At 53.9% G+C, this 70,225-nt stretch overlaps 2 protein-coding genes across 3 annotated transcripts; one reads left to right on the top strand and one right to left on the bottom strand.

The window, feature by feature from the left end:
• The first annotated feature begins 20,830 nt into the window (after positions 1 to 20,830).
• On the top strand, positions 20,831 to 42,993 carry SLC47A2 (solute carrier family 47 member 2). The gene is made up of 19 exons (XM_070394085.1): positions 20,831 to 20,874; positions 23,232 to 23,349; positions 23,616 to 23,827; positions 25,142 to 25,243; positions 25,478 to 25,546; positions 26,160 to 26,308; positions 27,108 to 27,150; positions 30,384 to 30,428; positions 30,648 to 30,745; positions 31,008 to 31,105; positions 31,967 to 32,080; positions 32,841 to 32,908; positions 33,723 to 33,831; positions 34,623 to 34,698; positions 35,024 to 35,093; positions 40,357 to 40,489; positions 40,558 to 40,652; positions 41,501 to 41,594; positions 42,449 to 42,993. Exons 3-19 carry the CDS (start codon positions 23,705 to 23,707, stop codon positions 42,667 to 42,669), a joined length of 1,707 nt encoding a protein of 568 aa, XP_070250186.1. The 5' UTR covers positions 20,831 to 20,874; positions 23,232 to 23,349; positions 23,616 to 23,704; the 3' UTR covers positions 42,670 to 42,993.
• Positions 42,994 to 44,532: 1,539 nt separating this feature from the next.
• On the bottom strand, positions 44,533 to 65,387 carry ALDH3A2 (aldehyde dehydrogenase 3 family member A2). 2 transcript variants are annotated; one of them, XM_070394899.1, is made up of 12 exons: positions 65,321 to 65,387; positions 65,016 to 65,174; positions 62,619 to 62,850; positions 61,883 to 61,968; positions 59,759 to 59,967; positions 58,223 to 58,340; positions 55,409 to 55,550; positions 53,774 to 53,940; positions 52,474 to 52,573; positions 50,456 to 50,691; positions 49,536 to 49,638; positions 44,533 to 46,240 (listed from the first exon to the last, which is right to left on the bottom strand). In XM_070394899.1, exons 2-11 carry the CDS (start codon positions 65,166 to 65,168, stop codon positions 49,573 to 49,575), a joined length of 1,509 nt encoding a protein of 502 aa, XP_070251000.1. In that variant the 5' UTR covers positions 65,169 to 65,174; positions 65,321 to 65,387; the 3' UTR covers positions 44,533 to 46,240; positions 49,536 to 49,572. The 2 variants fall into 2 exon arrangements, with proteins under 2 accessions (XP_070251000.1, XP_070251001.1); XM_070394900.1 differs by lacking the exon at positions 49,536 to 49,638.
• Between the last annotated feature and the right edge of the window lie 4,838 nt (positions 65,388 to 70,225).

Raw genomic sequence — 70,225 nt, 5'->3', positions numbered from 1 at the left:
CACACCACCTCCCCGTCCTTCCATCACTGTCTCACTCACACCGCCTCCTAGTCCTTCCATCACTGTCTCACTCACACTGCCTCCCAGTCCTTCCATCACTGTCTCACTCACACCTCACACCACCTCCTAGTCCTTCCATCACTGTCTCACTCACACCGCCTCCCAGTCCTTCCATCACTGTCTCACTCACACCGCCTCCCAGTCCTTCCATCACTGTCTCACTCACACTGCCTCCCAGTACTTCCATCACTGTCTCACTCACACCACCTCCAGTCCTTCGATCACTGTCTCACTCACACCTCACACCACCTCCCAGTCCTTCCATCAATGTCTCACTCACACCGCCTCCCAGTCCTTCCATCACTGTCTCACTCACACCGCCTCCCAGTCCTTCCATCACTGTCTCACTCACACTGCCTCCCAGTACGTCCATCACTGTCTCACTCACACCACCTCCAGTCCTTCGATCACTGTCTCACTCACACCTCACACCACCTCCCAGTCCTTCCATCACTGTCTCACTCACACCACCTCCCAGTTCTTCCATTGCTGTCTCAGCTCACACCGCCTCCCATTCCTTCCATCACTGTCTCACTAACACCACCTCCCAGTCCTTCCATCACTGTCTCACTCACACCACCTCCCAGTTCTTCCATCACTCTCTCAGCTCACATCGCCACCCAGTCCTTTCACCACTGTCTCACTCACACCGCCTCCCAGTTCTTCCATTGCTGTCTCAGCTCACACCGCCTCCCATTCCTTCCATCACTGTCTCACTAACACCACCTCCCAGTCCTTCCATCACTGTCTCACTCACACCACCTCCCAGTTCTTCCATCACTCTCTCAGCTCACATCGCCACCCAGTCCTTTCATCACTGTCTCACTCACACCGCCTCCCAGTTCTTCCATCACTGTCTCACTCACACCGCCTCCCAGTCCTTCCATCACTGTCTCACTCACACCTCACACCACCTCCCAGTCCTTCCATCACTGCCTCACTCACACCACCTCCCAGTCCTTACATCACTCTTTCAGCTCACACCGCCTCCCAGTCCTCCCATCACTGTCTCACTTACACCACCTCCCAGTCCTTCTATCACTGTCTCACTCACAGCTCACACCGCCTCCCAGTCCTTCCATCACTGTCTCACTCACACCGCCTCCCAGTCCTTCCATCACTGTCTCACTCACACCGCCTCCCAGTCCTTCCATCACTGTCTCACTTACACCACCTCCCAGTCCTTCTATCACTGTCTCACTCACACCTCACACCGCCTCCCAGTCCTTCCATCACTGTCTCACTCAAACCGCCTCCCAGTCCTTCCATACTGTCTCACTCACACCAACTCCCAGTCCTTCCACTGCTGTCTCACTCACACAGCCTCCGAGTCTTTCCATCACTGTCTCTCTCACACTGCCTCCCAGTCCTTCCATCACTGTCTCACTCACACCTCACACCACCTCCTAGTCCTTCCATCACTGTCTCCCTCACACCTCACACCGCCTCCCAGTCCTTCCATCACTGTCTCACTCACACCACCTCCTAGTCCTTCCATCACTGTCTCACTCACACCTCACACCACGTCACAGTCCTTCCATCACTGTCTCAATCACACCGCCTCCCAGTCCTTCCATCACTGTATCACTCACACCGCCTCCCAGTCCTTCCATCACTGTCTCACTCACACCGCCTCCCAGTCCTTCCATCACTGTCTCACTGACACCGTCTCCCAGTCCTACCATCACTGTCTCATTCATACCACCTCCCATTCCTTCCATCACTGTGTCACTCACACCGCCTCCCAGTCCTTCCATCACTGTCTCGCTCACACCGCCTCCCAGTCCTTCCATCACCGTCTCACTCACACCTCACACCACCTCCTAGTCCTTCGATCACTGTCTCCCTCACACCTCACACCGACTCCCAGTCCTTCCATCACTGTCTCACTCACACCACCTCCTAGTCCTTCCATCACTGTCTCACTCACACCTCACACCACCTCCCAGTCCTTCCATCACTGTCTCACTCATACCGCCTCCTAGTCCTTCCATCACTGTCTCACTCACACCGCCTCCCAGTCCTTCCCTCACTCTCTCATCTCACACCGCCTCCCAGTCCTTCCCTCACTCTCTCATCTCACACCGCCTCCCAGACCTTCCATCACTGTCTCACTCACACCTCACACCGCCTCCCATTCCTTCCATCACTGTCTCACTCACACCTCACACCACCTCCCCGTCCTTCCATCACTGTCTCACTCACACCACCTCCCAGTCCTTCCATCACTGTCTCACTCATACCGCCTCCCAGTCCTTTCATCACTGTCTCACTCACACTGCCTCCCCGTCCTTCCATCACTGTCTCACTCACACCGCCTCCCAGTCCTTCCATCACTGTCTCACTCACACCACCTCCCAGTCCTTCCATCACTGTCTCACTCACACCTCTCACCAACTCCCAGTCCTTCCATCACTGTCTCACTCACACCGCCTCCCAGTCCTTCCATCACTGTCTCACTTACACCACCTCCCAATCCTTCTATCACTGTCTCACTCACACCTCACACCGCCTCCCAGTCCTTCCATCACTGTCTCACTCATACCGCCTCCCAGTCCTTTCATCACTGTCTCACTCACACTGCCTCCCCGTCCTTCCATCACTGTCTCACTCACACCGCCTCCCAGTCCTTCCATCACTGTCTCACTCACACCGCCTCCCCGTCCTTCCATCACTGTCTCACTCACACTGCCTCCCAGTCCTTCCATCACTGTCTCACTCACACCGCCTCCCAGTCCTTCCATCACTGTCTCACTCACACGTCACACCACCTTCCAGTCCTTCCATCACTGTCTCACTCACACCACCTCCCAGTGCTTCCATCACTCTCTCAGCTCACACTGCCTCCCAGTCCTTCCATCACTGTCTGACTCACACCGCCTCCCAGTCCTTCCATCACTGTCTCACTCACACCGCCTCCCAGTCCTTCCATCACTGTCTCACTCACACTGCCTCCCAGTCCTTCCATCACTGTCTCACTCACACCGCCTCCCAGTCCTTCCCTCACTCTATCATCTCACACCGCCTCCCAGTCCTTCCATCACTGTCTCACTCACACCGCCTCCCAGTCCTTCCATCACTGTCTCACTCACACCGCCTCCCAGTCTTTCCATCACTGTCTCACTCACACCGCCTCCCAGTCCTTCCATCACTTTCACACTCACACCGCCTCCCAGTCCTTCCATCACTGTCTCACTCACACCGCCTCCCAGTCCTTCCATCACTGTCTCACTCACACCTCACACCAACTCCCAGTCCTTCCATCACTGTCTCACTCACTCCACCTTCCAGTCCTTCCATCACTGTCTCACTCACACCGCCTCCCAGTCCTTCCCTCACTCTCTCATCTCACACCGCCTCCCAGTCCTTCCATCATTGTCTCACTCACACCACCTCCCAGTCCTTCCATCACTCTCTCAGCTCACACCGCCTCCCAGTCCTTCCATCACTGCCTCACTCACACCGCCTCCCAGTCCTTCCATCACTGTCTCACTCACACCGCCTCCCAGTCCTTCCATCACTGTCTCACTCACACCGCCTCCCAGTCCTTCCATCACTGTCTCACTCACACCGCCTCCCAGTCCTTCCATCACTCTCTCAGCTCACACCACCTCCCAGTCCTTCCATCACTGTCTCACTCACACCACCTCCCAGTCCTTCCATCACTGTCTCACTCACACCACCTCCCAGTCCTTCCATCACTCTCTCAGCTCACACCACCTCCCAGTCCTTCCATCACTGTCTCACTCACACCACCTCCCAGTCCTTCCATCACTCTCTCAGCTCACACCACCTCCCAGTCCTTCCATCACTGTCTCACTCACACCACCTCCCAGTCCTTCCATCACTCTCTCAGCTCACACTACCTCCCAGTCCTTCCATCACTCTCTCAGCTCACACCACCTCCCAGTCCTTCCATCACTGTCTCACTCACACCACCTCCCAGTCCTTCCATCACTGTCTCACTCACACCACCTCCCAGTCCTTCCATCACTCTCTCAGCTCACACCACCTCCCAGTCCTTCCATCACTGTCTCACTCACACCGCCTCCCAGTTCTTCCTTCACTGTCTCACTCACACTGCCTCCCAGTCCTTCCATCACTGTCTAACTCACACCGCGTCCCAGTCCTTCCATCACTGTCTCACTCACACTGCCTCCCAGTCCTTCCATCACTGTCTCACTCACACCGCCTCCCAGTCGTTCCCATCATTGTGTATCACTTAACCTTGGTTTCGTCTCTTAGGTTGTTATAGTCCGTCCTTACCTCGTTGATTTGTTTACTTGTTTATTGCTTGTCTTTCTCTGTGAAAATGCAAGCACTGACCTTTGTCCACTGTATTCACTCTCAATCCCTAAAGGCTAAAACAATGACTAGCACATAGTAGGTGCTCAATAAATATTTCAGTTAAGGAATTTAAGTGGCCCCCTTGGTGTTTGGTTGCTCTGAGTCCTCCCTTCCTACTTTATTTTAGATGAGGACAAGCTCACATGAGCCAATTGTGAGGTGAAACCCTATTAATGACAAAGACAATGTCCTGGTTAAGGACAACGGGTGCCTTGTCCTCCCAGCACTGAGGCCCCACAGTCATCGCTCTGATAAATGAGAGAGCGGAGCCACCCCAGGCCGAAGGCAGGAGGAAGGAGAGAGCATCGGCTGCCCACCTCCTCCTCCCATCACCCTGCTCCGTCAGCCCCGCCTAAGGCTTGTGGACCTGCCTGCAGACCAGGGAGCTGAGGTTCGGGAAGTAATGTCATTGGTCTCACGGTGCCAGTTGCAGGCACCCAGTCTCTGGAGCTCCTTCCTGACACCAGGGAATGCCACTTGCACTGACACTTCGAGTGGCTCAGAGGAGCTGCGGGGAGAACTCAGCTCGGGGAGGTGGCTCAAGGTTCCCAAAGCTTCACCTGAGTTTTACGGAGGGAAAATGATGCACACTCATCTCTCTTTCTCCTCCCCTCCTTTCCTCCACCCTCCTCTTCCTCTGTTTTCTGTAGACTATCATTATTATAACACCTACAATTTACATTATAACCCGTTTTATTCATAATGTCCTAACCCTGGCCTGCTCTGGATTAATTCCATTTTCAAACTGGATTTGAACTCAAAAGAAAACAATTGAAAAAACCTGATCTTGCCCCAACATAACACTGTGATTCATTTCCTGTTTTTCCTTTCCACTGTTGTTTTTTAATAAAGGAATGGGCTGAAAGAAATATTTGCGCAATTATGAGTCAACCTTTCTAAACAATTGCCATTGCCCAAAACATAAATGCCCCAGTTTCGCCGCAGCTCATGTGTTACCGAGCAAAAGCAGCAGCATTTCTCGGCCGCTCACCATCTACATCCGGTCAAAGTGCACAGGGGGCGCCTGTGCTCCCGGCAGGCGGCCGGGCAGGCGGCGGGCAGCACCGCCTCAGTGGGCCACTCTTCAGTTCAGTTGCCCGGTTGCTTCTAGTGTTTAGATTCTCAGGTCAAAACAAAACAAAAGATAATAAAGAAAAACAAACACAACCTGCTGCAGTCATAGCCTCTTTCAAATGCTACATGTTGGCTGTTGTTATTCAACAGGAGGGAAGATTTTCTTCACTCATTTTTCACTCAATGGGCTGTCCTGGGGATGGTGGTGAAAGAACAGACAAGGTCTGTCTGTCTGAGAAACTGACCTTTGATTGGAGTGGCTTAGTCAGGATGGGTTAGGCTCTGCTGCGGTAACAAGTTAACCCCGAAATGCCTGTGGTTAACACAACAGGAGGTTGTGGCCCGCAAAGTCAGAGGCTGCGGCTACAGAGCGGCCGTGGCAGGAAGGAGCCCGCGGGTCACACGCAGGTCACCGCTGGAAAGGTGCTGGGCCACGCGGAGGAATATTGTCATTTGTTGAGCAGCAAATGTCTGTGTCCTGTAGACAAAGACAGACAAGAAACACATGAGTAAGCAGACGGAAGCCACCTGGGAGAAGGGCAGGCGTGCCAAGGCGGGAGAATCTGCTAGCGTTTAGATGGCAGGTGAGGAGGTGCCCGAGAGAAAGGCTCGTCACGCATCCCTTGTCACCGCCTCGCCTCGGAGACCTGCCCCCGACCTGCAGTGGCGCTGGACGTCCCCAGGTGCGAGCGCTGCCCGCCTTCTCCGGAGCTCGCACCCCCAGAACCCCGCCGCTGCCTGGCCGCTCTAAGGTAAAACAGCGAAGTCCACCGTCTCTCCCTCCAGGACCCAGGTGGACTCCGGACCCCGCCTGCACCTGGGGTTCCCGGCCGCCTCCCCGCGGGCCAGCACCGCCTCCGGCCAGCAGGACAGCCCTTCGCAGGTCCTCCTGCCTCCTCCTGCCTCCGCAGCGTCTCCTGACCGGCCTGGCTGCCGTGGGCCTTGGGGAGCACAGCGGAGGCGTAACTGCCCATGCAAAGGCCACCCCCCGCCCCCGCCGACAGAACCCCCATTTTGTTCAGACATTCACCTCAAGGAAGGTCACTTTGTCCCCAAATAGTCTGAACCAGGAATATTATAACAATTTTAGGAGCTTAAAAACAATACTAATGCCTGGGGTCCTAAGCTTAAAATTTTTTAAACAGACTTTCTTTTTAAAATTTGTTATTGATTTCAGAGAGAAAGGGAGAGGAAGAGAGAAACATTGATGAGGGAGAATCATTGATCAGCTGCCTCCTGCAGGCCCCACACTGGGGATCGAACCCACAACCCAGGCATGTGCCCTGACCGGGAATTGAACTGTGACCTCCTAGTTCAGTGATGGCGAACCTGGTTGATTTTTCTTTGTTAAATGGCATTTAAATATATAAAATAAATATCAAAAATACAAGTCTTTGTTTTACTATGGTTGCAAATATCAAAAAATTTCTATATGTGACATGGCACCAGAGTTAAGTTAGGGTTTTTCAAAATGCTGACACGCCGAGCTCAAAAGGTTCGCCATCACTGTGACCTAGTTCATAGGTCGACGCTCAGCCCCTGAGCCACGCGGCCAGGCTAGACTTTATTTCTTACTGCAGTTTTAGGCACACAGCAAAGCTGAGTTGAAAGCGCAGAGATTTACCATCGACCTCCTGCCCACACGCACGCCTCCCCCACCATCAACGTGCCTGAGCGAGGCTATTGTTGCAACCACAGGGTCCGAGCGTTTGACGCTGGTTTCAGGTGGAGACGGGGGTTAGCTGATCTGTAAAGAGCCCTCGGGTGCTGTTAGTGGAGCGGCCGAGCAGGCAGAAGCCGCGTGAAGCCGCTTTCCTGGCCAGTGGTTAACCGGACGGCGTGTGAGCCCGATGTGGCTGTGGGTCTGCGGGGCCGTGACCGGGACTCGGGGAAGGCTCTTGGGGTGAAAACAGCAGCACAAGAAGGGCTGTCCCCTTGCTCAGACGATGGGGTGTCTGCATGTGGCCTTTGGCAGGGCGCCGCGGCCTGTGCCCCGGAGGACAGCCCCAAGGCCGAGCAGCCCCGAGAGCAGCGGCGGGAAGCTGGGAACAGCGGCCCTCGGGGATGTCGCTGAGCCAGGGGCGCCACCCTCTTTGGACTCCCGTCACCCCCTTCATGTGACACTAAGTTGTCCCTCCCCTACTTTTTAAATAACCATCTTGAAGTGTGTTTTCGATATTTACATTTGAATAATGGGCGGAGGAACCCACCATTGTTTTCAGGACAGACCTGACCTCCCCTCCTCAGCTGGGGCTCATCTCTCCTTCTGGGCCCCTGGGCCCACTCCTTGCTCGTGACTCCCGTGGGCTGGCTGACCCCACTTCCTGAGACCTGGTCATGCTTCCAGCGGTTCCTCTGTCCCGGGCCCCTCCCTACTCCTACCAGCAGGTGTCAGGACTGGTTCTCATCACCCATGCGCACTGCTCCCCTGAGTTCTCCCAACCAGCGGAGGCTGCGGAGGCCTCTGGGGTGCACTGGCTGTTGGCCCCCGCATCGCCTCTTATTTGCTCCAGGACTGTCTCAATCAGACCAGAACAGGAAATGGAAATCGCTGTAGGCATTTCCAACAAGAAGGTATTTAATGCAGAGGATTAGGTCTCTGCCAAGTCAGGGAGGGCCTGGCCGCTGGGAGCGCTCCCAGGATGCCTGTAACTGCCACCAGGAGAGCTACCCCGCTGCTCCACCTCTGGACTCACACCTGACGGGCAGTGGCACTGCCACCGTAACGGCCTCCTGACCCTACAAAGTGGCGCTGGGCACGTGCTGGCTGGTGCAGGAACCCCGGGCCATGCCTTGCTCATCGAGCCAAGCAGTCAGATCCTGACAAGCGTCTCAGGGACAGAACTTACTTCTTACCTACAGCTCTGGCTGCAAGGGTCTGGGAATCTAGCTTTTAGCCGTCTGGCCCTTCCACACTGAGAGCTGCTAACAGGAAAGGGGACGATGCTGAGAACCTGCGACCTTGCACAACGCTGGGAAGGGAGGGTGACTGCTCAGCCCTGGGAGCCTGTTTCTTTGCTCCAAGAAGTTATAACATCCGCCTGCCTGGAGAGGTGCTGGCTCCTATCACACAGCACCTGTTTAGATCGATGCTTAGCTCCTAGGATTAGTGTGAGGCCTTGGCCTGGTGCCTTCTCAGGGGCCAATGTTACGTCCTTCTAGCCCGTGGTTCTCTAAGCCTTGGTTAGGGCCCTTACTCTGAACCAGGCCCAGAGACCACACACCTAGTGAATTTAGAACGAATGGCCTTGAGAGGGTGGCCCAGCCATGGCCATGGACAACCACAGCTTCCATTCAGCACCGGCCTCGCTGGACTGCTGCCCCCTGGGCTCCTGCTGGCCGCTCAGCCGTGCCAGCACCTGTGGCTTCTCCAGCCAGGGGGGTTACTTATAGGAACTGCATCTTTTACTCTGTTTATGCAAAATTTTGAAAATACCAACTGGGTGTGGCCTATGCTGCTTAACTTCTCTAAGGGCCACAGAGGTTGTGTGGGCGGGCAAGGCAGCCCCATGCAAGGCACAGACCGCAGCGCTGGCAGTCTCAGGCAGGCCCTCTCCCGGACCCAGAGCCCAGCGCCTGGGGGGTGGGGGGAGGCATGTGCTCCTGGGGGTGCAGCTCCACTCGTGCCCGCTCCAGGGCTGGCCTTCTGCCTCTGGGCTCCTGCCTGGCAATGGTCATCGGCGCCAAGGCAGCCCTTCCCTGCCAGACCCCAGTGAGCTGCTGGCGTGCGCTGGTCTCTGTCAACACTTTGGATTGGCCTCAGCCTCTGAGCAAAGCAGGAGGAGAGGGAGGCGCAGCAGGCTGGCTGGGGAGGGAGGATGTGGTCTGGGAAGGTGTTTCCACCTGTGTGGTTTGACCCACGCTCTAAATGAAGAGCTTGCTCCCCGCTTTGTTCCCTCCCATGACAAGGGAGCCTTGAGGGTTCCACGCTGCCCAAGTAACTGCCTTGGCCGCCCTGGGAATGCTGCCCAGCCTGGCCCCAGGGCGCTGTGTTCACAGATCATCTTGCCTTGAATCAGGGCCAGACATGAGCTCACATGTCCTCATGTGCCCTTCTGGGAAATGAATGTTTGTTAGTGACTGTTGTGCTTGAGAAAGACAACGGCTCTCTGCTCCCCAAGCTTGTCTGCCTGGTCGGCACTTACGGGTTGGGGCTGGGGAGACACCTTTTCTCTCCTGAGGAAGCACAGGGTTGCGAGCACAAGGCCTAGCCCGGCCCCACGCCGGCAGGACCAGGCGTGGGCCCCCGTGAGCATCCGGTGCTGGGCTCTTTCTCAGAGGACAGGCCGACATTGGCCAGACGGACAGAAAAAGGCTTTCTTCCGATTTCTGCTCCAGACTCGTGCCCAGTAGGATGTAGGCGGGAGAGGCAGTGGCAGGGCACACGAGGCGGGCGAGCGGACGCAGCGCTCTGTTCTGCGGAGTTGTCTGAGGCTCACAGCACACGGCGCGAGGCCCCGTGCCCGATAGAGCAGAGCTGGACGCCTGGAGAACTGTCTCTGTGTTTTTGTTAATCCCCACCCAAGGATCTTTTCTCCATTGATTTTTAGAGAGAATGAAAGGGAGGGAGGAAGAGAGAGAGAGAGAGAGCAAGGGGAGAGAGACATGTCAATTGGTTGCCTCCCGCACATGCCCCGCCTGGGGCCTGGTATGGAACTTGCAACCCAGGTACATTCCCTTGACTGGGAATTGAACCCACCACCCTTGGTGCTTTGGCGGACGCTCTAACCATTGAGCCACTGGCCAGGATGAGAAAAGCTCTTTGCCATCCCAGATGTATTAAAAAGAACATGTGCTTTGGAGGTGATACAGACACAGCCTCGTAATTCTGGCTCTGCCTCTTTATTTGGGCAATACTGTATTTCTCTGATTAGGTTCTCTCATTTCTAAATGAAGATCATTTTTACCACTTTTATTCAACATAGTCCTGGAAGTACTAGCCACAGGGATCAGACAAGAAGAAGAAGAAAAAAAGGCATCCAAACTGGAAGGGAGGATGTAAAACTCATTATTCTCAGATGACATGATATTGTACATAGAAAACCCTAAAGACTCCACCAAAAAACTACTAGATTTAATAAATGAATTCGGCAATGTAGCAGATACAAAATTAATACCCCCAAATTGATGGCATTTTAAAAATATATTTTTATTGATTTCAGAGAGGAAGGGAGAGGGAATGAGAGATAGAAACATCAATGGTCAGGGAGAATCATTGATTGGCTGCCTCCTGCATGCCCCATACTAGGGATGGAGCCTACGACCCGGGCATGTACCTTGACCAGGAATTGAACCATGAACTCCTGGTTAATAGGTCGATGCTCAACCACTGAGCCACACTGGCTGGGCTCAATGGCATTTTTATGCACCAAAAATGAACCCTAAGAAAGAGAAACTAAAAAAAAAAATCCCATTTACCATTGTAACAAAAAAATGAAGATACTTAGGAATAAATTAACCAAGGAGGTTAACTTAACTCAAAAAGCTACAGAACATTTAAAAATAGATAGAAGAAGATATAAACAAGTGGAAGAATATACTGTGTTCATGGATTGGTAGAATTAACATCATTAAAATGTCCATGTTACCCAAAGCAATCTATAGATTCAATGCAATCCCCATTAAAATAGCAATGCCACATTTCACAGCTCCAGAACAAACACTCCAAAAATTTATATGGAACCAAAAAAGACTCTAAATAACCACAGCAAGCTTGAGAAAGAAAAACAAAGTTGGAGGGATCACAATACTGGATATCAAGCTATACTACAAAGCCACTGTACTCAAAACAGCCTGGTACTGGCACAAGAATAGGCATATAGACCAATGGAACAGAACAGAGACCCCAGAAATCAACCCAAGCCATTATGCTCAATTAATATTTGACAAAGGAGGCAAGAGCATATGATGGAGTAAAGACAGTCTCTTCAATAAATGATGTTGGGAAAATTGGACAGATACATGCGGAAAAAAAAAAAAAGAAAAGAAAAAAGAGAAACTAGACCGTTAACTTATACCATACACAAGAATAAATTCAAAATGGATAAAAGACCTAAATGTAAGTAGGGAAATCCTAGGAGAAACCATAGGAAGCAAAATCTCAGACATCTTTTATAGCAATATGTTTATGGATACATCTCCTAGGGCAGTGATGGTGAACCTATGACATGCGTGTCAGAGGTGACACGCGAACTCATTTTTTGGTTGATTTTTCTTTGTTAAATGGAATTTAAATATATAAAATAAATATCAAAAATATAAATCTTTGTTTTACTATGGTTGCAAATATCAAAAAATTTCTATATGTGACACGGCACCAGAGTTAAGTTAGGGGCACCAGAGTTAAGTTAGGGTTTTTCAAAATGCTGACACTCTGAGCTCAAAAGGTTCGCCATCATTGTCCTAGGGCAAAGGAAGCTAAGGAGAAAATAAACAAATGGGACTACATCAAAATAAAAAGCTTCTGCACAGCAAAAGAAACCACAGACAAAATGAAAAGGGAGCCGACTGTATGGGAGAACGCATTTGCCAATGATATATCCGATAAAGGGTTAATTTCCAAAACATATAAAGTACTCATACAATTCAACAAAACGAAGACAAACAATCCAATTAAAAAATGGGTAGAAGACCTGAATAGAAACTTCTCCAAAGAGAACAAACAGATGGCCAAGAGACATGAAAAATGCTCAATGTCACTAATTATCAGAGAGATGCAAATTAAAACGACAATGAGGTACCACCTCACACCTGTCAGAATGGCTACCATCAACAAATCAACAAATGACAAGTGCTGGTGAGGATGAGGAGAAAAGGGAACCCTCGTGCGCTGCTGGTGGGAATGCAGACTGGTGTAGCCATTATGGGAAACAGTGTGGACTTTACTCAAAAAATTAAATATGGAACTGCCATTTGACCCAGTGATCCCACTTCTAGGACTATATCCCAAGAAACCAGAAACACCAATCAGAAGTAATATATGCACCCAGATGTGCATGGCAGCATTATTTACAGTAGCTAAGATCTGGAAACAGCCCAAGTGCCCATGAGCAGATGAGTGGATAGAAAAGCTGTGGTACATTTACACCATGGGATACTATGCAGCAGTAAAAAGGAAGGATCTCTTACCCTTTGAGACAGCATGGAAGGACCTGGAGAGTATCATGCTAAGAGAAATAAGTCAGTCAGAGAAAGACAAGTATCACATGATCTCACTCATATGTGGAATCTAAGTAGCAAAATAAACTGAGGATCAAAAAAGATCCAGAGACATGGAAGCATGGAACAGACTGACGAATTTCAGAGGGAAGGGGCAGGGGAGGGAATAGATTACCCAAAAACTTATACGCATATATACATAGTCTGTGGATAGATAATATTGCAGGGAAGACCTGGGGATGCGGTGGGAGTGGGGTGGAGGTGGTCAATGTGCGCGGTCGGGGGGGGGGGGGGGGCGGGTAGGGTTGGGGGGTGGGGGGGGTGGAGGGAGGCAACATCTGTAATATGTTCAACAATAAATATAAATTTTTAAAAAATGAAGGTTAGCATATCTATCTACCGGAAAAGGTTGGTATAAGACCAATTAAGAAAATATGTCTAATGCTGTTGGTCTAATTAGCACATAATGTAGAGACATCTCTACCTACATATGCTATTACATTAACACATACACTTCTACACTCAACAAAAGACACTCTATGGGAAATCTGCAGGAATCAAAATGCCACAAGCCAAGCTCAAGGTGTTTTTTTAGTCTTTTTCTCTTCCTCCTTCTTCAGAAAGATTTGTTATGCAACAAGATTCATTATGCAGATTATTGACTTAAGAACCCAGGAACTTTTTCAGCGTTCATTGACATAAAGGGAAAGTCTGGCCTGTTTATAAATTGGGCTCATCTAGTGACCAAAAAAAAAAAAAAAAGGTACAATTTAGATTCATTCATACCGGACGGCTGTTGCTGTGCTGGCTGTTGTCATGTTTTTATTTGATAATCTAAGGCAGCGGTTCTCAACCTGTGGGTCGCGACCCCTTTGGCGGTCAAACGACCCTTTCACAGGGGTCGCCTAAGACCATCCTGCATATCAGATATTTACATTACGATTCATAACAATAGCAACATTACAGTTATGAAGTAGCAACGAAAATAATTTTATGGTTGGGTCACCACATGAGGAACTGTATTTAAAGGGCCAGAAGGTTGAGAACCACTGATCTAAGGGAAGAGAGGTCAGTGCCCTGACTGGTCAGGTGCTGTGTGTTTTAAAAACTCATGAGGCACACAGGTTGAAAATCACTGGTCTATATCTTTAAAACATCAGGAGTCAGGACCAGGATTTAAGGAAGAAAGAAAGAAAAAAGACCTTAACGTCTCTTAAATGTCTACTGTTCCAGGTATTTCCATATGTATTAACTCATTTACTTCTTTTATCAATACTTTCTGTGAGCATTTGATTTTTTAAAAAACATTTTCAATTGTAGTAAAATGCAGATAACATAAAATTACTAGTCTTAAACATTTTAAAGTTCAGTAGTGTTAAGTATATTCACATTGTTGTCCAGTCGATCTCCAGAGCTCTTCATGTTGCAAAACAAACTATATTCAGTAAATGCCAACTCCCCTGCCCCTACCCCGGCCTTCGCAACCACCCTTCTACTTTCTGTGTCTGTGACTTGGTTACTCGGGGGCCCTCATGTAAGGAGCTCATATGAACGGAGGCATATGTTTTGTCTTCTTTGTGACTTATTTCACTTAATGTTTTCAGTGTTCATAACATTCGCATGTTGTGTGGGAATGTCAGAACTTCTTAAGGATGGGTCAGGCCCACTGGACGTACATACCACCGTTTGCGGATCCCTTTTACCAGTGGACACTGGGGTTGCTCCCGCCTTGTGGCTCTTGTGAAAATGCTGCTATGAACAAGGTACAGATATCTGAGTCCCTGCTTTCAGTGCTTTTGGGTCTATACCCAGATGTGATTCGCTGGGCCATATGGTAATTAGTATGACCAAGGAAGAAAAGCTAAAGAGTATAAGTGACTTGCCCAAGGACAGCACAGTAAGAAAGTGGCAGAATCAGAATATAACCTGTCAACTTAACTGAGCTTCAGTTATTATTTCCTTTCTCCTGTTAAAGATAAACTGAGGCGTATTAAGAGTTGAAAGAGTTGGGGACAGAGTGGAGACAGACGGCGGCACCAAGCTTCCCCACGCCGGCTGTGTGGGCACGTGGGCCCGGCGCCTTCGGAGCCGTGTGGGAGCCGTGGAGGATCCATGTATTCCTGCTTCTGGACACTTTCCAGGCGGCAGTAAATACTTAACATTATACGTAAAAGACATTTACATTATACGTGAAAGATTATTCATTTCAGCATCACCTATAATAGCAAAACAAGGAAGTCAACCTAATTGTCCATCATTAAAGAAATTGGTAAAATAAATTAGTTTATCCACAACACTGACCATGAGTGACATCCGCTCATTAAATATGAGTCAGATCTGTAGATACTGAACCACAAAGGGTTTATGTTGTACTACCGAGTGGGGGAAAAAAGCAAGTTACAGAACATTATTACCCTATTCGTATATTTTTAAAAAAACCAACAGAGAGAGCAGGTTTGTAAGAATATGTAAGAAAGTCTCAGAAGAGGCCAGAAGGGAATGGAGGAACCGTCACTCTTTGTGGTAGCATTTGCACAATGATAGTGTATTATTTGTATCATTTTTAAAAAGTTTTTTTTTTATTCAAAAAGATTTTAAAATGTACTTCCACTTGCTTATTGTCTCCATTTTATTATTTAGAATGCCTTCTGCTCTCGTTCTTTTCCCTGGAAAGATTTTGCCTACCTTTTATCCTTTATGCTTCTGTTATTTTCTTGCATATGTATTGCAAACTGATATACTTTTTTTTTTTCTTAGATCGGGAGAATTGCAGGTAAATAAACTTACCACTCTTAATCACATTTTTTAAAGCTTAAAAAAATTAAGGGTTTATTTGAGCAAAAATCTGTTTGAATTAGGCAGCACCAGACTGAAGTGAGCAGGACCACGCCGCTGGGAGCAGCTGAAGGGAGACTTACAGGGAAGAGGCCGCAGTGAAGGAAGGAAACGGTTTGCTTGGCTACAGCTGAGGCCGCTGTCTGACTGCGAAATGCCTCGCTGGCTGTGTGATGGGTGGTCCTCGGGTTTTGATTTCTTAACCTTGAGGCAGTTACGGGCTTGGGTTTGGGTTTGCTTAAGTGGGTTGCTAAGGTATTAGAGCCACCTCAGTCCAGAGGCCTCCTTGTTTAATCCATGAACATTCCCTTGAGCAACGTTCAGCAGGCTGCCTCATGAAAGGGGTGCAGGTGTGAAGAAAAGTGGGCACGTCTGCTTTCCTCCCCGGCTGGCATGTGACTGGATCGGTCAGAGGGTCTTGCGCGGTGGCCCTGCCTGGTCGGCGGCCTCCCGTGTGGAGGACAATAAGGCCAGGGTTTGCTCAGCTTGGTCAGTGTGAAGACATAGGCAGGGGTGGGGAGAGAGCTGCGAGCGCAGACCTGCTGGCAGGCCCACAGGCAGGGGGCCTGAGGTTGCAAAGATCAGGCCTCCATTCACATCATCTCAAGGGGAAAATGCAGATGTAAGGGTGCAGTGTCTCCCCACAGGGGGCGGGGAGGGGGGTGGGGGGGTGGGGAGAACAGCCCGGCTGCGCAGTGACCGGGAGTGCAAAGACCACGAGCAAAACAAATGACTGGCTGCATGACTGAGAGTGGCCCTTCTCTTGGGTTTTCTCGCATCTGCCTCTCACTGAGGTTTGCTTTTCTGTCTGCTCCTTCCCAATTGGCTGCCCTGCTTCCTCGCTCCTCCAGCGCCCATTTAGTTTGGGACTTCACCCAGCTCCCCCAGGCCTGGCAGGCCCCGGGGCCCCTTCTCCATCCCGCCGCCTTCTCACTGACCGTGAAGTCCTGGGAGAGACTCTGATCGGTTCAGCCAGAGATGGAGACGGTCGGGAGGCGCCTGGGACCACCTTGTGGGCAGGGCCTGCCTGGTCCTCGGAGCTGAGGGTTGAGGCAGTGGGGGGCCCAGTGTGCCCACTGCACGGCTGCAGGAGGCGCTTCCATCCCAGCAGGAGGCCCCCTGGGCTTCGGGAATCCAGGCCATGTGCACAAGGCTGGTCTGAGTTAGGCTTGTTTTTATTTATTTTATTATTATTATTATTTCAATTGAATTTCGGCTTGTTTTTAAATAAAGGCGAGTTTATTCCCATCCTGCACCAGCAGGAGCCAGGGTTCAGGCTTCCTGTTTTTGCTCCCAGGCGGGTCACGCTCTGGGAGGTTCGGCCTCGCCTTGACCTCAGAAAGCCCCGGTTTTGGCCCAGCCAGGGTCGAACTGCTGGTTCAACCCTAGATTCAGTAACCGTCTCCTGGAGGCGGACCTAGCGGGTGTGTGATATTAGAGGAAGGTGTTGAGGTACTTCTGGGGAAGTGATTCCCGAAACGTCCGGAGGCAGAGATGTGAGTGGGGGCGCTGCCAGGGAGGGAACGCCCCCGAGAGCGCAGAGGCGACTGACCCAGAGCCACACATTGCTGAGCTGCTGAATTTCCAACCCTGCTGGTCACTGAGAACACCCCGGGAACACTTTAAAAGTGCAGACGAACACCCAGAACACACACACACACACACACACACACACACACACACACTCCAATGAAAAAATGGGCAAAGGACCCAAGTAGGCACTTCTCCAAAGAGGACACACAGACGGCCAAGAGACACATGAAAGAGGCTCATCATCACTCGTCATCAGAGACGCAAGTTAAAACCACATGAGGTATCACCTCACACCCCTCAGAATGGCTATCCTCCCATGTAATAGAAGGCCAATATGGAAATCGACCAAAGGGTGCAACGAATGGCCACTATGATGCGCATGACCGCCAGGGGGCTGACGCTCATCACAGGAGCTGCCCCCTGGTGGTCAGTGCACTCCCACAGGGGGACCATGCTCAGCCAGAGCTGGGCTCACCTCTGGTGAGCTCTGTGGCCGTGGCAGGAGCCTCTCCCGCCTCCACAGCAGTGGGACATCCCCTGAGGGCTCCCAGACTGCGAGAGGGCACAGACTGGGCTGAGGTACCCCCTGAGTGCATGAATTTCATGCACTGGGCCTCTCATCATCAATAAAACAACAAACAACAAACAACAATGTTGGTGAGGATGTGGAGGAAAGGGAACCCTGGTGCCCTGTTGGTGGGAATGCAGACTGGTACAGCCACTGTGGAAAACAGTATGGCTGTTTCTCAAAAAATTAAAAATGGAACTGCCTTATAACTCAGTTATTCCACTTCTGGGAATATATCCAAAGAAACCCAAAACACTAATTCGAAAAAATATATGCACCCCTGTGTTCATTGCAGCATTATTTACAACTAGGCGCCCATTGCACAGAAATTTGTGCACTGTGGGGGGTCCCTCAGCCCGGCCTGCCCCCTCTCACAGTCTGGGGGCTCTCAGGGGATGTCCTACCAACAGCCCGCTCCCATAAGCTGCAGTCTGGCCTCCCTCTGTGGGAGGCCACCGGGCCGATCAGGGGAAGGCACTGCCCCTATCACCCCGCTGCTGCTGCCACTGCCAGCTGCCGTGGCTGCCGGCCCTTGGCCCTCACTTCTTAGTGCTGGCCCTGCCCCCTACCCACTGGTGGGTGGGGGTGATCTGGGGCCAGGCCAGCTGGGGGAGGGGCTGTGGGAGGTTGATGCACAGCAGGTTGCTCCCCGTCTAGCCTCTGCGAAGACGTGGTGCCAGGCGCAGGCCCGAGCCACTGCCTCTGTGGCTGCTTCTGCAGAAGGGGCTGCTGCGCTGGACCGGTCTGCGCCAAGGCCTTTCCCGCGCCACCTCTGCTGAAGGGGCTGCCCGCCACCTCTCCTGCTGCTGCCTCTCCCACGTCACTGCCTCTCCTACACCTCCACCTCTCCCCCACTGCCAGCCCTCGGCCCAAAGCAGCTGCGACTTTGTCCGGAAGGACGTCCGGAAGATGTCCAGTCTATCTGGTCTAATTAGCATATTACCTTTTTATTAATATAGATAGCCAAGCTATGGGAGCAGCCCAAGTGTCCATCAATAGACGAGTGGATAAAAAAGCTATGGTACATATATACCATGGAATATTACTCGGCCATAAAAAGAATGAAGTCTTACCTTTTATGACAACATGGATGGACCTAGAGCAGTGATGGCGAGCCTATGACACGCGAACTAATTTTTTTGGTTGATTTTTCTTTGTTAAATGGCATTTAAATGTATAAAATAAATATCAAAAATATGTCTTTGTTTTACTATGGTTGCAAATATGAAAAAATTTCTATATGTGACACGGCACCAGAGTTAAGTTAGGGTTTTTCAAAATGCTGACACGCCGAGCTCAAAAGGTTCGCCATCACTGGACTAGAGGGTATTATACTCAGTGAGATAAATTAGTCAGAGGACGACAAATAGCATATGATTTCACTTATACATGTAATCTAAAGAACAATATAAAGGAACAAACAAAATAGAAACAGACTCATAGATACAGAGAACATTAGTCTTAATGGGGGACTGGGTGAAAAAAGTGAAGGGATTGAGAAGTAGAGATTGGTAAATTACACAATAGTACAGCGTAAGAGATACAGTCAGTAATCCACAATAATAAAAGCGTAACATGCAAATCGACCGAACGGCTGAACAGCAGAATGACCTTCCGGACGACCACGCTATGACACACACTGGCGCCAGGCCAGCCACGGCGGGTGCGATGCGATTGTCGGGGGGCCTGCCATTGGCCCACAATCACCCCACAGAGGGAGGCCCAGGACACTGGCCAGTGGGGTGATCCATGGGTGGGGGGAGCTCTGCGATCTCCCCACAGAGGGAGGCCAGGCCACAGAGGGAGGCCAGGCCACCCTCTGTGGGGCAATCGATCGGAGGGCTCCGTGGAACTGGGGAACTGGGGGTGTGTGGCGGTGAGCGTGGACAGGGCCAGACCAAGGCGGGTGCCGGTGGGGGACGGGGCTGCGAGACAGCAGGGGCTGTGAAGTCCTACCTTTCCACAAATTTCATGCATCGGCCTCTAGTATAGTAATAACTGTACGGTGCCAGTTGGGTATTGCAAATGGGGAGCACTTTGTAAAGTATATGAATGTCTAACCACTATGTTGTACACCTGAAATTAATACCAAATAATATTGAATGTAAACTGCAATTGTGAAATAAGTAAAATAAATTAAAAATAAAAATGCAAATGACCAGGCCACACCCAGAAATTTTATTTTATTTGTTATTACTTTTGTTAATTCCTCACTGGAGGATACTTTTCCATTAATTTTTAGAAAGAGTGGAAGGGAGTGGGGGGGAAAGAGAGAAACATTGATGTGAGAGATACATTGATTGGATGCCTCTCGCACGCCTCCCAACCAGGGCTGGGCATGGAGCCTGCAACCAAGGTATGTGCCCCTGAGGTACGTGAGTCAGACCCGGGACCCTTCAGTCCGTGGGGCGATGCTCTAACCACTGAGTGCCCGGCCAGTCTTCCCCAGGGCAGCCTGCCTCACGGAGGAGCTGCCCACAGCTGCGCGGTCTCTGGCTTCCTGCACCCGGGTGACACACGCGGCCTACCTTTTCCAGTGGGTCCTGTCATTTGGGCCTTGATTCTGTCCCCACCTGCACTGCATTTTTTCATGAAGGGCTTACCTCCCACAGTGCATCACGCACCATAGGGCCCCTTCACCGCTGCCCAGGACTCCCTTGGTGAGCGTGTCCTTGAACGAAGGTAAAAACACGGGCCTGAGGGCTGATAGCACAACTCAGGCTGCCTCCCCGGGGCCACGGCTGCCCAGACTCTGCTCATCACCAGCTTTGGGTCTCTGAGTAACGAAGGGATTCCTCCCTTTTCTAGACAGTTTTAACATGTAGGTTATTATTATTTTTTGTTATTATTCAGGTATGACAAGGGCAATAGATCAGGAGACAACTGCCATTGAAAAGATCGTTTCTTTCACAAAGTTCCCAAGAGGAGGGGGCACTCCATGTCACTGGGGGCCACAGTGGGGAGCCCCATGGTCAGTCAGGAGGGGAACGTGGGCAAGAGCGCTGAGTGTCCCTTCCTGGGAGGGAAGGGTTTACGATGGACGCGCTGGAATGACTGCCGCCGCCTGGGTGTCTGGCAGCGGCTCTGGGTGGTTAGGGCAGCCGGCTGGGAGCGCATAGAGGTGCTGGGTGTGCATGCCCTGGGGTTGGTTGGCATGGTAGGTGCAGAGCTGTTTGTGTCCCTGGGAGTGGCCAGCCCTGGGCAGGGCAGGCCCTTCAGTGTCAGCAAGGCCCCCAAGACGCAGTGTCAAGGATACAGAACACAAAGGCCAGATGAGCCCACACGACCTCTGTTTAAAGGTGAGCATGAGAGGTGTGTGACCTGCAGCCTGAGAGGGCTGCTCTCGGCTCCCCTGGCCGGCTGCTGACTGTGTCCTCGGCCTCTTTTCGAGGACACTGATGCAGGCAGCCTTCGGCCTGGGAGCAGGGAGGCCAGAGCCCGGAGGCCCGGTGAGGAGGCCAGATGAAGGGGAGGCCGGGGGAGGGAGGCTGCACATAGTGAGGCAGGGTGGCAGCCTGAGGGGCGGTGAGCAGAGCTGGCCTGGGCTTTCCCCTGGGGACAGAGCGCTGGCCGGGGAGCTCAGGTGGTTAGAGTGTCCTCCTGATACGCCAAGGTTGTGGGTTTGATCCCGGGCAATCACATACAAGAAGCAGCCAGAGTGCATAAATAGTGGAACAACACGTCGATGTTTCTCTTTCAAATCAATAAAGAAATGTTTTGTCTTTTTTTAAAAAGCGAGTAAGGATTAGTCTTCTACAAAGTAGAGACAAACTAAGTAGGGAGTATTTATGACCAGTTGGTAGCAGTGGTCAGCCAATGAAAACTCCAGCAAGATGACTGTGGCGGCTTAGAAACTGGGGTACAGAGACGGTAAAGAGGTTTCAGCATGGAAATCTCGAGGTCACCGGGAGGATCGCACTGACGTTGCCCCATGTCCGGCCCGGCCATAGTGCGTGGTAACCGGGCAGGTTAACTGAGGCGACTTCCTGGCACAGGCCCCTCCCGGGAGGACGGGCTGAATCAGAGGGTGCCCGCCACACGGAGCGCCGCCCAGCCACACGGCCTCCAGAAGGCTCCAGTCACTGTTTTCTAACCTCAGGGCATTTTCTGGCTTTGAAACCCAGAAATCAGCAGGCCTTGCGGGGGTGGGGGGTGGGGGGGGGCGGAGGGGGACTCAGAGAGGGCGAGGGGACACCTAATGGCTCCTGGTTGAAGTGTAACCAAGTGCACGGAGCTAACAGTTAACAAGTAACCAGTAAGCAGAGGCCTGGCTCCGACCGTGCCTGGCAGAACGCAGCAGTCAGCTGCCCGGCAGGGCCGTCCCTGCGCTGCGCTGGTCGGTGGCATGGGGAGCTGCCAGGCATGGGTACCAGCTACCAGCAGGCTCCCTCTTGGGGTTGGAAGCCTCCCTAACTCCAAGGTGTGTAGGGGGCTTGCAGTGACTCCCTGCTCCCCTTGTCCTCCCCAGCCCCTCCCCGGGACTTTGTAGCTCTGGGTCCTCCTCATGGCGAGTCCTTGGCGCCTCCCAGGAGGCGGGGAGACTCTCTCTCTGCCCTTCTCAAGGCCAAGGCGTGGAGACGGAGGATGGAGCGTGTCTGTGATGGCCCTGAGGCCGCAGGAGGCCGGGCTGGCCGCATGGAGCTCTGGCCGACCATCCGGATCAGCTTCCGCGGGCGCCTGGAGTGGCTCCTCTCCAGCCAGGCCGGCTCGGAGGCCCGGGCTGCACAGAGGGTCCGGGGAGGGGACGCACATCCCCGCGTGGCAGTGCCAGCTGACAGGAGGCACCACTGCCAGCCTCCAGCCCTTCACGGGACAGGGACCCGGCTCAGGTCCCGTGGTGACGGCTCAGTCACCCTTTCAGAAGAGGAAGCCAAATAGCTGAGCGCTGCCCAGGCCCTGGAGGGGCGCCTAGAGCGCAGCTGTGCTCTGCCCCCGCCCTTTGAGTCGTATACTAGCCATTGCAGCGGCACTACCTCTTCTCGTTCCTCTTGTTGGTGGTAAATGGACTATTCCGTGCACAGGCTGCAGAGTACGCCAATAGGCGCTTGGCGGAGTGAGGGAGAGTACATCACCCAGGTGCCCAGGTGCCCAAGCCAGCGAACATTCTGTGAAGGGGAGGCTCCCGTGCCTGGGGGCGGGGCACGCTGGCGGCCGCCACAGGGAGGGAGTGATGAGCATCTCCTGTTTTTGTCCTGATTCCTCCCTCCATGCAGCTTCCCGGCTGGGCGCCTGGGGGACTGGAGCCTGGCCGCCTCCAGGCCAGCTGTCCTGCCTGCCAGTCCTGTGGGCCCCTCCTCACTCCTCCTCTCCTGGGTCAGCCCACATTTCAAAGCCCCGTCCAGGACGGAGCCCCGTGAGGGGCAGTTACGAGCTCCCCAAGGGTGGGCTGCCTGCTTGTCCTGGGGGCGCACCAACCCTCTGAGATGGGAAGACACTGTAGACCAGGGGGCAGAAGGAACCTGGCAGGGGGCCCAGTGACTGCTTCACTGAGCAAAACAGACGCCGAGCGCAGGGGGCTGGCTGCCCAGGCAGGGGCACCTGGCTCTCAGGGCTGCTGCCCTAAGGGGTGGGGGCAGAGGGAGGGCGAGGGGTCTCTGCCCGGGGATCCTAGCCCCAGCCCTCACCCCAGGCTCCCACCTGACCCCTCCCTCCTCAGGGCAAGGTTCTTGAGGCAGTCCACCTGGTTGGAGCCTGGGCTCTGCCGCCTGGCTCTCTGTCTCCATTTCTTCATCGTGAAATGGGCGCCAGCCATCTGGGCACGACCACACCAACGTGTAAGGCTCCCAGGGTCCCCGCCCCCCCCCTCGCCCAGCACACCCCTGCTCTGCCCCCAAGCCCCCCCTCCGAGGTTTTGCTGCTGACCCCGGGGGAGAGCAGACACAAGGCACCCACAGGCGTCAGCCCAGGTGCCTCCCAGGTGGCCAGGGCTCTGTACTGTCCTTTCCTGGCTCGGGGCCAGGGCCAGTGGGCTGCCCGGGAGGCGAGGCTTACCCCACAGCTGGTCTTCAAGGCAGCCCTCCTCCCTCTCCTTACTCATTAGCCAGGCTGCAAGGTGACTCGGCTGCCCGGTGAGGCTGGCCAAGGGGGTGCTCAGGCGCACGGGAGCCCAGCCAGCAGCCAGGGCTGGGAATGGACAGCCTCCAGGACGCAGTGCGCCCGGAGCGCGGGGGCTGCTGCCCTGCCCTCTGCAAGCTGGTCCCCGTGGGCTTTCGGGCTGAGGCGTGGAGGCTCTTCGTCCTGTCTGGACCCCTGGTAAGGAGGTGGCATGCGGGGCGGGGGCTGGGGACCAGCTGCTCCAGGCATGACCTGGGTGTGCCAGGGGCTGCCCACGACCCTTCCCCAGAAACTCCCCGGTTGGCCACCTTCAGATTGCCCCAGGGGCTGCCGCCCAGAGCAGGGGACCGCGGAGGGCTGTCCCCGGACGGTGCTGGGGGTAGAGGTGGGGCCTCCTGTCCTCCTTCGGAAACCCACAGGCAGGGGGGGGTGGAAGGTCCCACAGTGACAAGTGAGAGCCACCGATGCGGGAGCCACAGGCCTCCCCTGAGAGGTGTGTGCAGGAGAAGGGGGCCCGCTGCCCTTTTCGTGTACGTATTTATTTATTTACATTTTTATTGGTTTCAGAGAGAAAGGGAGAGGGAGCGAGAGATAGAAATATCATGATGAGAGAGAATCACTGATTGTCTGCCTCCTGCACGCCCGCCACCAGGGACCGAGCCCACAGCCCGGGCATGTGCCCTGACCGGGAATCCAACTGTGGCCTCTTGGTTCATGGGTCAACCCTCAACCACTGAGCCACACCAGCCGGGCGCTGCCCTTTTTATTGACAAAGGAAAATGTCTTCAGATACATTTTTTTTTATCACAAAAGCTAATTGATATGTGTTCCTTGTAAAAGTTTCAGACAAAACAAAAAGTTATAAAGAAGAAAGAAATTCATCTCCAATCCCACCACCTGGACATAGTCATTGCTAAGACTGTTTTTTTATTCTCACCTGAGGATATTTTTCCCATTGATTTTCAGAGAGAGTGGAGAGGAGGGGGTAAGGGGAGAGAGAAACATTGATGTGACAGAGACACATCGATTGCTTGCCTCCCACACTCACCACGACCAGGCTGGGGATCGAACTTGCAACCCAGGTACATGCCCTTGATTGGAATCGAACCTGAAACCCTTTGGTGAGCAAGTGGACTCTCTAACCACTGAGCACACTGGCCAGGGCCATTGCTAAGATTTGGATGGATTTTATTCCTCCTCTTTTTGTTTATCTGTGGCCTGGCCAATGGTCCCACGACATGGGCAGCAGTGGCGAATGCTTGCGTTAGTCCCGGGCTCCTGCCCGGTGTCTCATTGCTGCACGCTCAGGCAATAGACCTGCAGCCGGGGGTGCACCCAGCTGTGGAGGGCACAGCGGGAGCAGCGCTGCCTCCTGGCTCGGGCCCTGGCTGCTGGGCCGGCTCAGCACACAGCTTCCCGGGTGTGGGCTGTGCCGGGGCTCAGGGAGCTCTGCGGGCCCCTGGTGAACTCGGGGCTGTGCCGGGCGCCCCTGACCCAGGCTGCCCTGTCCAGTTCCTGTTCCAGGTGCTGTCCTTCATGATCTACGTCGTGAGCTCAGTGTTCTGCGGGCACCTGGGCAAAGTGGAGCTGGCGTCCGTGACCCTCTCCGTGGCTGTGAGTACAGGCAGGACTGGAGGGACACCCCCTGCCCTCTCCCCGCCCCCCCCTCAAGACCCAGCACAGGGGCTGACAGCTGCATCCCAGCGGGGACGGGCCCCTCACCAGATGGCATACAGCCTGCGGGCAGGCCGCCGGGAGGGGTCTCAGCTGCTGCTGGGCGGCCTTGCCCGGATGCAGGCCCCCCCTTGGGCAGCGCCTGACCAGCCTGTTTCCTCCTGTTGGCATCAGTTCATCAATGTCTGCGGAGTTTCCGTGGGTCTCGGCTTTTCCTCGGCGTGTGACACCTTGATGTCCCAGGTAGGCGGGCCTCCTGGAGCCGGGCAGAGCAGAGCCGTCCCTCCACTGCTGCCCAAAGGGGGGTGGGACCCCCAAAGGCTCCTCGGTGCTCCCTGGAGTGGGAGCCTGTCAAGCAGACCCGGTGGGGCAGCTGCCTCCCCCCCCCTCCCCCCCCCCCGCCCCTGCGCCCCCACCTGCTCCCTAAGGACCGAGTGCTGCCAGGAACACAGACCTCCCCGAAGCCGGGCCGGGCCGGGCAGCGAGCCTGGCAGGAAGGGGTGGAGCGGGTCCCTGCTCGTGTGTCAGATTTTGAGGGTGCACAGATAGGACCCCTGCCCCGGGGCGCCCAGCCTCGGGGACCCGAGTTCTGGGCTTCGGGTGGACCTGGGGACCTGGGGACCTGGGTTGGGCCCTGCTGCCACTTACTAGCAGGTGACTTGGCGAATGCTCTCCAGCCCCGGCCTCGGCTGCGCGGGGAAATGGCGCTCGGGAAGGACTGGGGCGGGGGACCGGGCGGTGCTCTGTGAACAGCTCTGAGAGGCCTGGGCCCCCTGAGGCCGGGCGTTGCTGCGGGTGCTGGCCCCGCCGGGCCGGGCCGGGCCGGGCCGAGGCGCTGAGCCGGCGGCCGTTGCAGAGCTTCGGCAGCCCCAACAAGAAGCACGTGGGGGTCATCCTGCAGCGGGGCGCGCTCATCCTGCTGCTCTGCTGCTTCCCCTGCTGGGCGCTCTTCCTCAACACCCAGCACCTCCTGCTGCTCCTCCGGCAGGACCCGGCCGTGTCCAGGTAAGGCGGGCTGTGCAGGGGACCCTAAAGGAGCCCCCCCCCCCGACCCCGGGCGCCCCGCTTCCCCGTCAGAAACACACAGGGGATTCTTCCGCACAGCATGCTGCTCTGCCTGCGACCTGCAGGGGGCAGACAAACGGCAGGTTTTAATCTGGGAGGAGAGACCAATAAGGGATTTGCATGTTTGCATTTGTGTCCCAGCACCAGCTGGACCGTCACAGATGCTTTTTGAAGAAACAAGTGTGGCCCTAGCCGGTTTGCTCAGTGGATAGAGCGTCGGCCTGTGGACCGAAGGGCCCCAGGTTCTATTCTGCTCAAGGGCCCGTGAGGAGGCAACCAAGCAATGTGTTTCTCTCACATCGATTTTTCCCTCTCTCTAAAAATCAATGGAGAAATATCCTCCGTGAGGATTTAAAAAAAGAAATGAAGTGTGCACTACCCCATATTCCAAAAAGGAGAAAGAGGACTGAACCAGTTTCTGATGAACTACACCGTTTATCATTAATTTTAGAAACATCCCTCAAGGAATGCCTTGTTTGCTTTATAGTATGTGCACTCATTGGCTAGTTCTTGATAAGAGAACTTTTTTACCCCCTTACAAGCCACACGTGACTCCAAATGCCAGTCCCCTGGCCCCGAGGCCCCTGTGGCTGGTCCTGGGGTTCCTCTCTGGCAGCACCCCACTCGTCCTGGCGGATACCTGCAGGGCCTGGGAGAGCTCTCCGCAAACCCGGGGTCCCAGGGTGCCCCGGCTGACAGGGCACAGCCTGCCCGCTCTGGAGCTTCTGTTCTCTTGCAGGCTCACCCACGAATACGTGCTGATTTTCATGCCTGCACTTCCGGTGAGTGCTGAGCCTGGAGGCAGTGGGCGTCCCCTCTCCCAAATTCGGGCTTTTCGCCTGTCCACCCGGTCTGCTGGGAGGCATCAGCCTGCAGCAACTTCCCACTGCACTGAGGATGCCGGCAGGGGTCCGAGAAGTTCCCCTTCTGGTCCGTGCAGATTGAACTTTTAAAAATAACAGAACATGTTTTTCTGATTAGGAAACCATTTACTGTAGAAAGCCTGGGGAAGAAAAACTTCAAATCACCTATAATCCTACCATCCAGAGAGAACATAGGTTCTCTTTCCAGGACTATTTCTACTCACGGATGCGCGGTTTCACACACACATACACACATACACATATGCAGTTTGAAATGAGGCCAATGTGTGTATATTGTGTTATAACCTGCTCTTTCCCTTTCAAATATGTCATTAGTCCCTTTATATGATTAAACAGCCTCCCACGCACCCATTTCAAAGGCTATATAGTACCTCATTGTGCCACAAGTTTTAAACCAATCCCTATATGATAGGTATTTGGGTTGCTCCCTATATTCATTATTATAAATAAGATTTGATAACTATTCTTATAGAAAAACTTTGTGAACATTTGTAATGATTTCCTTAAGATGCATTATTAGAATTGGAGTTACTCTGCCAACAGCTTTTGATACCAATTTGTAGCATTTCTACTCCCACTCACAACACTCTCATCAGCAGAGTATTATTAATTTTTTCCAATTAGAAATAAATTGTTTTAACATGTATTTTATTGTCAATGAAATTAAACATTTTTTCATGGATTTATCAATCATTTGTTGTTCTTTTTAAAAAAATATATTTTATTGATTCCAAGAAGGAAGGGAGAGGGGGTGAGAGAGAGAAACATCAATGATGAGAGAGAATCATTGATCGGTTGCCTCCTGCAGGCCTGCACCCAACTGGGGCCTGTGCCCTGACTGGGAATTGAACCGCAACCTCCTGGTTCATAGGTGGATGCTCAACCACTGAGCCATGCCAGCCGGGCTGATCATTTGTTTTTCTTCTGTGAATTGCTTATTATAATGGGTTAATCTTTTTCTAATTATAATAATTTGTTAAATAATAGCTTAACCCTTTGACACATATGTTGCACTTTTCAGTTTGTCACTTGCCTTTCAATTTTTTGATATATTTGACTTAAATAATTTTTTAAAATATATTTTTATTGATTTCAGAGGGGAAGGAAGATGGAGAGATAGAAACATCAATGATGAGAGAGAATCATCGATCAGCTGCCTCCTGCACACTCCCCACTGGGGGATTGAGCCTGAAACCTGAGCATGTGCCCTTGACTAGAATTGAACTGGCGACCCTTCAGTCCGCAGGCCGATGCTCTATCCACTTAGCAAAACTGGCCAGGGCCACTTAAAGAATTTTTAATGTATACGGAACAGATCGATACATCCTATTCCTTATAGTGTCTGTATTTGATGAGCTTAAAAACACTTAACCTATATCAAGATTATATAAACATTTGTGTACATTCTCTTTGAACCCCTTCATGGTTTTCATTTTTACATGTAAGACTTTAATCCATTTAACAAACTTTTTCTAAGACTCATTATTGACTATTCCCTTCTTTCTTCTCCATGAACTTACTGAGAGCTAAATAAGCAGCGTATCCACTGAGACTGCGCTGGAATCCACGGCCACGCTCAGTGGGTTGAAGCTCAGTGACACATGTCACTCCCTGGCAGTTCTGTGGCAGGGTTTGGCCTTGCCAGCGGGAGTTGTCTTCCTGTCTCTCAAACCCCTTTATCCTCCATGGCACCAGGGGGCGATGTTCTTGAGGAGAACGCTGGGAAGGAATGGGCCACGGGACTTCAGAGTGCTTTACAGCGCGCCCAGGCCTGGCAGGGCGAACCCCGGCCACCCACACTGAAAGGCCAGTGCCACGACCTGGCCGGGGCCGGCCAGCTCCGGGTTTCTCTTGCATCATGGAAACCACGTGAAAGGGCTGGTTTCTCCTCCAAGTCTTCCCTAGATACCAGGCTTTGCTCTTCAGACCAGCAGGATGGTATTTTGTCCAACAGGGCCGTGTGCCAGCGCAGGGGAATGCACCCTACAAAGTTATCCCAGGGAAACTCCCGTGTTAAGTAGAGCAAGTCCCTCCCACAAGATGCAGTTGCAAAGTTTAATGAGCAATAATAAGACTTATATAATGCTTACCTAACATTTGGAACGCTTAAATATGCCAAATACTGTTATGTAATCACCTTGCTTATGCATGTGCATGTATATTAGGTGCACACACAGTATCCCAGGACCGATGAGGAAACAGGCAAAGACCTGTAATGCCTAGAACAGGGGTCCTCAAACTACGGCCCGCGGGCCACATGCAAATACAAATATTGTATTTGTTCCCGTTTTGTTTTTTTACTTCAAAATAAGATATGTGCAGTGTGCATAGGAATTTGTTCATAGTTTTTTTTTAAACTATAGTCCGGCCCTCCAACGGTCTGAGGGACAGTGAACTGGCCCCCTGTTTAAAAAGTTTGAGGACCCCTGGCCTAGAATCACACGGCTCCTGAGTGGCAGAGCCGGTCTTTGAACGCAGGCAGTGCAGTGCCAGCGCCACGCTCGGGACCCTGTGCTACATCCAACGAGTAGAGGCTAAAGGAAGGGAGGGGGCACACGGCACAGGCCCGGCCAGGCTTTGACAGAGGACAGAGAGAGCACAGACAACACACACACACACACACACACATGCACACACACACGCCCCGGACCCCTGTGCTCCACAGAGAAAAAAGGCCCTGCCCTTCATGGGGCCTAAAACCTGCTCAGCGAGGCTTCTGGTGCGGCCAGCCTTGCTCAGCTCCCACCACTCCCTCCAGATTCTTGTCTCCAGTGACCAGGGCCAGGCGCCAGGTGGTCACGCCTGTGGATTCGGGATCGGTGTGTCCTGAACCAGCCACTGGGCAGCCTTCCTAAGTGGGTGGGAGGCCCGGGGTGGCTGCCAGCACCCGCCAGCCCTCGGCCTTGGAGGGCGCCTGCTGCCTGTGCTCTCAGAGCCTCATTCCCTGCCGGCTTGTCACCCTCTCCCATGGGCGGGGCCAGAGCATGCACCCAGGTGAAGCTTACCTGTGGGGCCCCCACGTACTTTGGCGAAGTCATTGCCCCAAACTCAGATCCCTAAGAAATCCCTGTTAATGTTCACCTGGTCATGTTTCGGTGGTTGCTTACTGTGGGTGTGTTTATTTCATGCAGGTGATTTTTCTTTACAGCCTGCTGGCAAAATATCTGCAAAACCAGGTACAGGTCCCCGGCTGGAGGGTGGCTAGCGCACTGCCTGGGCCCGGGGGCGGGGGCTCTCTCCCTCTCAGTGTCCGAGTCTGAGTCTGCGCGCCCTGATCTCGGGTGCAGGGCCCGTGGGGAGCCCGATCTCCAGCCTCTCTGCACCCCCTGCATGTGCCCCCACGCCTGGTCCTGCCCAGCCCATAGCAAGGCCAGGCCAGTTTTCGTTTATTTCAGGGGATCGTCTGGCCCCAAGTCCTCAGCGGCCTCGTGGGCAACTTCATCAACGCCTTGGCCAACTACGTCCTGGTTTTGGTGCTGAGCCTGGGGGTCAGGTGAGGCCGCTGGGCTTCGGGGGCCTGTCGGAGACATGCGCACCCAGTGCCCACCCCGCCTGGGGCAGGTCAGTTGGCATCCTTGCTTCACCCACGACAAAGACTGTGGAGGCTGCTCGCACCGTCCAGAAGTGGGGGGTCATGAGGAATTTGATGGGGATGCCCCGACAAAGAGACAGGGCGAGAAGGGTCCCGGGGGCCTGAGCGAGCCCTGCCTGCCTCTGCCATGCTGGCCTCAGCCCAGCCCTGCCGTCTCCCCCAGGGGCTCTGCCTACGCCAACACCCTCTCCCAGTTCGTGCAGACGGTCTTCCTGCTGCTCTACATCGTGCTGAGGAAGCTGCACCGGGAGACGTGGGCAGGTGGGCCGCCTGCTTCTATTTCCCTTCAGGGGCTTGCTCTACCCCTCAGGACTCCCACCCGAAGTCCTGGGGTCCCCTCACCCCATGCCCCACGGTGCAGAGCCCCACAGGAGTCAGGCTCAGGGAGCCTTCCACTGGCCCCTGGATCTCAGGAGTAATAGTAACAACAGGCAAAATCCTAGGTGTCAGCCCGGCGGCCGGCACTCCTGACCCGGCTAAGGGCACCTTATCATTCCCATTCCCTTTACACGGAGGAAACAGACCCAGAGAGGCTAAGCGATTTCCCCAAAATGCCAAAGATGGTGCACGGTGGGGGCTGGCCTCGAACCCATGCCTGTCCGCTCCCAGGCTTCCGGTTCCGAGCCTCTGCCTCCTGACACCTGGCGGCAGCCTGTGGGCTCCGTCTCCGGGCATTTCAGGCCCAGCTCAGGCCCGGCCTCATCCAGGCCAGGGTGTCCCCTCCCGTGTCTGCACGGCCCTCGGGCTCATCCTCTGGCCTCAATCATGCCGCCCTCCCGTGACCCTCCTGGGAAGCAGGGCAAAGATAAGGACGTAAATCTCCAGATGAGCAGGCAGAGCCCAGAAGGGCAGGGCACTTGTCCTAGATCCTGTGGTATCACAGATGGAGCAGACACCCGCCCGCATCTGGGCCGCCCCCCCAACCCCCCACCCCACCCCCACTGCTCCGTGGCCCTGGCCAGGTGGAGGGTGCCCTGTCCCCACGCCCTTTTCCAAGCCCCCACCAGCACGGGGCCAGCCGCATGCCCTGTGTAAGACGCCACGTGGGCAGAGCCCATGGCGGTCGGGGCCTGGCAGGGGGCACGCAGGGGGCTGCTGCTCAGCTCAGGCCTCTGCTCCTAGGCTGGTCCGTGCAGTGCCTGCAGGACTGGGGCCCCTTCTTCTCCCTGGCCCTCCCCAGCATGCTCATGATATGCATCGAGTGGTGGGCCTACGAGATCGGCAGCTTCCTCATGGGTATGTGGAAGGGCGGGGGCGGGGGCGGGGGGCCCGTGGGCAGCTCACCCAGCTCAGAAGCCCCTCCCTGACAGGTAGTTGGCCAGTCGCCCAGGCCAGGTCGGTGGTGCACTGTCTCCCCTCAGTCTGTGAGCTCCCGGGGGCAGGCCTGGCCTTCTGTGGTGGATGCCAGCACGGCCCTGGCACTGAGTGGGCACCCAGTGCAGGTGGCAAGTCGCCGAGTGAGTGGGAGGTGGAATGGATGGTGCGCGAGTGCGCGTGGGCCTGGCGTGGGCTCTCCCCTGAGCGCTCAGCACGGAGTCCAAACTGCCTGAGAGCCGGGCCGAGCTGCACTCGCCCAGGACCTTCCAGGTGGCCCCGCCCCCACGGACAGCCAGGAAGCCAGGCCCGGCACAGAGGGCTGGCTGTCCAGAGCCGCACCGTGGCCCAGCTGGGTTTCCTGGTCCTGTCACTCATGTGGGAACCCGCCAGGCTCCTGGGCATGCAGGTTGTGGCCCAGTTGTCTTTGCATACCAGGCCACAGGCTTCGGTTCAGCTTGCAAGCCAAACCCTCCCGGGAACAGCCTGCAGGAAATTCCGTGGCTGGGCAGGGCTTTCCTGGAAGGCTGGAGGCCCAGCAGGACATGTTTGGTTGTGAATTTGCCCTTCAAAACCACTTACCCCAAAGCGGAGGGTGCCCCCTCAGCCCAGGGCCTCAGGGCTGGCCCAGGCCTGCTCACCCCCGCATTCTGCAGGCCTGCTCACCCCCTCCCCTCCGCAGGCCTGCTGAGCATGGTGGATCTCTCTGCCCAGGCCGTCATCTACGAGGTGGCTACAGTCACCTACATGGTGAGTGCCCTCTGCCCGACCAGCACCCCCATTGCCCTGGGGCGTCACAGGAGGGAGCAGGCTGTCACTCTGTCCCAAGGGGCCCTCCCGGGCTCCCCATGCCCGTCAGGTCCAGGCCCTGCCAGACACCCCAGCCACCCCGGGGCTAACACTGAACTCACCCGGTGTTAGAAGAATTCTTTTCTAATTAACACCATTTCAAAATGAGGAGATTTTACACCTAATCTGGATTTCTGCATTTTCCATTTAGCATATGCCCATATCCCTGCACCCCTTGGAGAGAACTGGGTGACAGAGTCCCGGGGGGATCCTCTTCTCCGACAGGGTCCCCCCTTTCTCTAGAGACATGGCTGTCCATGTCACTCATGTGCGAACCCGCCAGGCTCCTGGGCCCACAGGCTGGGCCCGCAGGCTCAGCAAAGGGTCATAAAAACCTACACTTGCAAAACTAACTTATAAGGTGTTCTTGTTTTTACAGATGGTTTTTACGGAAACATTTTTTTCCTCCAGGGAGCTTTCCTGGCAACTTAGGGCCATTTAAACATTCACTTCCTCATGAGTTTGGGGAACACAGTGAGTTTGACTGCAAGGCCCGTCTGCCTGTGACGCTTGATGGGTGATCCCCACCCCATGGTCCAGCATCAGAGGCCACCGCCTGTTTGCAGCAGCTCTTCTCACGCTGCCTGGGATCCATCTAGCCTTCTCGCTCCTCCTCGGCCGGGGCTGGGGGGCTGGGGGGCTGCTTCACAGCCAGCCACCCCATCCTAGGGCCCAGGCTGGCTCCACTGACAGCACCTTCTTATCTTGATCCCAGATTCCCATGGGGCTCAGCATCTCTGTCTGCGTCCGAGTAGGGACGTCCCTGGGAGCTGCAGACACCGTGCAAGCCCAGCGATCCGCCGTCTCAGGCGTGCTCTGCACAGGTGGGGGGAGTCCTCTCCCAGGACAGGGGACTTGGCAAGCTGGGGGGTCAAGGGCCTGGGCCGGGGAGGCCTGGGTGCTGGCGGCCGGACTGCCATGGAGCGGCCGGGCTTATTCCACCGGCTACACCTGTGTCCGACCCAGAGCAGTCCTGGCTGATACGTGGACGGTACCTCAGCCCCCACTCTAGCCTGCTGCGCTCCTTCCCCACCCCTCTGCTGGGCTCCCGGGCCTTCTGGGGGCAGCTTGCCACCACACACCTTAGTGTGACCCTCCCCAGGCGCTTCCCTCCGGCCGCCCAGGGAGCTCTGCAGGCTTGCCCTCCAGCACCCCCAGGAGCGGGGCCGCCCAGGCCACCCCTCAGAAGGAACCAACCTGCTGTCCTCACCGGGCTCAGCTCTGGGCCGACAGGTTCCGATCAGCTCCTCTGCAGCGAGCAGGGTGCTCAGGCTTCAGGTGGCTCTGGGTCCCCTAGAGGCCGTCCACAGCACAGGCCCTGGCCTCCGCGGGCAGATTCTGGCTCGTAGGTTAGAGATGGGGGTCTGAGAATCGGCATGTCCAGCACGTGACCAGGCAATCCTGATGCTGCTGGCCCAGGAACCCCACTTGGAGAACCACGGGAAAGGCATTTTATATGTCATCCTTCCTACAGGGCGGCAAAATAATGTCCCAGTCCCAGTGACTGGCTCTAATGCAGGACGGGAGGCCCTGGTGGGGGGCTGGGCTGACCTGTGCCGACCGCTGGACTCGCCATGGGCTGTTTAGCCAAATGCTCTTCCTTTGTCTCTCTCAGTTGGCACCTCACTGGTTATCGGCACCCTGCTGAGCCTCCTGAAAAATAACCTGGGTTATATCTTTACCAATGATGAGTAGGTAATGGGTTTTCTTCACTGACTTCTGGGAAACGTCACAGGGGGTTGTCACAAGCCTGGCTTGGCCCTGGATCCACAGGGAGCAGGGCTAGGCCTGGCTTTGCCCTCACGGAGAGACACCAGCATCTGGCTCGTCCCCCAGGCCTGGCCTCCGCCACTTGCCTGTCCAGAGACCCACAGACATGGAGACTCGGGCCAGGGGAGCTGGGTTGCATGGGTGGCCATGTTGGGAGGAGGTGTAAGAGAGGGAATACAAGCAGGTCTCTCAGAATGGTCCTGTCTCAGTGCTCCCAGTGAAGGTCCGTTCCTGCTTCCCCTGCAGGGAGGTCATCGCCCTGGTGAACAAGGTCATGCCCATCTACATCGTCTTCCAGCTGTTTGAGGCCATCTGCGTGAGTACGCTGTGCCGCCCTCCCCGGGCCTCTCTATGTAGCGCTACACGGAGGGGGCTACCTGTACAGTCAGTGCCCAGAGTATTTACTCATAGTAGGTCTATTTTTATTCAAAACAATGGCTCCCTTGCCTCCTGCAACTCCAACAAGCCAAACGATGAATGCAGGTGAGCAAAACTGAAAAGTTGCACCAGCGTAAGCGCACAGATCTTTGTCTGTCCTTGTTCCCCTGAGCCGGGGCCACAGGCACTGACCTGGGCCCTGCCCGGCCAGGAGCTGGACGGCAACCACACCTGTAGCCAGTGCGAAGGGACAGATCTGGGAGGGGGGGGGGGGGGTCAATCCCGAATGCAGAGGGACTGGAATTTTCTCCCCTTTGCCCACTAAAGGGAGGTTCCATTGAGCGCAGATTTGAACTCTGGGGGTTTGAAAAAGCACGGCGTGAAAGGAGAGCACTGTGGGCTCATTCCCAAGCAGGAGTAGGAGCCCTGTGTCTCCTCTTGCTACCTGAGTTAGCCGAGCCCAGCAGCACAGAGTCCAGCTCCGGAATCCACCCCGGGAGAGCTGGTTTGGGGGGGGCGGGGGTAGGGGGATCCTTCCCAGGGCCCAGCGCTCACTGCCCGGCTGCTCTGCCCTGGGACTTCCCTCTGAGTCTGGCTGGGCGTTCAGAGAGCATAGGCGCAGCACTGTCAGCCCCGGCAGCACGCGTCCTCCGGGCTGTGTTCTGTCGTCGTATCTGTAGCTTTTATCATGGACCATGAAGGGGAACTACCTTGTGGGGGGTCAGAGGATACTGTTAGGGTTACTGGTCACAGTGCTCCTCCTGACGCTGGCAGGCTGGAGAGCCGTGCTTCAGGGAGCTAGGCCTGCCTCCTCCCAGGCAGCGCTTATCTGCTTCTCCCTCACCCCAAGGAACTTGGAAACAACTTTGCAACTAGCAATTGCAAGGGGCCTTTCCTCCTGGCTATGTTGACATTATTCTTCACTTATGTTTCCATGGACATTATTTTCATTTTTATACTTTTACTGAATTATAATCACATACCATAAAATTCACACATTTTCAGCGAATAATTGAATGATTTTAAGTAAATGTAGAGTTGTCAACCATCACGGCAATCCAGTTTCAGAATCTGTCCATCACCCCCCAAATTTCCCGGGGCCTGTTTCACAGTCAATCCCTGGCCCTGGCCGGCCCCAGGCACCCACTGAGGTGCTTTCCATAGGTGTGTGAACTTTGCCTTTTATGAACAACTCATGTAAATGAAACATAGGTCGTCTTTTGTGGCTGCCTTTTTAACTGAGGGTGACGTTTTGAGGTTTATCCATGTAGCAGTACTTTTTCAGGACTTCATTCCTTTTTGTGACAAATAATAGTCCATTGTGTGGGTGTAGCACATCTTGCCTATCCAGTCACCAGTGAGTGGGCTTCCGGGTTGTTTCTGGTTTTGGCTATTATGACTAAGGCTGCTGGGAACATTCTCGTACAAGTCCTCTGTGTGAACGTATGGTTTCATTTCTCTTTTTACAGTCCTAGAACTTGAATTGTTCGGTTGAATAATAAGTTTATGTTTAAATTTCTAAGAAACTGCCAAACTGTTTCCCAAAGTGGCTGTGATGCAGGCACCCCGGGGTCGGGGGCCCGAGGGTCCACCACCCACTGTGGGCTCTTGGCTTCATGCAGGAAAGAAGTCAAACTATTGCCAACAGAGAGTTTACAGTGAAGGGATTTTGTTTATTGATCTTTTATCCTGTGACCTGGTTAAATTCATTCTAGTCATTTTTTTGTACGTGGATTCCTTAAGATTTCCTACATATAGGATCGTGTCATTTGTGAATAAAGAGTTTTACCTTTTCCTTTTCATCTGGCTAGAATCTCAGGGCAATATTGAGTAGAAGTCGAAAGATCTTTCATCCATGCCTTGTGCCCAATGCTGGGGGAAGTATTCAGTCTTTCAGCATCAGATATGTTACCTGTAAGGTTTTTACAAACACCCTTTACCAGGTTAAGGAAGAGCCCTTCTACTCCTACTGTGTTGAAACATTTTCTCGTGGATTTGAAGAATGTTGTTCTGTATCTATTGGGATAATCCTATGGTTTTTGTTATATTAATGTGGTATAATTACATGATCTGATTTTCAAATGTTATACCTTGCATTCCTAGGATAAACTCCTCCAGATCATGGTGTATATCTTTTCTATATATTGGTGCATTTGGCTTGCTAATATTTTGTTAAAAGATTTTACATCTATATTCATGAGGAATGTTCGCCTGTAATTTTAAATTTTCTATTTATTTACTTGTAATCCTTACTCAAGGATGTTTTTATTGGTTTTTTTTTAGAGAGAGGAAGAGAGAGAGAGATCAATGTGAGAGAAAAATCAATCAGTTGCCTCCCATACGTGCTCCAACTGGGGATCATGCCTACAGCTGAGGCATGTGCCCTGACCGGGAATCAAACCTGCAACCTTTGTTGTATAGGACAATGCGCCAACCAACTGCGCCACCGGCCAGTGCTCGTCTGTGATGTTTATCTTTTCCCTGTAATATCCTGACCTGGCTTTGGTGTAAGGGTGACATTGGTCTCATAGAAGGATTTTGAAAGTGTTCTCTACTCTGACACTTTTTGAGTTTGTGGAGGATTGGCATTGCTTCTCCTCTATTTGACAGAATTCACCAATGATACCATCTGGGCCTGAGCTTTTGTCAGAAGATTTTAAAGTAATTCAATTTATTGACTTGTTATAGGTATATTTCCCTTCTGTTATTGAGTTAGTTTTGGTAATTTGTCTTTCTAAGAATGTATTCACTTCAACTAAGCTAATTCTTTGGCATGAAGTTGCTCATAGTTTTCCCTTATAGTCCTTTCTTTATAGCCAGGAGCAACGTCCCTTCTTTCATTCTTGATCTTGGTAACTTGTGGCTCCACTTTGCTATTTTCTTGGTCTTATTTACCAACGTCGACTCCTTGGTGTTTGCCAGTTTGGCGGATCTCATCAAGGAAGTAGAATGTTTGGTTCCGATGACCTCACGCTGCTCAGGCTACGCCCATCTGCTCCTTGGGTACAGTTTGCTCTGCTTCACTGGCTTGGGCGGGTGGAATGTTCGGCTACTGGCGGGGCTCCTTCTTCTCTCCTGACCCAGGCATGTAGAACCATACACCCCCCGTACGTGCTGCTTTCGCTGCATCTAACAGGTTTTGGCACGTTGTTTTCCTTTTCATTCAGTTTAAAATACTTAAAATTCCTCTTGTGAGTTATTGACTCGAGTTTAGAAGTGTGTTAATTTCTCAATATTTGGGTTGTTCCCAGGTTCTTTCTGGTAGGCATCTCTAATTTCACTCTGTTATGGCCAGAGAACATATTTTATATGAATTCAATATTTTAAAATGTACTGTGACCTGCTTTGTGGCCTAGCATAGGTCCATCCTGGAGCTTGTCATGTGTGACTTCTCCCCAAGGCCTGTTGTTCTGTTTAGTAACTTGCCTGGACTATTTCTGTGAATCCTGCCTCCACAACCTGCAGCTGATATCTATGCTTAGTTTTGTGTGCATGTGTGTTTCTTGTTTATTTTTAAGCTTAGCTTCCTAGGGGGCACTTCCCTGTTTACATAGCTCAGTGGCCAGCCAGTCACGGATTGGAGATTGTGGTCAGATACCTCTGACCATTGGTAAGGCTCCCATTTCCTGCTGGAGGATCCGCATGTGGGCTGGGGGCACACTCAGGCTGTTTGTAAGTCTGTTCCGCGTTGACTTCCTTCTGGTTCCTCTTGTGTCTCTTCTGTCCATGCCCAGGCTCCACTGTCTGGGAGGTGTGGGTGGCACGGGTCTGCTCATCTCTGCTCCACACACGCTCAGCCTCCAGCCACCGTGGGGTACATGGAGAACTGAGCCAGCTCCCCCGCCTCCCCTGGCCATCTCCACTCTTGGGGCTCGCTATTGAGTCCACCAGCCCATTGCTTCTCCTAGGCAGCCCTGCGCCGCCAGCCCTCCTGTGCCCCGCCCTGCCACGGCATTGTGTTCTCAAGGCCTCTCGAGCTTGGCCCTCCTGACCATTCCTTGCTGCAGGAGGGCTGCCCTGGGCACTGGAGGGTGTTCAGCAGCATCCCTGGCCTCAACCCACTAGATGCCAGGAGTACCCCCCCCCCCCTCCAGTTGTGACAATCAAAGCCATTGCCAAACACTTCCAGGAGGCAAACTGCCCAGGCTGAGACATACTGGTTCAGAGCATAATTTTGGAAATGTCTTTTTCTTAATCAAAAGTATCATCTTCTATATCCTGATATATAACAATGAGCAATGTGTGCACATATTTCAAAGCTCAAGAGGCAGCACCTCCTGTCCCCAGGGCATGACCTCTCTGCTCAGATGTGCAGCAGCCACAACATACTCCACAGCCCTCATCTTAACCAAGCACTAGCGACTGAGTGCTGACCTGTGCTTCTTCAGCTCATTAGCTCCGGGTCCCTCGGGAGGACGAGGCTAGGAAATAAAGCAGGAGTCGCACTTCCCCAGAGCGGGCACGGCTGCCTGCCTCACATGGACAGCACAGCACCTTGGCTCGCAGGTGGTGGGCAGAACGACGGCCCGGCCGCAGGAGTATCACCTGCTCATCCCGGGACCTGGGAATTTTCCAATGTCAAGGGTCTTGGGTGGGGAGATGATCCTGGATTATCCAGATCCCAGCGTCATCCCAGGGGCCTCATGGGAGGGGAGGTGGCGAGCCAGAGAAGGAGACGAGGGAAGCGAGGGGGGAGCGACGCCACTGTGGCCTGAGCGGCGGAGCCCAGGGCGCAGGTAGCTCCCGGAGCTGGGAAAGGCGGAGACGTTGTCTCTGACCCAGAAGGCAGCAGGCTTGACTTCAGCGTGGTGAGACCCATCGGGCTTCCAATCCCAGCTACAAAGCAACAGTGTCTTGTTTTTAACTCTAAGTTTGCAGTGATTTGCTACGGCAAGAATAGGAAACCAACACCTCACATCTCCGAATGAGTGTTAGGCAATCTCCGGGCCAGCTGGCGGGCAGTCTCTGGTTTTACCGCCTTTTCTAGGCGGCGATGAGGCGTGGAGGCGAAGGCAGGCCCTGAGCTGTGCCCGAAACCCAGCCGCTGTGCCACACGGGGCGTGACCTGGGCTCCGGGCTCCGTCCCCGCAGAGGAAAGGGGGCTGAGAGCACCACCCATGAGAGTTCAGGAAACCGCCTAGCAAGTGCCTGCTGCCTGCCACCGCCCCATCCCTGCTCACCACCCCTCTGCTCCCGCCCAGTGTGTCTACGGCGGAGTCCTGAGAGGAACCGGCCGGCAGGCCTTCGGAGCCTTGGTGAACGCCATCGCCTACTACGCCATCGGCCTCCCACTGGGCATCGTTCTGGCCTTTGTGGTCAGAATGAGAACTATGGGTATGTGGGGAGGAGTGAGGAGAGGGGGGCGGGCGCTGGACACGTGCCCATTGTCACTGTCCCCACAGGCCTCTGGCTGGGCATGCTGGTCTGCGGCGTGCTGGCCGCGGCTGCCTTGGCCACCTACACTGCGCGGATGGACTGGGCGCTGGCTGCGGAGGAGGTGAGTCTGCGGCCCGGCCTGGGGACACGCTCGCCTGGCCGGCCCGGTGAAGTGATGCCCCCCAGAGCGGCCCAGGCACCTGCTTCGTGGGGCCTCAGTGGACCCACTTGCTCTGTCCTGTGATGGAGCCCAGACCGGGCCATGGCAGCTGCTCGCGCTCCGATTAGAGAGACGCGCACCCCAGGAAGCCCCCTCAGCCAGCCGGCCGCCGGACCCCAGGCAAAGGGCTAGTGCAACTGCCTGACCCCGCGTGCGCCCGCCGGGCGAGCCGTCATAGATCCTGTCCACCGCCGCGTGCAGAGCAGGAGGGGTGCCCTCTCCAAGCCCCTGGTCCCCAGGGGTGCGGGTGTGCCCTCGTGTGGGGAGCGAGTCATCTTGGCGTGTAAGACGATGGTAGCACGGATGTGAAGCAGCAACATTTAAGGCCTGCCCCACCCCGAGCGTGTGCGGCCTCAGCGGCCGGTGTCACAGGCCGGCCAGGGAGGCCTGCCGCCCCGCAGGCAGGCAGGGAGCCGCCACGGGGGAGGCAGGCAGAGTGGGTGAGGCTTACCCAGCAGCACGTGAGGCTGCCTGAGGCAGCAGCTAGACCAGCACTGCTGCACCCCCGCCAGGATCTTTGCTGATGACATAGAAGCCCTGACCGGTCAGCCGCACCCGGTCCATCGCTCCCCCACGGTCCTCCCTGCCTCCTCTCTGCAGGGCTGCGCTCTGGGGCAGCTGGAGCAGGGAGGGGAGAGAGTGCAGTCCAGCACGGAGGTCGGGGTCGGGGGTAGTGGGAGCTCCCGATTTGGGGTCCAGCTCCTGGTGCTGGAGGGGTGGCAGGCTGACCCGCGGGCTCTCTCCTGCAGGCTGAGAAGTACGCAGGGCTGCGGCGGCAGGGCACCGAGCACCCCGCGAGCTGCGCCCCCAGAGCCGGGCCCGAGGAAGGGGCCGGGTCTGCAGGTAATGCTGGAGGCGCTTCTGCTGGGCTCAGACACAAAGGCCAGCGGCTGCCCTGTCGGGCGGCTGGAACCAGGCAAGCCCAGGGCTCTCGGCGTGACAGGACGTCCAAGCCCCAGAAGACACACTCACACACGTGCCCTCCTCCGTGTGAGGCCGTGAGCCATAGCGCGTCCTCAGACGGAAGCAGGGCTGGGAGCTAGGTCTCCTCCTCGCTGTCCCTCCACTGGCAAAGGCAAGAGGTGAGGCCGAGCGGGCGGTCATAGCGCCCCCTCCGCTCAGGCCCACAGCCGTCCTGTTGGCGGGGGCAGGTCTGCCTGGCTCGCTGCCTGGAGCGGGCACTGCTCACCTACCTCCCTGCACCACACCGGAGGCAGGCACCTCTGTTTATACCTGGTGTCCGTGGTGGAACGATGGCCCTGCTCAGGGCACAGGCTCCTGCCCCGGCCGTGCTGAGCGCCAGCCGCGCCCCAGCTGGCACAGTGGCTGCACCGCAGCCTGAGCGCATGGTCCACGAGGCAGGTCACACGCACTCGAAACCCCTGTGAGGGCCATGTCATGACAGAGGCAGGCTCAGCCAGGGACACGCCTCCCTGACCTCCGTGGTAACGGTATCTGTGCGTTAAATCAGCTGACGGCGCTTTCCTGCATGGTTCCCTCTGGTGCCCCCGCTGCAGCACAGAAAGGCGGCGGGTCCCCTCCGGTGCCCCCGCTGCAGCACAGAAAGGCGGCGGCTCCGTGCAGCTCACGGTGGGGGCCGAGCTCAGTTAGCGGGGCCTGCGGCAGACGGCGCAGCCAGGGTCCCCACTCCGCCTCCCCGGCCTGGGATGGCTGAGCTGCTCCCCTTTGCTCCGCAGTGGCCACAGGCACCTGTCCTGGTGTCTCCCTGACGATGTTCTCAAGCCCCGGGTGCCACGCGGACCACCTCAGGACTCCAGACACAGCCCCGGCGCTCCCAGCTCCTCCCAGCGGGCTGTCGGGGAGGCAGCTGGCCCTCCGCCGCGGGGCTGCTCTGGGGGCCGCGTCGGCCACTCTGACCGCGGGGCTCGTGGTCAGCATCCTGGCCTCCAGGCACTAGCCGAGCGGCTGTTGAGGAAGGAAGCCGAGAGGCTGCCCCACTGCACAGCCAAGCTCCTACGGGATGCAGTGCGAGGCCACGCCGGCCACTCCCCGGGTCTGACTTGCACAGATTGTGTTGTGGTCAATGGCTCTCTCTGCCCCAGACTGAAGGCGAAGCTTCTGGGATCGCACTTACTCAATAATGCAAACGGCTTCCAATTGGACATTTCAAAGCAAAACAAACACCATCACATTAAAAAGTATGCATTTCCTAGCCCTGTCTTCTGCCCAATCTGTCTGCAGCCTTCTCGAAGCTCTGGAAAAGGGGCCAGTGGGCCGAGACCACACCTGTTGCCTGCCCCACGCCCCCCCCACCGGCAGTGAGGCTGGCTGTCCGTAACCCCTCCCCCACACCTGCCCCCACCCCCTCATCCCACTGGCATTTCACTTGTCAGAGACCTTGAGAAACCGTTCTTACCGTAGTGATGACACGAGGGCGCCAGCCCAGCTCGCTTTGCTGCAGGAGGAACTCAGTGTTGACCCGAATTCTGAGCCCGGGGAACATCTGCGGGCTCCTTGCTGTCTCAGCCGCACACACACCGCCACCGAGGGCAGAGGGCAGGCCGGCCTCCATGGCCAGTCCCTCAGCATCAGCGGCTATAAACACTCACAAACCAACCAGATGGGCTGATCAAGGACAGAGAAAAGGACGCAGAGTCTAGCTCCGTTTCGAAGGCCAACGTGCTATGAATCAGTCTCCTGTTCGCAGCGTCCACACAGACACCAGCCTCCGGCCCACAGGAAGGCAAGCCTACAGCCTTGTCTGACACAAATGCCTTTTGTTCGCGAGCATTTAGCACCCGTCACGCACCAGGTGCAGAGCGTGGCGAGGTAGTGCCACTGGCTCTCCAGCCGTGTTCTGTGGTTCCCGGGCGAGGAGGGAGTGGTCCATAGCCCGACGAGCCGTGGAGACACGGGCACCTGGAAGGCCCTTCCGGCCGTGGGCACTCAATACGCTGGTGTCTCCAACAGCCCCCGGAGGCAGGTCGGTGTGGGACCTTTTTGTGTGAGGCTGGTGGGATTCATGTCCTCTGAATGCGCTTACAAAAACCTTTTAGACCAGCAAATGGGGATCGGAGGGTAAGATTGTGACACCAGTTCTGATGTTTCCTTCCCGGCCACCGAGCATTTCTGGCACCAGCTGATGTCCCACAACTTAACTCGGTTCTGACTATGCACCTGGACACAGCATCAGACCCCACAGGTTAGGGACTGGGTCCCACAAGACACCCCCCCCCCACCCGCCCCCACCGGCAACTTCAGGCTCTGAACACAAGTCCAGGTGTCACCTGACCCACCAGCACAGATGGGAGGTTCCAATGACCCCTCCGCAGGCCAATTAACTTGTCAGAGTGGCTCAGGGAACTCACTCGCAGGGATACTTTACTGACTGGATGACCAGTTGATTAAAAAATGTAACTCGGGGGCAGCCAGATGGGAGGCCACAGGCACAGAGCAGGGAAAGGGGGTGGGGCCTCCCTGCCATGTCCCCCGTGCTCCCCAGCCTGCTCCCCACTCCCGGCCTTGGGGCCTTTATGAAGCTTCACCACAGAGGCTCTGACCGAACCACTGGCACCGGTGACTTAACTCCACCTCCGGCACCCCTCCCGCTCTGAGGTCTGGGAAGTGCCACCCCTCTAATCACAAAGCTGGTCTCCTTGGCAACCATCTCCCATCCCTCATCCTCGGGTCCTGTCTGAAAACCCTTACAATTAACAATAACAAGACGCCTTAGTCACTCTCATCACCTAGGAATTCTGGGGCAGGAACAGGGACCGAGACCATATCTATTTCTTATTATAAATTACAACAACCCAGAGGATGTAGTTGGAAAAAAACTATTTACTACAAAGGTATTTTAAAAAATAAAAACCAAACTACAAAGGGCAGAAAGCGAAGCTTGAGAAAACCTCCTCAGCTAGAATTTAACAAGAGGACGCATGGCTTAAAGGAGGTTGAGACACCACCTTCGGTAAAGACAAAATATGTATTTATAGTTGGAGAAAATATGTGATCAAAGAATTCTGTCCCAAAGATCATGCCTGAGGTTCCACACTAAGAATGTTATGGAAATCATACCACTTTCATCAAATATAATGGTTTATTTTGAAGCAGAATATACTAGTAGACAAGCCAATAATTTAGTTTAATTAGAAATTATAATTACAATTTACTAAATGAAAATGCCATTTTGAAATTATGATTATTCTATAGTTACAGTTTAAGCAGCTTTTTCCTAAACCAGTGTAGTGGTTAACTCCTGACGCCTCATTCTGTGATGAAGACATACTTCAGACCGTCTTCAAGGAACAAACTCATCCAACGAAGCAGATTATACATTCCATAAAGTGAATTACATTCTCTCATCGAGTGGGCAGAGTCTGTTTCAAATGGGGGGAGGTGGGGCTCTGGCCGCCAGCCCCTCAGCAGGCCCCACGGGGCACCCGCCCGCCTCTGGGCTCCTTGAGCACATTCCCCAGCGGGCGGCTGCTGGCCCTCCATCCCCTCAGCCTGGCCAACTGCTACGGCGTCCAGTCCTCCTGCAGGTTTCTCCAAAGGACCACCCCCAGGTCCCGAGCATCCAAGGCCTCTTGTCCCCGAAAGACAGGAAATGGGTTCCCCACACGGGGCCTCTCTGCAGCTTAAAGAAGTGAAACTTACTTGCATTGTTGCTATAGAATAAAAAACGTAAAGATCTGCCCTGGGAAAACCACTAACTTGCAATTTCAGGGCCCTGACAGAGGATAAGAATTGTAAGTACAGCACTCCTACTACTACATTTGAAAATGCCAGTTAGGTTTTGTAAGATGTAGGATCTGTAACGCCTACACTGTGAGAGTGACAGGTGACACCCGAATGAAACGGGCACTGTCTTCCCGGAAGTCCTAGGGCTCACAGGATGCTTCGGGGTTCCCGTCACAATAAGCCTCCGTGGCAGGGACAAGAGATGCCACAACCAGACACAAGGCAGGCCGGTGAACGGACGAGAACGGAGGAGCACCACTGGTCTGATGGGCGGGCCAACTCGTGGAGGTCAGATCCGCAAGTCCCAAGGGGTGAACGAGGGACAGGGACCCAGCTCCCCCAGTTCTAGAGCCGGGGAAAATCCATCCTCATCTCTCCAGACTGAACTCTTGAAAGTTTCCAGAGTGATGGAGGCAACAGCAGGGACGGGGCGGGGTGTCCCATGTCCCATGAACGGGGGGAGGCGGTCCCTGGGCGGGTCTGAGATCCTCCGAGCTCCCAGGGGACGCAGGGGTAGCTCCAGACCTTCTCCTTCCCCGGCCCCAGCCCAGCAGCACAGTCCAGAGTGGGTTCTGAGTGTCCTCAGGGGGAATGCTGGGATTTGGCTGAAATGCAAGTTGCATTCATGGCGCTTGGCTATGACGTCAGGGTTGAGTGCAGGGCTGCGTATTCTCTTTCTGTTTTTGGTAGGAGCTAAACCTATGGCTTCATGAACTGCTTCTCAGAGGAATGATTCGGTGGGGGCAGCGAGGAGGCTGAGCAGGGCCTCTTCAGTAGTACACAGCCTGCAGAGGAGAAAGAGACCAGGTTACCCGGCCAGCCCTGGAGCGGGAGCTGAGGATGCCACCTCCAAACGCGTTCCACCCAAGGCCGCGTATCCCTCAGGGTCTAAGTGCGCTGTGAACTGGGTCAAGATTATGCTCTTCCCCCAACACCTGTAACCACGCAGGTGGTGCCACCGGCGGCATCCTGTTCCAGGCCAGTGGGACAGCCCTGGCCTAGAGACGGGAGTTGAAAATGCTTGTTTATTGTCCTCGCATTGCGAGCAGCTGCTACATGAAATCGGAGAACTGCTGACAGCTGCAGTACCACTAAAGCTTCACCATGGGCGGGAGCGTGGCTCGTTAAAGCGTCATCCCCGTACAGAAAGGTTGAGGGCTTGCTCCTGGTCAGGGCACATACAAGAAATCAACCAATGAACGCATAAGTAGGTGGAATAACAAATGATGTTTCTCTCTTTCTCTCTCCCTTTAAAAATTAATTTAAAACACGACTAAAATTCCAAAGTCCTACGAACTCCAAGCCATACTGCGAGGCTGAAGAAGCGCTGCCACACACCTTAGAGTTCAACTGTCATATTTAATTTTCAGAGGCCGAGTGACACTTACCAACTAGCCTTTTACCCCTGACCCTTCCACGCCCTCCGCAACGCTCCCCATGGCTCAGACTGCACTTCACTGGGGCTCTGTGCACTTGTACGTGGGTGTTCCAATGTCTATAGAGAACTGCCCGAGGCTCTGAAAGGCTCTTTGGAGATAAGCACTCACGCTGTCCGTTTCCCATTTACTGATAAGTGTTTCTGACTCACCCTGGCCTCACGGCTCAGGTGGTTGGAGCACCGTCCTGACTCCAAATGTTGCGGGTTCGATCCCGGTCGGTGTGTGTGTGAGGCAACCAAATGATGTTTCTCTCTCACATTGATGTTTCTGTCTCTCTCTCCCTCTCCCTTCCTCTCTCTCTCAAATCAGTAAAAACATATCCTTGGGAGAGGATTTTTAAAGAAATGTTTTAAATCCATCCTAATTCTGGCAAAATGAATACAATCACATCCACACATAATTATAATAAAGATTCCTCAAGTAAATGACAAATATAGGCTCGGTCATTTATTTACAATAAAAGGTGATTTTTTTTAAAAAAATGGATGCAAGCTCAGAGAGAATAGCAGAGAAGCAGCTAAGAGGAAAAGAAAACCAAATCTTTCCATAGTCTCACTGAATTCAACCAACCTGAACAGGTAACACACCAGCTCACAGGACTGAGACCTGAGAGGTGGAGCTGGAAGGGATCTGGGGAGCCTGATGCCGACGCCTGCCTACAGGTGAGGATGCTGAGGCCCAAGGAAAGGCCTTGCCCAACGTCATAATTAGGTTGGTCTCAAAGCCAGGAATCAAAGCCACATTATACACACACACACACACACACACACACACACACACCAGGAATCAAAGCCACATTATACACACACACACACACACCAGGAATCAAAGCCACATTATACACACACACACACACACACACACACACACACCAGGAATCAAAGCCACATTATACACACACACACACACACCAGGAATCAAAGCCACATTATACACACACACACACACACACACACACACACCAGGAATCAAAGCCACATTATATATACACACACACACACCAGGAATCAAAGCCACATTATATATACACACACACACACCAGGAATCAAAGCCACATTATATAGACACACACACACACACACACACCAGGAATCAAAGCCACATTATACACACACACACACACACACACACCAGGAATCAAAACCACATTATATAGACACACACACACACACACACCAGGAATCAAAGCCACATTATACACACACACACACACACACCAGGAATCAAAGCCACATTATATAGACACACACACACACACACACACACACACACCAGGAATCAAAGCCACATTATATAGACACACACACACACACACACACACCAGGAATCAAAGCCACATTATATAGACACACACACACACACACACACACACACACCAGGAATCAAAGCCACATTATATATATACACACACACACACACACACACACCAGGAATCAAAGCCACATTATATATACACACACACACAGAGACACACACACACACACCAGGAATCAAAGCCACATTATATATACACACACACACAGAGACACACACACACACCAGGAATCAAAGCCACATTATACACACACACACACACACACACACACATATAGATTGATTTCAGAGAGGAAGGGAGGGGAGAGATAGAAACATCAATGATGAGCGAGAATCATTGGTTGGCTGCCTCCCGCACACACTCTACTGGGGATTGAGCCCTGACCGGGAATTGAACTGTGACCTCGGGTTCATAGGTCGATGCTCAAGCACGGAGCCATGCCACCGGGTGCAGCTACGCACTGTTACACGGTGCTGCTTCTCCAGACCCTAATGCGGGAGCCCAGGCCCGAGAGCAGTCAGCCGGGACCTCCAAACTGCCATGAGGCTAAGAAGTCCCAGCCCAGGAGCTGCAGCTGAGAGGGGAAGAAAGCCGCACCAGGCTGCTGCCGGCAAAGAGCTGCTCCCGGCGCGCTGGGGCCGCAGGAAGGCGAAGAATGGAAAGCCCCTGAGCTGCACACACCGGCTGCTGCCATGAATCCTAAAGTCACATTTTAAAAACCAAAACAACTCAAAACAAAACTAAAAGTGACTGAGAGATTCTTAGAAGATTCTCAAATTATGAAACAAAGCGTTCGGTGTCTAAAGCGACTGCAGGTCTACACTGGCTGGCGGTCCGGTTCCGGAGCCTGGGGGGATGAGGAGAGGAAGGGGCAGTGCGTGCCTGTCCTCCTGTAAAACTGATGCACCTTCATCCAGACCCAGCTAACCATCACCTCTACACTTTTTAAAAAAATATATTTTATTGATTTTTTACAGAGAGGAAGGGAGAGAGATAGAGAGTTAGAAACATCGATGAGAGAGAAACACCGATCAGCTGCCTCCTGCACACCGACTGGGAATGTGCCTGCAACCCAGGTACACGCCCTTGACCGGAATCGAACCTGGGACCTTTCAGTCCGCAGGCTGACGCTCTATCCACTGAGCCAAACCTGTTACGGCACCTCTACACTTTTTAAGATTCTAGCGACCCGCCCTCACTCACCCTTTTGAAATGTGGGAAAGTTAAGTTTTAACATCTGACACTCGGGCCAAAGTCCAAATCGAAGGCAAATGAACACTGTTTCTTCCACAGTCCCAAGCCCGCTGCACAGAGAGAAGTCCTACCTCACTCCCACAGACAGCTGGTTTCTGACACGTCCGCTCACACGGCTCCCTGGGCCGCCAGGAGGCCCAGCGGGGCCTCCCTCCTCAGCACAGCCCGGTGTTTCTGAGAAAACCCAAATGACCTCACATGCAACTGGGTCTCCGATTCCACCCAAGCCCTGCTGCTGTGAGACGAGCAGCCCCTTTCGAGTTCAAGTGGAACAGGACAGACACACACACACACACACACACACACACACGCTATTCACACGGCACGCTCGAGCTCCGCCGCTCCCCCAGCCTGCTCCTCACAGATGAGCCCCTTCAATGCCGCCCGGTGGGGGGGGTGGGGGAGGGGGAGTGGCAGCCCCAGAACCACTGCCTGCCCTCCCACCCCAGCTCGCCCCCCAAGGACACAAACTGCCTTGGGGGGCGGCGGTCAGGGCCTCTCAGCAAGCCCGTGTCTATGTCGCTGTCACCAAGAGAATCGTATGGGAGTCAAATCTGGAGGAAAAGCACCCAGACCTCCCTCAGCGGACGCTTCACCACCAGAGCTCCTCCTCCCTCTTAGGCACATTCACCAACAAAATTGAAACCGAGGCACCAGGAGCAAAGCCCCAGAGGGTTGGGCGGCTCAGAACTCGGCCAGGCGGTCCTTGTGGTGTGAAGTCTGAGACCAGAGGTCAGCGACTGTACCGCAGGCCGTGGGCTCTATGGCCTTGAGTCTCAGCACAACAGCAGCCAGAGGCCAAGCCAGCGAGGGTGTGGCTGTGCCCCCTCCTTTTTGCAAAAACAGGAGGCTGGCCAGCAGGCTGTGCTGGCCCACCGCCTTCATCTGAGCCAGAGTTCATGAAAAGATCCCAGGAGCCCCCCAGGCAACAGGAATGCAGCTGGCGGCCACCCAGGCAGGACCTGACGCCGGCACGCGCCGCGGGACTTACCTTGACCAGCACGGCGGCCACAATGCCCAGGACGGCGAGGAGCAGGAGACCGAGTTTTCCTTTGCTGAATCGTTTCAAAATGAAGAATTTTGCCCAATCCACCTTTGACTGGGTGTTGGGGGGATATCTGAGTTTGTTAGCACTTTCTCCCTTTAAACTTTTCAATAAACAGGGACGTTGGTGAGAAAAAGTATCGAAACTATGTTTTCCGTGATAAGCTCCCATCCCACTGGAACCTGGAAGACAGGGACAGACACCGCGGTTGTGCTGCAGGCGGCACTGCTGCCTCGGACCGGCTCCACCTCTGGGCCGGCACCAGGGGCTCCTCTCAGGACACTCGTCCCAGCGTCCCCACCAGGCGGGCCTCCCTATAAAACAGGACGCTCCCCAAGAGGAGGGCAGGTGGGCAGCTCCCCCGCAGGGCTCTCAGGACGCCAGGGACAGTGCTGTGCGGCCTCTGACCTCACTCACCACCCCCCAGAGTGCTAAGTGTCATCACCCCAAGTCCAGAGGGAAGGGAGCCCGCAGGGGCGGGTACTGCCCGAGGTGAAAACGCAAAGCCAGGATGGAGCCCAGACCAGCCACGTGGCTCCACTCCACAGCCCTGTGCACCCACCGGCTGCCTCCAAGCTCCCAGAAAGCACCCAAGACCAGGACGACAGGTGACACCGCTGGGTGGTGACAGGCAAGTGTCAGTCTCTGCCTCCCAAAAGCCATGCTCTCGGCCAGTTTTCACGTCTCAAATCTACTGTGTGTGCTGGACAGACACGTGTGCGGGACCATGGCGCAGGCCATCACGTGTGCGGGACCATGGCGCAGGCCATCATGTGTGCGGGACCATGGCGCAGGCCATCACGTGTGCAGGACCGTGGCGCAGGCCATCACGTGTACGGCACCGTGGCACAGACCATCACATGTACGGGACCATGGCGCAGGCCATCACGTGTGCGGGACCATGGCGCAGGCCATCATGTGTGCGGGACCATGGCGCAGGCCATCACGTGTGCAGGACCATGGCCCAGCCTGGACACCCAGGGCTGGGAGGCAGTTCACTGGTCCATCACTTAGATGGCAGCTGAAGCAGCAGGGAAATCTGGCAACATGGATCAAAAGGTTAGCATTTTGAAAAGAACTTGAAAGACATCAGCACAGGCTATCTCTAGCCAGTGGGTTATGGGTAATCTGAGTTTGTTTCTTTGGGCTCCTCTATCTTTCCCGAGTTTTCTTACTAAGCCATTTGGGGGGAAGGTTTGTTTTGTTACAAAGAAGAGCATCTGGTCAATGGTGCCAAACGTACCCAGTCAGACAGGACTGAGCCCGTCACTGGATCAGCACTGAGCGGCCCTGTGGCCTCGCAGGGCGCCACGGGATCCTGCGGGCACGGAGGACCAGACACAACGGAGTCTCCTCTAATCCTTGAAGGATGTGGGCAGTGAGACCACATAACTACAGCCCAAATCTCACTAACCATCCTTTCCTTCATTCACCACCTCCCTCCACACCCAAACACTCCAATCCATCAGCAAATCATGTTGCTTGACCCCCAAGAGATCCCTCCCTCCTTAAATAAAAAGTTGAGTCAGTCCTCCCAGGTGTGAAAGAGGCAGGCAGGTCACAGCCCAGAGGGAGCCACAGGCTGTGCCCCAGAGCAGCACCGAGGTGAGTGCCCGGGGGACAGCTCAGGGCGAGCAGCCTGGCACTGCGCTCCTGGCACTGTCCCCTGCTACTCACTCCCTCCCTAACCAAGATGGAGGGACTGGACTGCTGGCTCCAAAATCCCCTAAACGTGGGAGAAGGACAATCAACACGTAAAGCAACAAAAGGAACAAAATAATTGGGGGCCGTGGCAGGTGCTACTCAGGATGAAAGGTGGTGGCAGGACAGAGAGGAACCCCGGCAGAGGCCCGGAGGGAGCAGGAAGAGGACTTGCCACCGGGCGGGCGCCGGGAGGGCGCTGGGAGAGGACCACCCGCGGGAAGTGGACAGCGCGGCGGCCGGGGCGGCGCGGGGACACTCACCCACGCCCCCGAAGGGCAGGGAGCTGAGCGTGAAGTGCATGATCACGTCGTTGGCCGTGACACCCCCGCTGGACGTGCAGTCGATCATCCGCCGGACGAGCTGAGGGACAGAGCGAGGCTGGGTCAGCGCTTCAGGCTGCACGCGGGCATGGGGGCGCCGCGCTTCACCTCCAATAGGACTCGGGGAGCCCCTGCTCTTCTCAAACCATGAGCCTGTACAGGAGAGGCGCCCGCACAGGGCAGACAGCAAACGTGACCCCTGCTGAACTTGGCAGGCGCACGGCTAGCACTTCACGGAGGCGGCCCCGAATCGCCCTTCGAGCTGGACCCCCACAATGGCAGCGAAGCCTTTTTAACAATAAGGGAGGGTCCGGTCTCTGCTCTGGTTTTTCAAACTGTCACTACTTCTCCGTCTCTGCTTTAAGTTACAGAATATGACTTCCAGGTATCATTTAGCTTTTATGAAATGCAACGAATATGTAAGACTTAGCACCCGGTTTCTGAAGAAATGGAGTCCTAAGACCCGAATGGGGAAAGTGAGACCTGGGGTCAGTGCCGTCACCCGGGAGCCGACCAGCCCGGGAGCCGACCAGCCCGGGAGCCGACCAGCCGGGAGCCGACCAGCCCGGGCGCTTCGCCGGGAATGTGGCGGGGACTGCGCAACTGCCCGGGACCTGAGCTTCCAGGCCGCATCGCCACCTCTACGGCCTCTGAGATGTCAGGCCTGCGCGTGTGGCCAGCCCGCTCTTCACACAGCCCACACACCGTCTCCCCGCACCCGAGCGCTGCACCGGGGAGCGCCTCAGACCTCGACCGCCGGCTCCATCAGCCTCTGGACCCCATGTGCCCACCTCAAGGCCACTGCCCCTCAGCAGCAGCCAGTCCCCTTGGAATGCACATGGGCAAGCCACTCAGAAAAGGGGTGCAGCTGCCCGGGCTGGGGTCACACGTGCAGTGCTCACCTGCTGGACGCTCTCCCCAACGGCAAGCGAGGCGGACAGCTCTCGCCAGCGCTCAGCAAGGAGGAGCTGAAGACATGGCACCACCTCCCGGCAGCGCCAGAGACTGCTGCCCCCCAGCCCTGAGCGGCGGCACAGAAAAGCTTCTAATGCTGGCCCCTGAGGCTCCCAATTACAGGGGAGATCTACCCCCAGGGGGTAGGCAGTCACCACAGCCCCACGCTTCCCGAGGAGAGGTGGTGGGTCCTAGTATCACACAAAATACACCACTGGCTCTGCTGCCAAAAGGGACCCGGACTTACAATAGTGGCTGCGAGTGTGCTGCGCTCTGTAACGTTTACCTTCTTGTTATGAGAAAACACATAGAAAGCCAATGGCTTTTCGCGGTCATTGATGAACTTTATGGCTTCATCTGCATTCTTCACAGGCACTATTGGAAGAATTGGTCCAAAAATTTCTTCTTGCATCACCTTGGTTTCAGGATCAACGTCAGTAAGTATTGTTGGGGCTGAAAACAAAATAAGCAAATGAAAATGCTACAGGAGACAGAGATGCAAACCGCCCGCCCACCGCTTCAGCAGGCCACCTCTCATCCCTTCCCTGCCCCAAGGACCCGCCCGGGAAAGCCCGGAGTATGGGACGAGCCTGTGCTAACTGAATGTCTGCAAGCACCTGACTCGGGGTCACCATGCAAACCAAGAGAAAGAGCTGTGCCTGGATGCATCCTGCTCATGTTTAACCCTGGTCACAGCACACGCCTAACAGGAGGCTGTGTGCACAGCTCTGGGAGCACAAAGAGCCCCTCTGGGTCACATCAACACTTCTTACAAGTGTTTTCCTGCAGAGTCTCATTGACCTGCATTCCATTCGGTTACGCGTTAAGAAAACATACTTAAAAGGCCAAGATTCCCTCGCCCTCAGCTCAGTGCTCCATCTACTGCGGGCAGGGGCACAGGGAGGCGCTGTGGACGCGGAAGGAGCTGGCGAGCACCCCAGCCTCCTGCCGCGCGTCCCGGTCAGCACACCCCAGGGACCTGTCACACGCTGGACGGTCAACTATGAAGGAAGCACCCGACAGCAGCGACTGTGCGCCTCCCGTACTCCTCGTCTCCGACAGGTTCTGCCGGCACTCAGGGGTGTCCATGTGCACCCCCAGCCGTGCTCCCCCGGGTCAGAGAACGGGTTCGGTGTGGGTGTCCACCTCCTCGCACAGCCATGAGCTCAGATCAGGTGACCCTGACTCCAGGTCAGAGGAAAGCTCCTGACTAGTCTGAGCTGATCATGAATGACCGTCCCCCTGGCCACGGATTAGCCGAGCAAGTCAGCACACTGAGGATGGAGGGCAGAAAGACCAACCACGGGGCTTCCCGAGGTGTCACTGAGCCACTGACTTCACAGGCGGCACTCAGCTGCCCCTTATCCGAGAACAGCCTTCCTGATGGGTTGAGCCCTGTGAGTTTTAAGTGGGTTTTGTAATGCACAGCATCCTACCTGATAAGGGCAGAAAAGCTGGTCCGGGCAGCTTTTTTGCCAACTCAATGTGTCATTCCTCTGTTATATGTTATTTTAGAAAAGGCGCTTAAAATTCAAAACTAATACAGATTTATGGCAGAAAATAAAAGCCACAGAAAGTGGACAAATAATGTCAAGCATGACAGATCAAAAAATAATTTCTGCGAAAGCGTTGCCAGTGGCCAGTTGTGGAATGATGGCTCAGCTATTTCTCTGAGCCGTTTTTCCAGGCGTAAACTGGAAGTAATTACAGAGTTCTGCTTCTGGGGTAGTTAGGAAGAAAAATATGCGTCAATACAGAAAAGCTAGTGCAACACACGTGGTATAGTTAAACGTGAGCGTGAGTGTGTGAGCATCTGTACAGCTTACCCGAAGCAGCATTTAAGCTTATTTTACATTAAATATCTGTTTGCTTAGTGTCAGTAAACACTGTCCAGCTGCCCTCTCCCGTGAACTGTGCTCACCGATGTAGCGGGTGGCCTCATCCGTCTCCCCACCAAAAGCGATCTTCTGTCCCTCGAGCAAACTCAGGAGCCTCTTAAAGTGACGAAGATTGATGATCCTTTCATAATCAGGAGATTCTTTTATATTTTCTCCATAAAATTCCTATTTAAAACAATAGTGTTTAACTGTCACAAAAGACCCATATTTCAACTTCTTTAAAAGTACAAAATCCACTCATGCTCAGAAATCGATATCATCACATCTCCCCCCACCAAGTGCTTTAATGGAACTGACTGTTCCCAACTTTGAGGGTTCAACTTTAGGTCTTTTGACTTTTTGACGGCACAAAAGTGACACAACTTGAGCAGAAAGTGTACTTGGAACTTTGACCTTTTCCCGGGTCAGTGAGGTGCGGTGTGCACTATCTCCGGCTGGGCAGCGGCAGCGGCAGCGGTGGCTGTGCCCAAGAGCAGGCTAATGTGAGTGCTGAGCGCGTTTAAGCTCCACCGCACGAAGCGGGGATGTTCAGCAGGTTAGGTGCCAAACCAACTTCCACTTATATTTTCAACTTATAATGGCTTCATCAGATGTCACCCACTGCAAGTCATGGAGAATCTGCAATCGAGGCACATCCAGGCCTCTTGGCATGTCAAGGACAGGAGTTCAAGCAGCCGCACACGCTTGTCATTCCCCACGGTCTCCGGGCTCAGAGGGATCTCTGGCGTCTACCTGTGGGCCTGGGCCCGAGCCCGAGCGGGGGGCCGAGAGAGCAGGTAGAAGGTCTTGCTCCATCTGAGGACCCTGTTTCCCTATCGCTGTGGCTGCTCCCTGCACGGAGCTGTGGCTGCAGCAGAGACCCCAGGACCTGCAAAGCCTAGAATATTTACCATCCAGCCCTCTGCATGCAGGTGGCTGAGCTGTGTGCTTTTCCATCGTTTTTTATGTTCTCTAGAAGGGCATTCCCACCCGTCACAGATGACAGGGCAACCACTCAGATCAAAATACAGCCCGGTCAACTGAACAAGGCAAAAACCTCAAAGGCCATAGAATCAATACTTATTATCTAAAACAAACATGAAATGACTGAATTGCTGCATCGCTTCAAAGCCTCATGACAGCTCTCAGCTTACTCTCAATCAAAATGAGCACTGCTGCCCACCTGCACACACAGCTCAGGTCTGGGTGAGACTCTCCAGCAAGGAGCAGCCACACCTTCCTTCCCGCTCAGGCGGGCACCTCCGAAACTCCAAGGGACCCCAGGAGACTTGCAACCAGGCGACCCCTGAACCTGTCTCCAGGCCCCTTTTCCCTGACTCCCCAGAGAGCCAGAGCAGCCCGGCCTAGGCTCTCCTGCTGCTGCTTCTCTCCTAAGCACCCCTTGTTTCACTGCCCCAGCTTCCATAACGTCCTCTCAAATCAGACAAACCAACCTGACCCCAAACAAACAAAAATCATCCCAGCAGCTTGCTGACATGTATGTTTCTGCCCCCACCCCCCCCACCCCGTGCCACCAACCACAGTTTTCCCTGCTGGTGGCACCTTAGACCAACTGAGCCACAGCTGGAGGGTGAGGACCGGGAACTGTTCCTACATGGCTCCCTGGTGACCTCAGTTGAGAACTGTGCTCAGAGAATAAATGTCTCAAAGGCCACGGAGTCTTACTCCTTTGAAGCCAAGTTCGTCACCATTCTCAACAAAGCACGACTTCCGATTCTCAAGGACTCATCGTCTCACAGAGGTTTTTAATCCCCTCTTTGCCATCTCACATTCCCCGAGTCTGGCCAATGCTCCTTCATTTTCTCCTCTTCTGGCTCCATCTTCCGTCCCATCACTTCTGTCCAAGCCCCTTGCACCTGAGGCCCAGTGGCCCTGCCCGGGGCACTGCACTTCCCTAAACTCCTGGTGTACAGGTCAGTTCTCGGATCGTAAGCGGTGCTCTCTGTTCTTGACCCTTCTGTTCAGTGCTCAGTTAGCACCTGTCAAGTGAACAACGATTGTTCCAGTAATTTCTCCCACCCAGGGGGCTTAGTGACCCCTCCCACTGGTCTATCCCGTTCCTTTCTTCAATCCAAACCATGTATTTCTTCAAGGCACTGAGGACACTCCCATACAGCCTTCCTTGATTTCCTCGCTAGAGATCTTTACTTTAAACACCTGGAAGACCAATAACCATGTCAAGAACATACTAGAAATAGGTGGTTGATTAACTCACTCCTCCAAACACTCTACATACATAACCACCAGCAACCTTAATTAGCACGACCACTATGCCACCTGATTACACACAAAGGCCTGGCAACATTCTCTCAAAACCACACACATAGTTATTTACCCGTGTGCAGCAAGCGTTTTTAAAACATGCAATATCCGACTATTTAGTAAGGGGAACTGACCTATTTCCCTTTAGCTTTTCAGATAAAAAAAATGACAAAGCCAACACAACAGCCGTCCAGTGTGAACGAATCAAAACTATACCTATTTTTTCATCAAATTGGGGGAAAAAAATAGTTTTTGGTGTGCCGCAGAATTTCAGTAATTAGTTTGTGCGCCATGAGATGAAAAAGGCTGAAATTGCTGTTTTAAAGCATGTACCACAACTAACCAGTTTATCCATCAACAAATCAATTAGACAAGTGGACTTAACACCAACCTACCCTTACTCCCAGCAGACACTCCACGGAAAGGGAGCATTTTTAATTAGCCAGTAAGTTAACATAGGCACACAGACTACTGGGATTTTCCCGGGGAAGGGAGGGTATAAGGATGCTGCTTGCAAACAGCTGATCCGACTCATCTTCATGAAACCAGCGGAGTCAGACACGTTACACACTCACCTTCACGGTTTCCTTAATCTTCTGCACGATTTGACTCTGGAGAGATGGTTCACAGAGAATGTAGTCGGGAGCGATGCAGGTTTGACCGCAGTTCATGTACTTCCCCCAGGCTATGCGTCTGAAGGGGAAAAGCCCAGAGCCACGGGATTAAGTCTACTCTTCATTTGTTAGATCTTTTGTGTTGTTTGAATGTTTTCAACTAACATGTGTGCAAACACTTACTTGGTAATCTTTTGTTGTTGTTGTCAATCCTAACCAGAGGATATTTTTTCCATTGATTTTTAGAGAACGTGGAAAGGAAAGAGAGTGGGAGGAGAGAGAGAGAGAGAGAGAGAAACATCGATGTGAGAGAGACACATCGATTGGTTGCCTCCATGCATGCGCCCCAACCAGGGCCAGGGATCGAACCTGCAGCCCAGGTACCTGCCCTTGACTGGGAATCGAACCTGTGACCCTTCCATGCGCAGGCTGATGCTCTAACCACTGAGCACACCAGCCAGGGCTCTTGGCCATCTTTATAAAAATAAAAATATTTTAAGAATTCGTCTCTAAATCGGTTGGCTGGAACTTGGAATGCATTTTCCAACTGATGTGAAGTACTCTAAGGAGCGGGGAAATTCTCATGCCAACTCACGGGAAACAGTCCTTTGCGCGCAGAGAAACCACTGCCTGCTACAGGAAAGAGAGGAGTAGCCTCTCACACCCTCTTCCTCCCCCCACTCCAGCCAAAAGGACATGAGGGATGGCGGAGTTCCACACAGGCTCTGCCCTCCTGGCTGCGGCTTTAGTCCTGCTGGCAGGAGGCTCAGGCACGCAGAACAGCAGCCACTCCCCTTGAAAGCTGCGCCCATGGACCGGTCAAAGTCTGGGCCACGAACATTCTCCAACGGAGGGTCCCATATTCTGGCAAAAAAGCAGACTCCTGCGTACGAAGGCAACCTGGACCCCAGCGAACCCTCATTACCTCCCCCTTGCTCCGTGTCTCTGAGGGAAGAGAAGCCACAGCACCGAGCACACTGCCCTCTGGGTTTTGGTCCTTCCTGCTAGTGAAACCTGATTTGGCAGAGAGACCTGACACCTTTGGTTTTCTAGTTCCCAGATGCAAAATGCTAATCTAAGTTAAAAGATAAGTAATACTGGTTTTATCAACAAAGGAACTCAGCTAAGAAGTGGACAGAATGCCCTTTCTGTTGGGAATGTGAGCATTTTATTAGGCATACACAATACTGCGGATTACCTACGTCCTGGATCAGCAACCAGCAGGAAAGTAGAATTTCTTGTAGATCTATAATCTCAGTACAGAAGACCGCTCCCATGACTCCTAGGGAGTGAGGACCTACTGCGCATCGCTGCTGGCAGTGGCAGGAAGAGACAGTTTGTGCAAGAATTCTGTTACCCGTGAGGCCATCAACCACCAAAGCTTCATGTCTCTCGGGCCAAGAGGCGGAGGGTTCCAGTGCAAAGAGGGCACATCAACCTGTTAGGAAAAGGCCCCTCTGTGCTGGGAACGCCCCCCTGACCAGGGAGCCAGCTCACCTGCAGGCGACGTCCAGGTCACAATCTCTGTCGATGTAGCACGGACTCTTCCCGCCCAGTTCCAGCGTCACAGGGGTCAGGTGCTTGGCAGCAGCTGCCATGACGATTTTCCCCACCGCAGTGCTTCCAGTATAGAGAATGTGGTCGAACCGCTGCTTCAGGAGCTCGGTGGTTTCCTCAATACCACCCTTCGCCACAACATACAGGTCCTTAAAGAAAGAAAAACAGCTTTGGCCGGTGTGGCTCAGCTGGGTGGGCGTTGTCCTACCCACCTCAAAGCTGCCAGTTCAATTCCCAGTCAGGGCTCGAACCCCCGCCCCCCCCCCCCCCGGGGCTGGGGGGGGGCATGCAGGCAGCAGCTGATCAATGTTTCTCTCCCTCCTTCTCTCTCTCTAAATTCAATTTTTAAAAAGTCTTTTAAAAAAAAGAAAGATAAACATTTGCATTGCCAAATTAATCCAATTGCCTAACGAGCAGTTTCTTCAACATGGACATATAATATTCAGTAAAACCGGGAAAAGATGGAGACCAGCCCTGTGAGGATAGAAGAGGGAGCAGACGCAGGACAAGGGTGGGACAGAGTCCAACGGCATCTGAGAACCATCACCCCCAGTGGGACTGAGTGGAGAGCGCAGTGCTTTCTACATGAGCTCAGCAGTGAAGACACAAGAGAGCAAATGGTTGGATTTGGCCAGGGAAACGTGTAAGATGGGGACTGTGCACGTTGAGGATTCAGGTGAGAAAAAAGTGGCTGCTACGAACGACCGCGGAGCAGGTCCCCACCTAATGCCTGAACCTGAACGTTCTCTCTCCACAGCACAGCGCAGGGCTTAGCCCACGGCAGGAACCCAGTGACCGCCTGCTGAGGACTGCGACTCGGAGCGCAGCAGGCGGGACACTCGCTCTGAAGTCAGATCTGGCTGACGCTTCACTCTGTGACTTACTAGCTCACGTGTTTTTGGCAATTTCCTCATCTGTTACTGGGAGAAGACCCACGGCTTTGGGCTGAGCCCTACAGGACTGTGCTGTCACCAGCACTACTATGAAAGAAGGTGCATTTTGAAAAACGACATGAAGAGCAACGACAGAGGACAGATGACGAGGAAGACGGAGGGAGATGTGTTCAGAACATTCTGAGGTGCTGGCATGAAGTAAAAGTTGGTTTGTGGACCTCGTGTTTCCACTAATTAGGTCTCCTGCTAATTAGGAGGGCTAAGCAGTCCTCATGCACTTCAGAGTTCAGCTGCCCAACTGTTCTGTTTTAACTTGCGTATGGCTTAATCTACAGAGCATGTGTGCTCGATGCCCCAACAGCGAAGTGAGGCAGGGCGGGCATTACTATGCCCATCTGGACGGTCAGTGAAGAATTCACCCCTGCTGAGGGGCGAAGCGGGCCCTGCAACCTGTGTCCTCTGGTTCCTAATCCTGCTCAACTCACGACATCTCTGTTTTCATCATCCTTCGGAGCTAGATAACCACAGCTACTAGAACAAACCTGTTCTGTGGTTAAGGCAACAAAGAACAATATTATTCCAAGGGCCGGAGTTAGATTATAAATTCACGTGGACAACTACAAGTATGATGTTTCCAAGTTGCCTTCCAAAGGCAGTCAAATGAGGGCTCCTTCCTGCAGCCATTCCACGTAGAACTCAACAGTCCCGACGCTCTTAAATGTCAGCACTAGCCCGAGGGCCAACTCTGGTTTGGGAGGCCATTTCCTCCCTTAGCTTCATGCCACAAACAGGCCCACTTTGAAGCGAAGCGTTCTTATACAGTCACATTCCATTAAGAGATGCTCAGAACCCAGCACCGGACTAGTCCCTCATTAAATAATTCACCAACTGAATACACCTAAAACCCTGTTAGATCAAACAAATCCTAAAGGCAGAAGAGGATCCATAAGTAGCAGGGGTGAAGCCATTGGCTCAAGTGTACTGCATAAACACAATAGCTGAGCTGGTCTAAGTTTTTTTTGGAGCCAACTTCTTTTATTAAGCCAACTGTTGGAGGCTTAAGGGAACTGCAAACTGATCCCCAGCCATCCATGACATGTACAGGAAGAGAGGTCAAATGGGCGTTTCCCACAACAAAGAGATGTTTTGAAGACGGCCAAGGCATTCTTACCTGGTCCAAGTACTGGGGGAGGAGCTGAGCCAAGATGTTGGCTGTATTTTCACTGAGTTCAGAAGGCTTGATAATCACAGCATTTCCTAAACAAAGCAAAAAGCAGAACAGTATCATCTAATACTTGATTGAATTTTTAATAGCTACCAAAATGGTGTTCATGCAGGCAGTACAGGCTAAGTACGCCAATTATTTCTGCTGCTCTTAATTCTGTTCTTCCTCCTGAGCCCAAGAACTTATCTCAGTTTCTCTTTTTCCAATGCTAACTTTTTGGTTCTCATTGTCTTCCAATCACTAACCACCCCCACTCCTCTGTCTTCCCATCACTTTTCTCCTACTCCCACGCCTGGACTTTCCTCTCTGCCCTGGAATTATTGGGCAAACAGGCCTTGTCAACATAAAGCTGCCATTCTGGATCCTGCAGAAATGAGACCTTAATCTCTTGGCATTTACTATAAACCCAGGCCAGCATTGCTCCCATTGCTCTTATCTGAATGAAGAAATGGCCAGACAGAATCAAATGGTTCATCCAGGGCCACAGCTGGCAACTGAAACCACATTAGCATATGGATGCCTGACTCCAATTCCACTCACGCCTTTATATTCTTAAATTCTCCTGGTGTAAACCAAGGCATGCCATCAAAGCAAATGTACTTAATTAGCAAATGTCCGTAATTTATAATCAATGAGAATAGGACCCTCTGAAAAGGTATAAAGACATAAGCTGACACCAGACCTGCAGCAATGGCTCCTATCAGTGGCTGCATGGTGAGAACGAAGGGGTAGTTCCAAGCCCCTATAATCAGGACGACCCCCAGGGGCTCTGGCTGGATGTAGGCCTCATCCATCATGGTGAGCAGGTTCTTCTTGGCTGGCTTAGCAGTAATCCACTCAGGAAGCTGCTCCAGCACGAGATCAACTTCCCCATGAATGGTAATGACTTCCTGGCTGTATGCATTCAGCTCACTCTGTCAGAAGAGTCACAGTAAACCTTGCATAAGTACGACACACTCAACCCCGAGTGTCAGAAACTTCAGGCCAGGCACACCTGCAGGGCACACTGGCATGATCAGACCAGCTGGCTTGCCATTCAGATGCCTTTTGCACTTCAAAGCTGTCAGACCTGCTAACTCCCTCTCTAATAGACTCAATCCCTTTAAAACCTCTTTATTCATCCAAGGCATTTAAAACCAGGCTTAAACATTACCTTCAGGATGACTTCCCTGATTGATAACGGCTTGCCTTGATCATACTTTATAAACCACAGCAATTATGCTTTTGACCTACATCTTAATATTTGGCCTTAATACAATAGTTTATAATTATCCTCGTATTTTATCTGTGTCTATTTTGTCTCCCAAATTTAAAACTCTCGAAGGCAAGGAAGTTACTGTATTTCTTTAGTAATCTCACACACACACACACACACACACACACACACACTAGAGGCCTGGTGCACAAATTCGTGCATGGGTGGGGTCCGGCCAGCCTGCCCCAATGGGGGCCATCAGGGCTGGGCCGGGCTGGCTGGGGGGAGGGACGCAGGATGTTGGCCGTCTGGCCCTGCCCCTGATTGGGGTGGGGGGCCCGATTGGGGGCTGGACCGGCAGGGGACGGACTGCAGATTAGAAGGAACAATCAGGGCACCGATTGGGCCGGTTGGCTGCCGCAGTGCGTGTCATAGTGACTGGTCATTCTGTCATTCCGGTTGCTTAGCACATATAATATACACACACATACATACACACACATATACCTATATATATATACACACATACACACACATATACATATATATATATACACACACACACACACACACACACTAGAGGCCCTGGTGGGGGAGGGTCTCTCAGCTCTGCCTGCATCCTCTCGCACTCTGGTACCCCTCGGGGATGTCTGACCTCTGGTGTGGAGTGGGCCTAAGCCGGCAGTCGGACATCCCCTGAGGGGTCCTTAGCGCTGCCTCGGAGGCAGGAGAGGCTCCCACCACCGCTGCTGCGCTCGCCAGCCGTGAGCCCTGCTTCTGGCTGCGTGGCGCTCCCCCTGTGGGAGCACACTGACCACCAGGGGGCAGCTCCTGCATTGAGCGTCTGCCCCCTGGTGGTCAGTGCATGTCATAGAGACCAGTTGTTCTGCTGTTCGGTCAATTGGCATATCAGGATTTTATTATATAGGAAGATAGATAGATTCACACAAACATTTCATGCTTGTAGAATAAATGATTCAAACTTTTTTGAAATCTTAATTAGTCCATCTTGTTTATTTGATACCACAGCCCTTCACCTAAAGCACACTAAAGGGAATTTTATAGTTCCTGTTGTTACTACTACTAAGATACTACTACCCTTCAAAATAATCTTTTTGGGGAAGTGAGGGAGAGGGAGACTCACAAAGCCAGAGCAAAGTCTTGTTCCCTGTGGAATAAACATAAAAAGTAAAAACATAAAGAGGGAGGGGGGCAGGAGATATCTGTAATACAATCAACAATTTAGAAAAAGTAAAACCAAAATGACAATATTATTAGAAAACACAGGGGGATATATGTATGCCCTAAGCACTACCCTGACCCTTGCTACTCAAAGCTTGGTTCCAAAACAGGCGCCTGGTATCACCTGGGAGCTTATTAGAAACTCGCCCCAGACCTGCCGAACCTTAGCCTGCATTTTAACGCGGTCCCCAGGGGTCGCCAGCGCGCCAGCTGGAGGAGCCCTGACCTAAAACGCAGCCATGGATGAAAATTTCAGTGCAACAACGGCAACCAATACACCTCTTTCTTCAAAAGAACCAGTAAACGAAGTTAAAAGGTAAGAAACAGACTCGGAGAAAAATATCTGCAATGTATTACGCCGACAAATTACCGAAATCCAGGATATAAAAGAATTCCTAGGAAAAAGGACCATAAATGCCACAGAAAAACAGGCAAAACTATAAACGGCAATTCACGAACAGAAGCCAGAAAGCACACGCACTTCTGTGTCTGCACACCGCCCGCGGGGTGTCCGAGCAGGGGCGGTCGGGAGAGGGGGTCACCTTCTGCGGCCCCCACACCCCCGCCGGAGCCGACCCCGACCCCGACCCCGACCCCGTCCCCGCTCCTGGCGTCCTCAGCCCCGGCCCGGCGCCCGCGCACCTTGCTCAGGTCCGCGGCGATGGCCGCCAGGATGTCCCGCTCGCGCTCCTGCACCATCCTGCGCAGCGCCTCGAGCTGCTGCAGCCGGAACCTCAGGGGTCGCGACCGGCCGCTCTGGAAAGCGTCGCGCACCCGCTGGACCAGGCGCTCCATGGCTCCCTGCGCAGAGGAGAGAGGGGGTCGGGGCGTGCGCGGGGCAGGGCGTGGCGGCCGCCCCCCCGCCCCGCCCGCTTCCTCACCGCTCGCTCCCCTCCGCCCCCTTCCGCTCCCCTCCGCTCCCCTCCGCGGTGGACCCCGGGCCGCACCCGCTCACTCTGCCCGACGCGTCCTCTGCACCCGCCGCGCCGGACTGCCGGCCGCCGCCGGGCCGGGCTCCACCCCGAGCCGCGCGCCTATTGGTCCGGGCGGGACGCGTGACCCCGCCGGAGGCCCCGCCCACCGCCCACGCCGGGAGCTGACCACGGGCGGGTGCGGGCTGGGGTGCGGCCTCCCGACCCGACGGGTGGTGGCGGGGGGATCCCGGAGCGGCCTGGGTGCCGGTGGGGTGGGGGGAGCGGGCGGGGGCGCCGGAGGGGGACGGGGCGGGGCGCTCGCGGGAAGCCACAGGCGCTGGCGCGGCCCCCGCGGCGGAGAGTGGGTGCGCCGACCGCGGGGCCGATCCCGCCCCCTCCCCGCCGGCGGGCCGGGCTCGGTGCCCTGCGGGGTGCGGACGCCCGCGGGCCTGACCCGGGGAGAGGTCTCCCTGCCCGCGCCGCCCTCCGCTCCCTCCCGTCCTCCCTTACGGCGAGCTCCGCGGGGAGGCGCCGCCCGCTGTGCCTCCGAGCTGGACCCAGAGCAGCCTCGGCCCCGCTGGCTGCAGGCCCGGCGCGGCCTCCGGAGACGCGGCCTCGCTCTTCCTCCCCGCGCGCCTCCCCGGCCACACGCGAGGCCGGGCGCCCCGGGGCCTGTCCCAGCCCCTCCGCGTCCCCAGGGTGGCGGTGGAGGAGGCTGTGGGCCCCCCGGAGCCGCACCCTTTCCCCGGGACCCCGAGGGGCGCGTCCACCCGCACCCCATTCGTCTGTTTGATCTTACAAGAGGCATCTCCACGTGAACTCAGACACAAACGCAGCCTCGAGCCGGGTGCCTCCCGTGCCCACGTGTCGGTCTTCCTAAGCAGGTGGAACCGGCCGCCTGCCGGGCCCCAGTCCCGAGCACCCTCCGCGCCGGGCGCGCACCGCACCTCCTGGCCTCCCTGTGCGACTCTGGATTCCGGCTCTCAGCTCCGCACCTGCCAGCCTGGGTGCTGCCCGGCAGCCCCTGCCCCAGCGGACTAACCGCTGCCCAGGCTCTCACGCCCCGGCTTCCAACGAAGGAGGCGCGAGCGGGAAATGAGGCGGGGGGGGGGGGGGGGGGGGGGAGGGGGGCCCTTTTGCTCCTGGAGTCAGTGTGTGGCCCCTTCCTCGGAGCAGTGAGGCGGGTGCCTCCTGACTCGCAGTGCCCGCCGTGGGCAGGATGGCACATCCGGGAAGTGGAGGGTGGCGGTGACAGCGTCTCCAGATGGCACGGGAGCGGGGGTGGCTCCTGGGTTCCAGCAGGGGAGTGTGGCAGCTCCGGTCGGTACCGCCTGTCGTCCTCTGCCATTCATGGCTCCTAAAGTCCCCGCTGCCTGAAAGAACCGAGCGATTCTCTTCCTGGCGGGATCCAGGTTGGAACAACTTGCTCTCAGTAATCCTTCCGAAGGCACCTTGACCGTGCCCCTTCCCTGCTCACAGCTTTCAGTGGCTTACTCTGTCGTTTAGGTAGAATAAACCCCCAGCCACACCGCATGCCCTAAGCCCTATATGTGGTGGCCCCCAGCTCCCCTCCAGCCTCATTTCGTATTATTCTAACTGCATTCCCCTCCGGGCTTCTGCCCTCTGCTGCTCTCTCGGGCTGAGGGCTCGGTAACCTCAGTTCAGTCTCTGCTCACATGCTGCCTCCTTAAAGATGCCTTCGCGACCACCGTGTCTAAAGTAGCGGCTTTTTAAAATATATATATATTTTATTGATTTTTTACAGAGAAGAAGGGAAAGGGATAGTTAGAAACATGGATAAGAGAGAAACACCCACCAGCTGCCTCCTGTACAACCCCTACTGGGGATGTGCCTGCAACCAAGGTACATGCCCTTGACTGGAATCGAACCTGGGACCTTTCAGGCCGCAGGCCGACACTCTATCCACTGAGCGAAACTGATTACACCTAAAGCAGCGGCTTTAAATTCCACCTGTAGCCTGCTACTCGGTCCCTGGCCACGTTTTAGTTTGTTTCTGTCTGTCATCCCCACTGAAAGTCTTAAAAGTCAGGGACTTTTTCGTGTTCACTGTAATACCAGTGTTTATTACAGAACCTGGCCAATAGTAGGTGCTCAATAAATTATTGGAAGCATGAACAGTAAACTATCAAATACTCTAGTCTCGGTGTCTTGGCGCTCTCCACTATTGTAGTTTTCTCAACAGCCTGCAACATTGGAGGTTTAAAGAGATTCTTGAGGAAGGAAGGAAGTTGGCACGAACATCAACTCTTTACCTCTACTTTTACTCTGTGTTCTTTTGGAAAAGAAAAAGGGGGGAAAAGGGCAGTCCGACGGGGGTGCCATGGTTAAATGGGAGACTACAGGTGAGCAATCTTCTGACATCACAGGGAAAAGCTGTAGCCTCCAACACACCAAGTCTTTAAAACAACGCCATACCAACTGCGAGGGTGGCCCGTGCACAGCTATCTAGACCTGTGGAGCAACGTTTTAAATTAGCTCAAAGTTCATCACAGAGTTTTCCCAATTATCTTTTCAATCTGATCTGAGTGACCATTAACCCTGAGCTAATAAACATTATGTAAGGGATTAGGTAAATTGAGGTATGAATCATGCCACAATTTAAAAACAATCTTTATTAATTTCAGAGAGGAAGGGAGAGGGAGAGAGAGAAACATCAACGATGAGAGAGAATCATTGACAGCTGCCTCCTGCAGGATCGGAGATCGAGCCTGCAACCCGGGCATATGCCCTGACCGGGAATCCAACCGTGATCTCTTGGTTTATAGGTCAACACTCCACCACTGAGCCACCACAGCCGGGCCATGCCACCGTTTTTTAAAAAAAATTTAAGCCCTGGCTGGTTTGGTTCAGTGGATAGAGCATCAGCCTGCGGACTGAAGGGTCCCAGGTTTGATTCCAGTCAAGGGCATGTACCTTGGTTGCGGGCACATCCCCAGTGGGGAGTGTGCAGGAGGCAGCTGATCGATGTTTCTCTCTCATCAATGTTTCTAACTCTCTATACCTCTCCCTTCCTCTCTGTAAAAAATCAATAAAATATATTTTAAAAAAAAATTTAAATAATGAACAGAATTTCAACATGAAAATAGAACAGAAATCAGTATCACCCAAGGCAAGTTAATCTCTGAGTAGCAAAGAGCTGCTTCTCTGCTAAGAATAAGATGTGAGCATTTCTTTAAAAGAATCTATTTTGATTCTAATGGCACGATCACCAAGAGTCTGACTCCTCACCAACTCTTGAACATTTTCTTTACTGTAGAAGTCAATTGATGGCATTTTGTGGTGCATATTTTAAAACCACATCCAAATGCTTTAATAGAACAATCTGATATATTTATGTAACCAAAGAGAGGCCTGGGAATTCTCTTACCAAATTTCCAAGTTGAACCATTCTCCCAACTTTTTAAATATGATATACTCATTGGTTTAAGTAGCCGTGGGCCGAGGAAATCACCTCGGCAGGATGCAGGACTATGGGCTAAATCAGCCGTGGGCAAACTACAGCCCGTGGCTCCGGTCCAGTTTAAGAACCCATTGTGGCCCTCGAGTCAAAAAGTTTGCCCACCCCTGGGCTAAATGCTCACAAACGACTTCTTCAGGAAAATGTAGACCGTGGTTGTATTAGTAGGCCTGCCCACAGGCCTTTTCCTACTCTCCCCCTCCCCTTTTTATGTTCTTAACCACAGTTTCTTTGTTGTGGGTGATCCACTCCATCACCCCTCCCCTTCGCAACCGTAGGGTTATCATATGACCCACATGTAGTCAGAGAACCAAGTCTTCCCAGCACAGCGATTGGTTCAGGAATATGCAGGCGGCTGGAGCAGGACTTCAGCCTCCCTGGGGCTTTGTTAGAACTATTGCGGAAGAGACATGCTCTCCCCGGGGCTCTCTACCTCTGTGGGCGATATAATTACGGAGCCAGCGGCAGCTCCTTCGTTGGCACGCGGAAGGCAAGAGCTGCTGAGAATAAAGCGAGTGCGGAGGAAGGAGCAAGGGGCAGTCTGGACCAGCCCAGGTGGCCGCGTAAGGCTCGAAGCTAAAAGCACACCTGTGAGGCACCTTCACAGTCCCATAAGCCAATGCATTTCCAAATGTCAGGGAACCAAAACCTGAATTGAATTTTTGCCACTTGCTACCAAAAGAGACTTTTATCACAGAGCCACTGTCACATTTCCCTGACTCTGTGGCCAGGCCCTCAGGGGGGCTCCCCCGTGGGGTAGAAGGTCTGAAAGCCTGTGGAAGCAGTGGTGTATTCCTTGCAGGGAGAAAACGTCATGGAAAGTCATTCAACTTCCTAGGAGACCACATTAGGGCCAGAAGGAAGAGAGACGCCCGGCTTGTGTTATAACTGGAGCCCCCGTGGCTGAGAGAATTAAGTGTCTGCTTCGCCCTGGCCTTTAAGAAAGCTCTCCCTGATCACACTGAGGAAATCAAACATCTAGGCCTTGCAAAAACCTTTTGGGGGACATAAACGTTACTTTTTACTGGACATGAGATAAATACAAAGCAGTCATAAGCTATAACTGTGCAGTGAGTGGTCACAGTTAGCCACCGATGTGCCTACCCCCCGGAACATCGCCAGCGTCCTGACGCTCCTCCCAATCGCTACCACAGAATTTCTGGGTGAAACCAAAAAAATGCTTCGCATGTTTAACTATCAGTCATCAAATAATTTCCCAACAATTCATATTCCTCACCAGCAATATGACAGTCTAGTAGCTTCACCACTTCTCTAAGGCTTGATAATGTCAATTTTTAAAACATAACCATTCTGGTGGATGTGTAATGCTGTCTCATTGTGATTTTAACTTGCATTTCCCTGGTGACTAATGATAAGGTCACATTTTCATATGTTTATGGCTGTTTACATATATGTCCATGGCAGGGAATAGCAGAGTTGATGACAAGTGTTAGGACGGC

Source organism: Myotis yumanensis, unplaced genomic scaffold (genome assembly GCF_028538775.1).
Source record: "Myotis yumanensis isolate MYYU_CA2020_CCGP unplaced genomic scaffold, mMyoYum1.0.hap1 SCAF_16, whole genome shotgun sequence".
In the NCBI taxonomy this organism is placed as follows: domain Eukaryota; kingdom Metazoa; phylum Chordata; class Mammalia; order Chiroptera; family Vespertilionidae; genus Myotis; species Myotis yumanensis.
The sequence above is the reverse complement of the archived record's forward strand: the minus strand, read 5'-3'. Positions and strand labels throughout refer to the sequence as shown.

Excerpts from the sequence above, each read along its gene's own strand:
- SLC47A2 (XM_070394085.1), top strand. The coding sequence starts at position 23,705 with ATGGACAGCCTCCAGGACGCAGTGCGCCCGGAGCGCGGGGGCTGCTGC. Across the intron at positions 23,828-25,141 it reads TCGTCCTGTCTGGACCCCTG|TTCCTGTTCCAGGTGCTGTC; the intron begins GTAAGGAGGTGG and ends TGCCCTGTCCAG. Across the intron at positions 27,151-30,383 it reads TTTTCATGCCTGCACTTCCG|GTGATTTTTCTTTACAGCCT; the intron begins GTGAGTGCTGAG and ends TATTTCATGCAG.
- ALDH3A2 (XM_070394899.1), bottom strand. The coding sequence starts at position 65,168 with ATGGAGCGCCTGGTCCAGCGGGTGCGCGACGCTTTCCAGAGCGGCCGG. Across the intron at positions 61,969-62,618 it reads GATAGGAGCCATTGCTGCAG|GAAATGCTGTGATTATCAAG; the intron begins GTCTGGTGTCAG and ends TGCTTTGTTTAG. Across the intron at positions 50,692-52,473 it reads CCTGCCCTTCGGGGGCGTGG|GTTCCAGTGGGATGGGAGCT; the intron begins GTGAGTGTCCCC and ends CCTGTCTTCCAG.